Source organism: Solanum lycopersicum, chromosome 2 (assembly GCF_036512215.1).
Source record: "Solanum lycopersicum chromosome 2, SLM_r2.1".
In the NCBI taxonomy this organism is placed as follows: Eukaryota; Viridiplantae; Streptophyta; class Magnoliopsida; order Solanales; family Solanaceae; genus Solanum; species Solanum lycopersicum.
The window spans coordinates 56,964,067-57,033,948 of record NC_090801.1 but is presented as its reverse complement, the minus strand read 5'-3'; the positions used below and the strand labels follow the sequence as shown (position 1 = coordinate 57,033,948).

General features: G+C 32.3%; 7 protein-coding genes, 1 long non-coding RNA gene and 10 other non-coding genes across 25 annotated transcripts in view; 3 read left to right on the top strand and 15 right to left on the bottom strand.

Moving 5' to 3' along the window:
* Positions 1-3,545: 3,545 nt before the first annotated feature.
* Positions 3,546-9,487, bottom strand: ABCB1 (ABC transporter B family member 1). Its single transcript, XM_069294463.1, has 12 exons — positions 9,138-9,487; positions 8,311-8,365; positions 7,840-8,015; positions 7,556-7,777; positions 7,244-7,482; positions 6,610-7,135; positions 6,219-6,492; positions 5,451-6,123; positions 5,143-5,371; positions 4,795-5,061; positions 4,462-4,725; positions 3,546-4,374 (listed from the first exon to the last, which is right to left on the bottom strand). The coding sequence occupies exons 1-12, from the start codon at positions 9,354-9,356 to the stop codon at positions 3,727-3,729; spliced, it is 3,792 nt and encodes a 1,263-aa protein (XP_069150564.1). The 5' UTR covers positions 9,357-9,487; the 3' UTR covers positions 3,546-3,726.
* A 1,453-nt stretch (positions 9,488-10,940) lies between these two features.
* On the bottom strand, positions 10,941-22,310 carry LOC101257036 (SH3 domain-containing protein 3). Its single transcript, XM_004232940.5, has 10 exons — positions 21,991-22,310; positions 16,111-16,233; positions 14,414-14,483; positions 13,930-14,075; positions 12,908-13,009; positions 12,593-12,790; positions 12,427-12,489; positions 12,235-12,339; positions 11,945-12,019; positions 10,941-11,362 (listed from the first exon to the last, which is right to left on the bottom strand). The coding sequence occupies exons 1-10, from the start codon at positions 22,048-22,050 to the stop codon at positions 11,243-11,245; spliced, it is 1,062 nt and encodes a 353-aa protein (XP_004232988.1). The 5' UTR covers positions 22,051-22,310; the 3' UTR covers positions 10,941-11,242.
* Positions 22,311-32,097: 9,787 nt separating this feature from the next.
* Positions 32,098-37,236, top strand: LOC101256345 (uncharacterized). Of its 2 annotated transcripts, none has more exons than XM_004232937.5 (4): positions 32,098-32,455; positions 32,941-34,028; positions 34,144-34,239; positions 36,837-37,236. In XM_004232937.5, the coding sequence occupies exons 1-3, from the start codon at positions 32,362-32,364 to the stop codon at positions 34,231-34,233; spliced, it is 1,272 nt and encodes a 423-aa protein (XP_004232985.1). In that variant the 5' UTR covers positions 32,098-32,361; the 3' UTR covers positions 34,234-34,239; positions 36,837-37,236. The 2 variants fall into 2 exon arrangements, with proteins under 2 accessions (XP_004232985.1, XP_025885126.1); XM_026029341.2 differs by lacking the exon at positions 36,837-37,236 and adding an exon at positions 35,120-35,432 and having other exon boundaries at positions 32,127-32,455.
* Positions 37,237-37,587: 351 nt separating this feature from the next.
* LOC101265094 (membrane protein PM19L) lies at positions 37,588-38,934 on the bottom strand. Its single transcript, XM_004232968.5, has 4 exons — positions 38,609-38,934; positions 38,170-38,389; positions 37,991-38,036; positions 37,588-37,911 (listed from the first exon to the last, which is right to left on the bottom strand). The coding sequence occupies exons 1-4, from the start codon at positions 38,733-38,735 to the stop codon at positions 37,825-37,827; spliced, it is 480 nt and encodes a 159-aa protein (XP_004233016.1). The 5' UTR covers positions 38,736-38,934; the 3' UTR covers positions 37,588-37,824.
* An 848-nt stretch (positions 38,935-39,782) lies between these two features.
* Positions 39,783-44,745, top strand: LOC101258621 (pentatricopeptide repeat-containing protein At5g46460, mitochondrial). The gene has a single exon (XM_004233816.5). It carries the CDS (start codon positions 41,270-41,272, stop codon positions 43,334-43,336), a length of 2,067 nt encoding a protein of 688 aa, XP_004233864.1. The 5' UTR covers positions 39,783-41,269; the 3' UTR covers positions 43,337-44,745.
* An 807-nt stretch (positions 44,746-45,552) lies between these two features.
* Positions 45,553-45,632, bottom strand: LOC112941019 (small nucleolar RNA Z195/SNORD33/SNORD32 family). Its single transcript, XR_003245851.1, has one exon. It is a non-coding gene; the product is annotated as a small nucleolar RNA Z195/SNORD33/SNORD32 family (small nucleolar RNA).
* An 84-nt stretch (positions 45,633-45,716) lies between these two features.
* Positions 45,717-45,807, bottom strand: LOC112941042 (small nucleolar RNA U31b). The gene has a single exon (XR_003245872.1). It is a non-coding gene; the product is annotated as a small nucleolar RNA U31b (small nucleolar RNA).
* Positions 45,808-46,230: 423 nt separating this feature from the next.
* On the bottom strand, positions 46,231-48,063 carry LOC138342220 (uncharacterized). Its single transcript, XR_011215043.1, has 2 exons — positions 47,926-48,063; positions 46,231-46,390 (listed from the first exon to the last, which is right to left on the bottom strand). It is a non-coding gene; the product is annotated as an uncharacterized lncRNA (long non-coding RNA).
* Positions 46,242-46,324, bottom strand: LOC112941021 (small nucleolar RNA Z196/R39/R59 family). The gene has a single exon (XR_003245853.1). It is a non-coding gene; the product is annotated as a small nucleolar RNA Z196/R39/R59 family (small nucleolar RNA).
* On the bottom strand, positions 46,416-46,495 carry LOC112941016 (small nucleolar RNA Z195/SNORD33/SNORD32 family). Its single transcript, XR_003245848.1, has one exon. It is a non-coding gene; the product is annotated as a small nucleolar RNA Z195/SNORD33/SNORD32 family (small nucleolar RNA).
* Positions 46,582-46,672, bottom strand: LOC112941043 (small nucleolar RNA U31b). The gene has a single exon (XR_003245873.1). It is a non-coding gene; the product is annotated as a small nucleolar RNA U31b (small nucleolar RNA).
* LOC112941020 (small nucleolar RNA Z196/R39/R59 family) lies at positions 46,989-47,070 on the bottom strand. Its single transcript, XR_003245852.1, has one exon. It is a non-coding gene; the product is annotated as a small nucleolar RNA Z196/R39/R59 family (small nucleolar RNA).
* LOC112941018 (small nucleolar RNA Z195/SNORD33/SNORD32 family) lies at positions 47,139-47,219 on the bottom strand. The gene has a single exon (XR_003245850.1). It is a non-coding gene; the product is annotated as a small nucleolar RNA Z195/SNORD33/SNORD32 family (small nucleolar RNA).
* Positions 47,307-47,398, bottom strand: LOC112941041 (small nucleolar RNA U31b). Its single transcript, XR_003245871.1, has one exon. It is a non-coding gene; the product is annotated as a small nucleolar RNA U31b (small nucleolar RNA).
* On the bottom strand, positions 47,540-47,619 carry LOC112941015 (small nucleolar RNA Z195/SNORD33/SNORD32 family). Its single transcript, XR_003245847.1, has one exon. It is a non-coding gene; the product is annotated as a small nucleolar RNA Z195/SNORD33/SNORD32 family (small nucleolar RNA).
* Positions 47,707-47,797, bottom strand: LOC112941040 (small nucleolar RNA U31b). The gene has a single exon (XR_003245870.1). It is a non-coding gene; the product is annotated as a small nucleolar RNA U31b (small nucleolar RNA).
* A 4,327-nt stretch (positions 48,064-52,390) lies between the features above and the next one.
* LOC101255162 (uncharacterized) lies at positions 52,391-62,312 on the bottom strand. Of its 3 annotated transcripts, none has more exons than XM_004232933.5 (10): positions 62,014-62,312; positions 60,083-60,219; positions 59,857-59,991; positions 59,333-59,443; positions 58,956-59,222; positions 56,730-56,929; positions 55,818-56,100; positions 55,334-55,444; positions 54,404-54,595; positions 52,391-52,846 (listed from the first exon to the last, which is right to left on the bottom strand). In XM_004232933.5, the coding sequence occupies exons 1-10, from the start codon at positions 62,210-62,212 to the stop codon at positions 52,502-52,504; spliced, it is 1,980 nt and encodes a 659-aa protein (XP_004232981.1). In that variant the 5' UTR covers positions 62,213-62,312; the 3' UTR covers positions 52,391-52,501. The 3 variants fall into 3 exon arrangements, with proteins under 3 accessions (XP_004232981.1, XP_010316893.1, XP_010316894.1); XM_010318591.4 differs by having other exon boundaries at positions 59,857-59,987; positions 60,136-60,219; positions 62,014-62,232; XM_010318592.4 differs by having other exon boundaries at positions 59,857-59,987; positions 62,014-62,215.
* Positions 62,313-68,719: 6,407 nt separating this feature from the next.
* The window catches only part of LOC101252650 (protein MEI2-like 5), an 8,673-nt gene continuing 7,510 nt past the window's right edge, over positions 68,720-69,882 (top strand). Inside the window, exon 1 of one of the 5 annotated variants that reach the window (XM_010318596.3) lies at positions 68,720-68,932. Coding sequence is in view for 2 of the 5 variants with exons in the window: in XM_010318595.3 (XP_010316897.1) it covers positions 68,867-68,903 (37 nt within the window). In the remaining 3 variants the exon portion in view is untranslated. The other 4 variants (XM_010318595.3, XM_004232924.5, XM_069293560.1 and 1 more) reach the window with 4 other exon arrangements.

Below are 69,882 nucleotides of genomic sequence, written 5' to 3'. Positions count from 1 at the left end.
CAATTGAAAGAAAAATATAAGAATTATATTATCTTTATTGGAATTTGGATGTGTCGATAAAAGAAATGTAATTAAAAAAAAGTGGAAGATGAACAAAAGGTCAGGGGTGACGCATGTTGTTGTGTGATGAAGAAAATAGATAGGTAATTTTTATTTGTTTATTTTTTTCTTGAAAATTAGTTGTTTATTTTTTATGATTTATTTTAAATTATTATTTTTACTCTCAAATATCATATGTCATCTTCTTATTTAAATTATCATACCATAAATCGCAAATATATTATACAATTAATAATTTTAACTGATTTATCGTCAATAAAGTATCAAAATAAAATAAAATCACTATATAAATTATTAAAATAAACAAAATCTATCTGAAATATAATAAAACCAGTTGAATATCATATGTTTTAATTTCTTCATAAGTACACTAGCTTTGTGTATGATTTATTTATATTACTCTTAATTACCTCCATTATTTTTGTTTATTCATAACAACATGGGGACAAGGGGAATTTTGCATATGCATATACAATTCTGATTTTAATATGTTGGAAATAACGTTTTTTTTGCAGTTCGTAAAATTATTAGTGACGTAATCAATGATTCTTTTATTTTGATTAATAAAATCTTTTTGGAAATTTAAAGTGAAATAATTATATAAGATAATTAATGTTAGATGGACAACCACTCTTCACATTCTTTTCGTGTTTTTTCCTCTCTCTTTTTTTCCCTTTACGATAAATCCTCTTTCGAAAAAATAAAGTGAAAATTCTAAATACGCTATTGTTATTAATTAAAATTTTATGTCACTAAATTTTAATGAAAACATAATTAAATAGGTTGAGTGACTTTCTGTGCAAAGAAGTCATAATTGAGTGACTTTTGAGTTGAAAATGAAAGTTAAGTGACTTTTTGTGCAAAGAAGTTATAGTTAAGTAACTTTTGAGTTGAAAATGAAAGTTCAGTGACTTTATGTGAGAACAATTGATAGTTGAGTGACCATCAAAGTTATTAACTCTAACAAGATATGAATAAAGATCATTTAGACCTCCTTATGATTATAAATATATGGAAACATGATGAATCAAATATCGAAAAAGAAATTTTTGAAGTATTTATTTGCATAATACATGACCCTTAAATTTTCTTTACGTACGAATAACTATATCCTCCAACTTTGAATATACACAAGTAGATACTTAAATTTGTATTTGCGAACACCCAAAGTAATTATCAACTTACCTCAAATAAAGCATCATGATTATGCATTATTGCGTAGTTATTTATCCTAATAAATATTGTCAAGGTTATATTGGTAATGCCAACACAGGTATATATTATAAATGAAATTCTTTCTTTAAACAATCTATTTACATATGAATATACTATCATATTATCATGTTCTAATATGATACTCAATTGTTGATACTTTAATGTCAAGACGTAACCAACTTATAAAGCAAGTGACTCAGTATATAAGAGGTGTTATTTTGTTTGGAAAAAAAAATCAGCAATGTTGAATATAATGTTGTTACTTGCATAGTGAAGGAGCCAAAGTAAATTACGTTTCACCAAATAATAGTGAAATAAATATTTAATATTTCATTAGAGGGATAATTTGACAAAGTAATTCACTGAGATACTGTTGATCTCAATATTTGAGAAAAGTTGTTGCACAAGATTGAAAAGTCAATGTCACGGAGATATCAACTGATAGTAAATGTGCTATGTCACATTTTTTTCTTAGTCAAGATTTTCTTTCTAAATTTTTTAGTATAATCTTAGGACTGAGTTAGGCTATTATTTTGGAGGTCCAAGGATTGGGTTAGGCTAGGTCATTCATTATAGTCTCTGATTTGTTGGACCGGAGATATCAAATGATAGTAAATGTGCTATGTCACATTTTTTTCTTAGTCAAGATTTTCTCTCTAAATTTTTTGATATAATATTAGGACTGAATTGGGCTATTATTTTGAAGGGCCAAGGGTTGGATTAGGCTAGGCCATTATAGTTTCTGATCTGTTGGACCGGAGATATCAAATGATAGTAAATGTGCTGCCACATTTTTTTCTTAGTCAAGATTTTCTTTCTAAATTTTTTAGTATAATCTTAGGACTGAGTTAGGCTATTATTTTGGAGGTCCAAGGATTGGGTTAGGCTAGGTCATTCATTATAGTCTCTGATTTGTTGGACCGGAGATATCAAATGATAGTAAATGTGCTATGTCACATTTTTTTCTTAGTCAAGATTTTCTCTCTAAATTTTTTGATATAATATTAGGACTGAATTGGGCTATTATTTTGAAGGGCCAAGGGTTGGATTAGGCTAGGCCATTATAGTTTCTGATCTGTTGGACCGGAGATATCAAATGATAGTAAATGTGCTGCCACATTTTTTTCTTAGTCAAGATTTTCTCTCTAAATTTTTTGATATAATCTTAGGACTGAGTTGGGCTATTATTTAGGAGGTCCAAGCGTTGGGTTAGGCTACGCCATTATAGTCTCTGATCTGCTGGACCGGAGATATCAAATGATGGTATATGTATTATGTCACATTTTTTTTCTTAATCAAGATTTTCTCTCTAAATTTTTCGATATAATCTTAGGACTGAGTTGGGCTATTATTTTAAAGGTCCAAGGATTAGGTTAGGCTAAGCCATTATAGTCTCTGATCTGTTGGACTGGATTGGTACAATACCAATCCGTTTTGATAACTCTCTATATATATGGCTATGCAAAATTACTCTTTTCACTTCATTAGTAGGGAAAATTTCATATTAAAAAATATTTAATTCGTATGTTATATATATTTTTTTGTTTACAAAGTAAACAATATTTTTTTAATAATGAATACATGAGCGTTAAACAAGGTAATAAAAAATTCACATAATCTCATGATTCAAGCTAATCAATTTAAATTAAATATTTTTTTTAAAAAAAATTACATAACGATACAAACATAATAATAACGGATTTTCTCATACCACTGAAGCAATATTACACAAAAAAAAATTGGTTCATCAATATTCTTGTAAATTCAATGCCAATAGACGTTTCTTTCAAAGAAATTTTATGTTTTAAATGACAAAAAAAAAATTGATTGATTTGTATAATATATAATTGAAAATTTTAAAAATGAATTATTAATGTTTTGTTCATTCTAATGATTCACAAATATGTATTTTTTTTGTTTAAATAAATATAGACAGATTGTATATTAACAGTTCTATTCTAATTGTTCGTTAGAAAAATCGAATGACACAATTTGTATATGTGAATTATATATGTATAGCACTGCATGTTTTGGGCACTTCCCTTTGTATAATATACCAGCAACCAGGGGCAGACACGCGTTACATGAAGTAATATGTCATCTAATAGTGTTACATTGTAAAATTATTATTTTTTTCGTTTTACCTTGTTTTAATTTAATTTGATATGAAGTTTGAAAAGGTCAAAAAGACATTTAAATCATGTAATCTTAAATTAAAAATATGTTAATATATCAAAATGTCATTTAATCTTACGCATGTCCGGCAAAAAATACCATGATTACTAAATCTATTATTCAAAAGTAAAATATAAAATACAAGCCACATATCTATGATGAATATGATTCAACTAATACGTTACACCAACTTATGTTGGAAAACCTCAAAAGACGAAGGTCTTAAAAGATCGTTAATTGCCGCTTAAAAAGATCATTTTTGATGTAGTGACACTATTAATAGGCTGAAGTCATATGCAATGCTACTAAGGATGCATAAGCTCCATCTTTAATATTCATTAGAACATCATGTCTTCCTTTCTCAACAATGACTCCATTCTTCATAACAGCAATGATATCAGCTCCTTTGATTGTAGCTAAGCGATGAGCTACAACCACGGTTGTCCTATTTACCATTACTCGATCCAATGCCTCTTGAACGATACGTTCTGATTCTGCATCTAACGCACTTGTTGCCTCGTCTAGCAAAAGGATCTTTGGATCCTTCAGTATTGCTCTAGCAATAGCTATCCTTTGCTTTTGTCCACCTGATAATTGTATCCCTCTTTCCCCAACCGACGTATCATATCCTTGAGGCAATGATGATATAAAGTTGTGTGCATTTGCTGATTTTGCTGCTTCAATGATCTCTTCTTCTGTTGCATTCCCCTGTCTGCTGTAGGCAATGTTGTCACGAATTGTTTCGTTAAACAGTATAGGTTCTTGACTAACCAGTCCCATTTGTTGCCTTAGCCAACTTAGATTGAATTGTTTAATTTCCACACCATCCAAATATATCTCTCCTGATTCAGGATCATAGAATCTCTCTATCAGGCTAATGACAGTTGATTTTCCGCTACCACTCTCTCCCACTAAAGCTACAGTCTACAAAGAGAAGCGAAAAATAATACTTGAAGCCAGTCTGGTATAAGATTTAGTACGATAAAATGCAGAGGGAGTACGCGAAAATACCTTTCCAGAAGGGATGATTAGGCATAAATCCTTGAAGATTTGGACGTCTGGGCGAGTAGCGTACCTGTAACTCACAAGTCGGAATTCAATATCTCCATGAACAACAGCTAGAGTAGTGCCAACATCAGAACTTGAGTCAATAATGGATTTTCTATCAAGAATGTCAAATATAGAAGTTATAGAATCTTTAGCTTTGTTAAAATTTGGAGCCATTGTAGTACTTTGAGTAATTCCAACAGCTGCTAATATCAATGCAAAGAAAACCTGCAACGTTAAATAACTATTTTCAAAAACAGGCAAGAACTCAAGAGGGAGAGAATTATGTATTTTTACCTTAAAAACTTGGTCGACTGTCGCTAATCTATGATCAATAAGGACAGATCCAATGAAGAAACAGAAGCCAAGTGAAGAATAAAGTGTAAAAGAACCAAAACCTAAACTTGCTCCGCTAACGATTCCAATCTTTACTCCTTTCTTAATTGGACCTTCACATTTCTTCTGGTACATGTCCATCACTTTGTCCTCTGCACAGAATGATGCCACTGTTCTAATACCGCCAACAGCATCATTTGCTATTTGACTAGCTTCTTCATACATCACCTGAATAAATGAGCAGAACCTTGTTAGTATAGTACAACCACCTTATAAAAGTTCATTTTGTTAAATAAAACTAAAGAAAACCTTAGCATCCGCGCTATAGCCTTTGTGGAACTTGGTCTGGAAGAGTCCTGGTGCACATATTAAGGGTAATACAACAAGGATTATAAATGACAGAATCCAATTAGCAGTGAAGGCTATCGCAAGGCCGCCTAATGCAGTTGCCATGTTTTGTACAATAAGTGCCAGTGCATCACCCACAACAGTCCTGACTGTAGAAGCATCAATTGATAACCTTGCACATAATGCACCGCTGCATTCAATAAAACTCCATGTTTTAGCACATGTCAAACTTCAGGGAGAATTTAATGACTATTAACTTGTTGACTGACCTTGAATTTACAGGGTCATCGAACCAGCTGATTTCTTGATGGACTACTTTCTTAAATGTCAAAGAACGGATTCTCTCGATCAATTTACCCCCTGCAACTCCAAATAAATAATTCTGGAAAGGTATAACTAGCCAAATTACTACACCGAGGCCCACGTACATGAGTCCCCAGAATTGTGATTCATTTCTCAACTTATGTGGAGGATTAAAGAAGGATTTAATTGCTTCTGAGAGCAAGAGTCCGAATAAGGGCATTACTAGGCCATGCATAATTGCAGCCAATGATCCAAGTAGTATATATGGAAGCTCAGGTTTGTTTAGTTCAGCAAGCCGCCTAATAGGAATTTTCTTTCGATTCTCTGAACTTTGTTCATCGTCTTCTTTTTCATCCACGTCTCCTATTGTAGCTTCATGAATGTCAATCATCCCCCGAACAGGATAGCTGGGTGAAAAGGAATTCCTAGGGGATCCCTGGTTTGTTGATCGCTTCGCTGCTGACAGTGGCGGATTTGATGACCAGCTGATGTTGTCCAATTTCATGGTTATATTTACCTTGTCAGAGTCCATATTTTTCATAATCAAGTTCTCTTCTTCATCACCTCCCTTGTCTTCCTGCATTCGCATAAGCTGGGAATATGCCCCATTTGGATCTTGCACCAACTTATCATGATTTCCTGTTTTCGTTATTTGAGTAAAAAAGATACTTATTCTTATCCACAAAAGTAAAGCTTGATTGATGAACATGTCTCTTTTATCTTTAAATTATTACCTTGCTCTAGTAGCTTCCCATCATGTAGTACAGCTATTAGACCAGCATTCCTAATGGTTGTTAGACGATGAGCAACAAGCATAGTTGTTCTTTTTGCCATGACTTGCTCGAGTGCTTCTTGGACAATTCGCTCTGATTCAGCATCAAGTGCACTTGTAGCTTCATCAAGGAGAAGTACTTTTGGGTTCTTTACAATAGCCCTTGCTATTGCCAGTCTTTGTTTTTGACCACCAGATAGTTGTGTTCCATGCTCACCTACCATAGTATCTAGCCCCTACAGATCCCCAAAAACATGTAAAGAGTGAATGTCCATATAAAGAAATTCGGTTATTAGCAGCTTATTGAAACTGTGGACATGGATATTGAGGGGGGGGGGGGGGGGCAATATTACCTGGGGTAGTTTGTCAATGAAGTTAGCAGCATTAGCAAGCTCAATAGCTGCACTAATCTCCTCTTCAGTAGCATTATCCTTACCATAACTGATATTCTCCCTTATGGTAGTCGCAAACAGGATAGGTTCCTGACTTACTAATCCCATCTGCTGCCTTAGCCATTTCAGTTGATATTTCTTCAAATTGACACCATCTAATAATACTTCTCCGGATTCAGGATCATAGAATCTCTCGAGTAAACTAATAATAGTGGACTTCCCGCTTCCACTTTGCCCAACCAAAGCTACAGTTTTGCCACTAGGAACAACAAGTGAGAATCCACTAAAGATTTGCACATCTGGCCTGGATGGATACCTAAAATACACATCTTTAAGCTCAATTTCACCCTCGATGTCTTCCAACACAACCCCGCTCATGTCAGATGTGTCAATCAATGGTTTCCTGCTGATTGTCTCAAAGATTTTGAGTGCTGCAACCTGTGCTGCTGCAAATGCATTCAATGACGGTGTTGTTTGGCCTAGTGACCTGCAAATCAACAAGAAAACAAGCAAAAGGTTTCCACTACTTAGCCTACATTAACTGTCCAATGTGACGAATCTAAGATGCTTTAAACTTGCAGAATTTTACACTTACATTCCACCAATCATTATAGCCATGAGAACATTGACGACATATCCACCACGATAACCTTTCTCTATTATCAATTTAGAACCATACCAAATGGCAAGTCCATAAGTAGAAAAAAGAACAAGTAAGAATGTACCAAATCCAACTCCTGAAACAAGCCCTTGTTGGACAGTAAAAGCATACGCAATTTTCAGTGTGTTGTCGTACTTAATCATTGCCAGCTTCTCTCCATTGAATGCTGCAACCTAAAGTTTATCATAATTTAGATCAAAACTGAAAAGTCTAATGCAAGATCATTTAGAAACTGTGAGGCTATACTGTTCTCATTGCTCCAACTGTTTGTTCCACTATATCTCCAGCTTGTGCATAAGTCATTTGTCCGCGACTTGACATTTTGGACATGATCGATGCCATGGCTCCACCAGCAATGACTAGAGCAGGTATACAAGAAACCAAGACTAGCGAAAGAAGCCATCCCTTTGTGAAGGCGATTATGAAGCCTCCAACGAATGCTGAGAGATATTGAATGAACTTCCCAACCTGCAACCAATCAACACATTAGTAAACTGCATTATTAGCATTAGTTAACTACAGAACAACACCTTATCTCCCAAGGCATCTTGAATGAGAAATGTATCTCCAGACATTGTTCCAATGACTTGTCCAGTTGTTGTTTCAGTGTCAAAAAAGGCTATGTCCTGCCTCAGTATTGTCTTCAAATACAGTCCTCGAATTCGAATCGCTTGTCTCTCTCCAGTAACCATCCAACATGACATCCCTGTAATAATTTTCTAGCAGCAAGCTTTACACATTTTGTTTCAATTCCAATACAGTACAACAACAAGAATTTAGGCTTCTGTTTAGCTCAAGTAGTAGCAAACTTGAGCTAAACAAATTATGATTTATGAGCTACTCATTTCGTTAACTTGTCGTTTTTGTCGCTTTATTAGAGTCAATTTAACTAGTACTCAAAGTTAATATTTTAAATTTTTAAAAAGACGTAACTCTTTAATATATTTTTGATTATCTAAAACACCACTTATTTTCTAACAGAGAAACAACAACACTCTTACGTAAAAAGGAAGCAATCCCAGATCCAATAGCGAGATAGACATAGTAAACGGCAGCCTGAAAATAAAATAAATAGGATTTTAGCAAAAAAAAGTTTATCTCAAAATAACTGTTATTTTAAAATAATTATGATTATTTTTTTTATCCGTCTCATATTACTTATCTACGTCATTAAATATATGTGTCTCGAATTACTTTTAATCTACATAATAAAAATACAATCAATTAACATTTTTTCAGTTTGCCCTTCAATTATTTCTTCTTGAAATATTGTAAAGTTCCCCATCCTTAATCTTGGTATTGAATATAGAGTGTACTAAAATGATAAAACATTAAAGCACTCTTTAATTTAAAATTATTAATGGACCTGTTAAAGAAGAATATATAAGTATTATAGACTATAAAGTAGTAATTATTTCTAATAATATCTATAAGTAATATAGACTATAGAGTAGTAATTGTTTCTAATAATATCTTTACATTAAAGAACTATTTCTCTTTATATTAACATACTTCATTTATTCCTAATTATTTGGTCAATTTTTCTTTTTTTAGCTGTTCCTTATAATACTTGTTCATTCTTACAAATCAATAAAAATATTTTTCTTACCTCTTATACCCTCAATCATTTACTTTGAAAAACGTAGAACTTTTTGAAAAAAATAAATTTTTAATCTATTCATTTCGTAATTAATAGGGATAAAATGATAAATTCACTATGTCAATCATTATTTTCTTAATAGGTGTAAATAGTAAATAATATCTTGTATATACTATTTTTCTGATGAACGTAAAAAAAGTTTAAACGAAACTTATTTAAAAATAATACCTCAGAAACTAGATGAAAAACCTCATTAGAAGATGAAGCACCACCAAAAGAATTTATAATTTGACCAAAAATGAGTGTCATCAAAGGTTGAGTTAATCCTTCACCAATAGCACCAAAAGTGCCAATAGTCATTAAAGCAATATCCACCCTATCTGCAAACAAAAACAGTTTGTAGAATGGCACTTTCTCATCTTTAACTATTGATGATTTTTCTTCCATTTCTCGAATCTTAGAGTGGATATAGAAAACTAGGAATGTAATACAAACTCCTCCTTTGTTCAAGAAATTTATAAGTGTTGTGCACTTCAATAGTGTTCTTTAAAGACAAAGAAAGAACAAGCAAAAGTAGTGATAATTATAAATTAATCTCACCGTTTTAATTTGTTTTATCTATTTCAACTTTACATAGAGTGAGAAAATAAAGAAGAACATTGAGTCTTGTATTATGATACGTCAAATATATTAGAATGCTTGTGTTATGTGAAAAAATTAAAATTAAATAACTGTTAATAAAGGAAAGAGTCTTTCTTTTTTAAACGAAATAAAAAAAAAGTAGGTTAAACAAATTGAAACGAAGAAAATAATTGCTAAAGTATTCCCTTCTTCGTTTTATTTGATCCCTATTTAAAAATATATATATTTTATTTTACTTGGCATTAAATAGCTACATAAAATAGTATTCCGTCAGGATTTTAAGTTTCACAACACCATTTAATAAGATTATAAGTTTGATAAAACACATTTTTATCTAAAGTTTTATTAAAGAATTTGTCAGAACAATAAGAGTCTAATAATATGAATTAGAAGGTGGGTAGTAGTGAATGTATGGACATTTAATCGTGTTTTAATTAGTTGCAGTTCATATTAATTTTGAATATGCTCTTTTTGTTGTATCATATATAGTATAATCCGCCCTTTTTTGTTGTCTATAAGATCATAAATAAAAATTACATTTTTTTTTATTAATTTACTTGCATGATCTCTTCAATATAAGTTGATGCTCTACTTATGTACATCTTGTTCTATGTAATCAAATACTATTATTTTGTTTTCAAGAAGAATTAATATTAACAATTGTTTGTGTATTCTTTTTCTTGGCAATATATAACTCTATTCTTCACAACACCAATGATATCAACCCTTTTGATTAGCTACTGAAAAGTTTAGATTTTTTATCATTTCAAATTAATATATAACATTAGTTTAATTTAGTTGAAGTATAATACTCCCTATGTTATAATTTCTGTTTTGGATTTTGAATAAATTTAATAAATTGAAGGAAAAAAATGGAAAAGAAATAGGCACTACACAACCATGAAGAATATCAACAATCATTCCATCTAAGAGTGTATGCACACGAAATATTTGTAAATTATCTAAATAAATACTATGAGAGACAGAAGTAGATGAGTTTGAAGTCTAAATCTTCACTGTTCAAAATATATATAAAAAAAAAAAAAAAAACACGAAGTCAAAAGGAATTTACCATTTACTATATATACAAAAAAAAAAAAAATATATATATATATATATTATATATATATATACATTGACAGTGTAGAAATAGTATAATTTTCCACTTAAAGAAATCCGAAACCCTCCTCCCCTGCTGGAATGTATTAAGAGGGTGTGTTTCTTCCACATGTACTGATGTTATAAAAACACTTAGACAAGCAATTCATTGCTAATATACTGCTTCATCATAGAGAGCATTTGTTGCTAGTCTCCAGAGCAATGCATATGTATGGAACCTTTGTCCATTTTTGTTAGTGTCACGTTGACCTCAATAACAAAAGGACATAATTCACAAACTACAACAACAATTTTCACAACCATCTTCTTCAAAGATAACATTTTTCGTTCGCAGGTAGAGGAAGAGGGTACTTAACTAAGTGCATTTCAGCTATAATCCATCAGTGATGACAAGTCTATGCTGGGGTAAAAACAAAAGGGAAAGGGAAAAGACCAAAAGCATTTACTGTCCAGAATAACCCTAAAAGAACTAAAATGAATATGTTACACACTCAACTCTATGCTCTTGCATGAATAAATGGATGAACTGGCAACTGTTCCACAAATACCAGCAACAAAAAATCACCATCTTTTCAGTAAGCTTCCGTTGCTCCATTAGAAGTAGGTACTCTTTGTCGTTTCTCCACGTACTCAGATGGAAACCAACCTGCCCTGCCTTGGCATTCTCCTTCTGACCAACCTGATTGAGTCACCTGAAACATAACATGAAATTGCAAAAGAGAGGCACTCTTCAAAAAAACGTGGATGTAACAGGATAGAAGAATTAACTGTGGTTTCTTCTTTTGAACTCTACTTTACTGTGTTTCATTGAACATATCATGTACATCTATGAATAGATCATAGTTTTGTTACCTTCACAAGTTTTGAGAAGTAGAATAAAAATGTCAATGAACAAGAAAATTTACAGGTGTGTCCTTTCCTTTTTCATTTACATAGTATTCTTTATTTTGTTTACTTTCATTCTTCCTTTATTTTTTTTCTTTTTCGGATGGGAGAAGGGCGACAGGAGGGGCAGGTTTGAAGTGAGAAGGACAGTTAGAGGGGCAGGTTTCAAGTGGGAAGTTGCACATATATCAAATAAGCCTTTAGAAGGAAGACTAGTGTGAGTAGTACAAACAGCAGTCATCTTTACTGGAAAATTTGAGAAGGCTTACATAAAAGGTTTGTTAGGATTAGAAAAAGGAGAATGCTCCAGCAGATATACATGTGAGTTTTATCAACTTCAATCAATAACTTATTATCATAAGAGGGAAGAGCCAGAATTAAAGAACAACCTTACGAACAACAACATAATCACCGACAGACAAGCTTAGCTCCTTTTCTGATTCAGCTTCAAAAGAATGAATAGCCTGTGTGACAGAGACACAAAAACTAAGACCACTTCAACTCATTAATAAACAGTAACACTGCACGGATAAGAGTGTCTTCAGAGCTCACACCAGCAACATATCCTCATTGTCAATCAGCTTTCCCTCAGAAGTTTCTTTCAAATAGTATAATAAATAAATCATTCTGTGATAAGATTATAACAACTTAGACAACTGTTGTTAAAGCAGACGGTTACCTCGGCCAAAAAGTATTTTGTTTTCTCAGGTATTTGGGCCGGAGGGTTAACAGGAAGTGTGGCTACAGGAGGAGCAGCCTCTTTTCGCTGCTTTTCAGAAACTATCTGTACAAATTGTAAATTGTCGAGTAAGAAAAAATTACCTAGGTGTAAAGCATACCTCTGGAGAAATACAAAAGGAGAAACACTCACCTCAGCTTCAATATTACCCAGAATAACAGCAACTCTCTCATGATAAAGCTTTTCTGCTTCAACCTGCAGATGATTATACTCACTTTAACCATTGTATGAAAATGGTTGACCATGCAAAACACAAGTTTAAATTCCATGAGAGGCAAATATGCACCAGCATACATACCATTGCAACAAGCCTCTGAAATGTAAGCCTCTCCTGCTGTGATTCTACAGCAGCTAATGCTGCTGCTGCTTCTTTACCGAGTACTGTCATGTTGGCTTTGAGTTCCTGCATTTTAGTTTCTGCTGAGTGCAGCTTTGCCACATTCTCCGGGATGGGAGCTTCCCTCACCCGAGCTTGTCTTCTAGAAACTTCGGTTGCCTGCTTATTTTGTATTCAATACTAAGGATGTGATGACAGTGTATAATTGAACAATAAGACAAGTATCAACAGGCGTTTATCATAGTCTTTAGCAAAAGAAATAATCGTTACAGTAACCTGTATCTCCGCCTCTTGCCGCATTTTACTGTAGCGCTGAGCTAGATGACGAGCATCCTCTAAGGGAGAACCAGCTACCATAGCTCTCAATGGTTCCAGTACCTGGAAATCCAAAAGCTCATTTTAGTCTGCGGCCGAAGGCTGAACTATGAAGTATTGAACATAGATTAATGTTACTAAGTGTCATGAATCAAAAAAATAAATGTGCAGTATCTTGAAAAGAAAAGACAGAAAGAAAAGTAAAAAGAAGGTATTGACATATTTGCCATAATTATGTTTCATGGGACAAAAAGGTCGGTATCATGATGTTTACAGTATGCCATTAATCCTTCTTTTTGGTTGGGAAAGAGGGTGATTACTTCTTCATTTTGCAAATGAAGCATGTGCTTACAGAAAACCACCCAGAAACCAAAGAAAAAATTTCCAAGATCAACATGTGCACATGGAAGTGACCTCTTTCTTGGCACACACGTCGAAGGAGAAAACTGGAAAGGAAAATGATTATCCTTTAGGTTTTCGAGAAACTGTTTCATCAATTTCTTTATGCATTTGTCACTTGCTATCAGCACCAGAACTTAAGACTATCATCATTGATTTCTTTATCTTCACAGATTCATAAGCAGTCTTTCCCATAAAAAGCAGCTATAAGCCTATTCATGTATGGATGTCACGATCTTAGACTCTTAGGCTAGCAGGTAATAAACTACTGCAAATTTAGCCAGTAATCTACTGATGTTTAGGTCTAGGGAAAACACATTTATCTAGCTCATGCAACTCTAACAAATAAATACGCCAATATCTATTGCTTCTAATTAGTTTCCATTAAGGATGTCACGATCTTAGACTCTTAGGCTAGCAGGTAATAAACTACTGCAAAGATAGCCAGTAATCAACTGACATTTAGGTCTAGGGAAGACACATTTATCTAGCTCATGCAACTCTAACAAATAAATACGCCAATATATATTGCTTCTAATTAGTTTTCATTAACATACTCCAGATTACATGCACATTGTACCTACCTGACTGAAGAATAGTTTATTTAGATCTTCAACCTCCTTCTCTGCATGCTTACGAGCATCGCCGTAAATAGAAGCAGCCTTAGCTAACACCTCGTCATTGGGATTTTCAACTCCATATTTGCAGCAATCTTCTGATAATTTAGTTCCTGGCTACCATAAACTTCCACCAAATAAGTTGAAATACACACAGAAGCAAAAAAAAAAAGGCAAAAAGAAAAAACATGTCTCAGTCTCACAATAATGGGACAGGGGAGGACGAGATTCTAGCCTGGCAGTATCCAGAAAATAAGAATATAACATCCAGGTTAAGAATAATCTTGTTATATCGTCAAGAAGGCATAAAGGACTGCCTAAATATTTTAGAAGTAGCAGCAAACAGACATAAAGGGCTGCCTGAATATTATAGAGGTAGTGAATCATGACTAGAACAAAGTTCCATCTGAAAGTAGATCTATTTATACAAAATACCCTTCAAAAGTTTTACCTGCTTCTATATGCTTGTATCCTATAGCTGTAAATGTTTCAGCTGCCTTAACAATCTCTTTCTGAAAATCCTGCAAAATGATACGAACAGAGATATCCTAACTTCAGAAAGAGAAGGAAACACACAGTGTGAGTTTAGATCAAAATTAAGCAATGAATTTGCCAAGTCCTAGTCATAACTACAAAAGACAAGATATAGGAATGAAATGCTCTACACTAGCATGACATTTATCTTGTTCATAGATATACATGGTCTTGTGCCTAGCACCAACAACAACAATAAAAAATCAAGAGACAAATGACAAGCCAAGTGCATATAAAAGTATCTTAATATGAGTCATCCGAAGAAGAATTAGAAAAATGATGCATGTAGACAAGCCAAGCTGAATAGCTCAACCTGATACAACAAGCCAAGCTCGATATCATTATGCTCAACTTTCATAAGAAGAAGATCTAGTGCATCTTAACAAGACAACAATAAATTATAGAGGCCGGAGCAGAAGAAAATGACTAAACAAGCCTGCTAAGGATATCTTAAAATAGGTCAAGCTCAAGCTAATTTAGTAAAGTGAATGCATATCAATGCGGCGAGCTGAACAACATCGTGATCAGGTCAGGTAAGTGAAATCTCAGCCTTGACGGGCAAAAATGTAAACCAGCTAATAATCACAACAGAGGCAACCATTTAGTTCAGAATATTCAGACCATGTAGCACTGATACGGACACCTTCCACCCACAACGAAGTCTGTCCATCAAGGTTAGAACAGATGGGAAGAATCACCTAGAGGTTTTTGTAATTTGAGACCTCGTGGTTTTCAACCCATTGCATTGACCACTAGGCCACACTTCAGACAGAAGTAACTTAAGTCTCCAGAAAATAGACTTTGGTTCTATTTGAAATAAGAGAAAAGAGATGGCAATTTATAGTGTACATCATGTTGAGTAGTTATTATCTATTTCTATGATTGTAAGTAAATATTTTACAGTGTAGTACAGAACAATATGAAATGTTCTCCAATGCTCTAACTAAATTTAATAGATCTAGACATGTTGTGAATACGAATATGTTCTCTAAACTTTCAACACAGCAAATCCATGTTCGTGCATGCATCTACAAGAAAAATATCTCCAAAACTATCTATATTCGAACTCAAGAATCTTTACATCCCACTTTGCATCCCTCTTCAAAATTGTATGGAAGCTGCTCACTCCAACTACTTATTAAGTAATAGAAAATGAAGAAACAACTAAGTTTTTCTTAACTCCATGACAATATTACTTATTAACAACTATTACCAAGTTTCAAATGCACTTAAAAATAGCAATCTTGCTTCAAATTTTGGCATCTTCCTTTTATAAGTCAGATTTAACTAACACCAAAGAATGCTCTACCTCCCATTAAAAGAAATCATTTTGGCTAAATGACTCACCTTTTTGCATTATCAACTATTCGTAAGAAGCAGGAAGAGCAAAGTAAAGGTCTTTGATAATGACTAAATATTTAAGTAGCTATTACATGCTAAACGAATATATTAGCAGTTATTCTGCAAATAAGTAAATTGCAGTCAGGTATATACTACTGTAGTAAATTTCATAGTTAGAAAGTAAATGACACAACATCAAACATTTGCAATATAAGAAAAAGAACTGTAGGCACCGAACAAGCTTTTATTTACATTTTGTGACAGAACCCTTACCCTTTTCTCCCGGGTAGACTTATACAACTTGTCCAGTTGATGATGCAATTGCATTTCCATTTCATCGATGACCATAACATCTGAACTTTCATAACCAGTTGCACTAAACTGCTTGATGACTGCCTGTGTTTAAGAATCAATATCTCTAGCAAGTAAGAATCAATAAATGACACTATAAAACTAACACTTACCTATGGAAAGAAACAATTTATACCATCCCTCAAAAGTCAATCACTCAATTAAATAGAAATGTTTCAATCTTAGGATATTGGTGTTAAATAAAGAGATATTTTCCATTAATTAGTTAGTTGTATCTTGTTAGTTATATTGTTAGAAGGTAGTTAGAGTTTGTTAAAAGTTGTTAATGAAGTGTATAAATACAGTATGTACAGGTTGTTGAATACAAGTTGGAAATACACAAACATTATATTTCCTCTCCTCTCTTCTCTTCTCTTCTCTTCTCTTCTCTTCTCTTCTCTCATCTTGAAGGTCCTCACATGGTGAAGATCAAGGATCTTAACATGGTATCAGAGCTTGAGTAATCGATCTCATATTCCTTCGATCTTCTCAGTTTCTGGTTCACGTTTCATCTCACTTCTTTACTGTTTCTGTTTTCTCCTGTTCGACATCTCAACAATGGTGAATGCTAGTTCACCTGCAGATCTGGAAATTGGAGCTGAAGTTGTACCCACTTTGGTAACAATCGATCAACACCGTCCTTTGTTTCTTCAGCCCAATGATACACCAGGTAGTTCCCTAATTTCGATTAAACTAACAGGCCCTGAGAATTATGCATTATGGAGCAGTTCAATGCGAATTAGTCTATTAGGTAAAAGCAAGTTAGGATTTGTGGATGGTCGATATCCTAAGGAGAAATTTGATGCTTCTCTTCATGATTTGTGGGAGAAATGTAATGCCATAGTCCTTTCATGGATTATGAATTCTGTATGTACTGAATTACTTAGTGGGATTGTATATGCTACAAGTGCATATAAGGTGTGGACTGATCTACAAGAACGATTTGACAAGGTTAATGGATCTCGAATCTTCTTCCTTCATTCACAAATTTCTACTCTTAACCAAGGAATTTCTTCTGTTTCAACCTATTTCTCAAAACTAAGAGAACTATGGGCAGAATTTGATGCATTGATGCCATGTCCTGGATGTAGTTGTGAGTCTAGGAAATATGTGGAACACTTTGAGTATCAACGCCTTCTTCAATTTCTGATGGGTTTAAATGAGTCTTACTCACAGTCTATAAATCATATCATGATGATGCTTCCGACTCCATCGATTAATAAGGCATATGCCATGATCATTTCTGAGGAAAGTAGAAGATCTCTGGGTTCTTCTACTTCCTCTTACAGCTCTGAAATTGCTGAGGGACAGCTTTGTTTAGTGGTAAAAGCAACTCGAGTGTACGCACTAACTATCAGGGGAATAATTCCTCTTACAAGGGCAGAAGCAGAAGGAGTGATCTCTACTGTGATCATTGTCATCTCACAGGTCACACAAAAGCAGTGTGTTACAAATTAATTGGATATCCTCCAGATTATAAATTCAAGAAGAAAACAGGATCATATATCAAAGAAAATGAAACTAGTAAGGGCAATCCTAATCCTAGTGATATTGGAAATCAGTTTGGGGGTCAATCTGCCAATTTTGCAGGATCTTCTCACATGTCTAAAGGTTCTACTGATGCATTTGGTGCTATTCCTCAATTTACTGAACAACAATACAAACATATCTTAACCATGCTTGATTCAGAAAAATCTGAAGCTGATCATGTAGCCTTGACAGCAGGTATGATCCCTCATACTACTATCATTTCAGATGATGTTAAGTGGATAGTGGATTCTGGTGCTTCTAGTCATATGGTTAGTTCTGTTGAGCTGTTATCCCACACTACAACAGTAAACAAGAGTGGTCTAGGCAAAGTTCATTTGCCTACTGGTAATGTAGTCAATGTAACTCACACAGGATCATCCTATCTCTTTCCTGGTCAAGAGATAACCAATGTAATGCATATTCCTGAGTTCAAATACAATTTGTTGTCTGTTTCTCAACTGACAAAGGAGCTTCAGTGTGCTGTATTATTCTATCCTCATTTTTGTATTCTTCAGGATCTCTCAAGTGGCAAGGTGAAGGGGATTGGTAAGGAAGAAAATGGCTTGTATGTGTTTCAATCAGGTCATAAGAAAGCATTTACAGCAAATGTTGCTGCTGCAGCTACTAATGCCTGTTCTTCATCACTTGGAATGTCTTCTACAGATTCTGATAGCTATAGCATGAGTATGAATCTTTGGCACAAGAGGTTGGGTCACACCTCTTCTGTCACTATAAGCAAGCTGTTTGGTCATAATTCTACACATTGGGACAAATGTATCAAGAGTTGTAATGTGTGTCCTTTAGCAAAACAAACTAGACTGTCTTTTCCATTAAGCACTACTACTTCTGAGTGTTGTTTTCAGTTAGTTCATGGTGATGTTTGGGGTCCTTATAGAGTTCCTACTCATAATGGAAAAAAATACTTTCTTACACTTGTTGATGACTATTCTCGATATACTTGGTTGTTTCTACTACCTTCTAAAGCTGATGTTGTTGTTGTGATTAAGGAATTTCTGCTTATGGTTCAGACTGTTTATTCTTCTGTGGTGAAGTGTCTTAGGATTGATAATGGGTGTGAGTTCTTTAACTCACAAATGAATGGATTGCTAAAGTCTTTTGGGACTGTACATCAAAGTTCTTGCTCTTACACTCCACAACAAAATGGAGTGATAGAGAGGAAACATAGACACATTTTAGTTTTAGCAAGAGCTATTAGATTTCAGGCTGGTGTACCATTGAAATTTTGGGGTTATTGTGTGATCACTGCTGTATACATCATTAATAGACTGCCTTCTGCAATCATTCAAGATAAATCTCCTTTTGAGAGACTTCATAGACACTCACCTTCTCTAGCTCACATGAAAGTATTTGGCTGTTTGGGGTATGTAACTTAGGTAAGAAAGTTGGACAAATTTTCTCCAAGAGCTGTTCCTGCAGCATTTCTTGGTTACTCAGTGTCAAAAAAGGGCTATACTATGTATGATTTGGAGTCCAAAGTATTTTTGACAAGTAGGGATGTCTTATTTCAGGAAGATGTTTTTCCTTTCAAGACAAATTCCACTTCTCCTTCTCATTTGTTTTCCTCGAAGGAAGATGAACTGCAGTCATCCTATATAGAGAATAATGCTCCATCATTCAATATTCCTGCTCCTGCTCCTTCCTCTTCTGTTCCTTCTATGGATAGTTCTTCAATGGGTGATGCTTCTGTTTCTGAAACTCCAACACTACAATCTCCAACAGTTCCTATTACTAGAAAGTCTTCCAGGACTACTAAGCCTCCCATTTGGATGCATGACTATGTCTCCACAAGCAAAGGAAGTGCAAATTGTTGTTATCCAGTATCTGATGTGGTTAGTTATGATCACTTATCACCTGTGTGTAGAGCTGCTTTGGCATCTTATTCTGTCATCAAAGAACCTACTTCTTATACTGAGGCTATTAAAGATCCAAATTGGGTGGCTGCTATGCAATCTGAAATTCAAGCATTACAAGATAATCACACTTGGAGTTTAGTTGAACTACCACCTGGAAAGAAACCTATTGGGTGTAAATGGGTGTTCAAAGTTAAATACACATCTTCTTCTGGGGCTGTGGAAAGGTACAAGGCTCGACTTGTAGCTAAAGGTTATAGCCAACAAGAGGGGTTAGATTACACTGAGACCTTCTCTCCAGTTGCTAAGATGGTCACTGTCAGGTCAGTTGTGGCTGTGGCAGCAGCTAAACATTGGTCTATTTTTCAGATGGATGTTCATAATGCTTTTCTTCAAGGGGATTTAGTGGAGGAAGTGTATTTGGAGGTTCCCTCTGGTTTTGCTAGCCAGGAGGGGAAGCATGTTGTCTTCAATTACATAAGTCTCTCTATGGACTCAAACAGGCACCTAGGCAATGGAACAAGAAACTCACTGATGCATTGATACAACTTGGCTTCTCACAAAGTCATTTTGACTATTCCTTATTCACCAAGACAGTTCAAGGAGAGTTGGTAGTTGTGTTGGTTTATGTGGATGATTTGCTGGTGACAGGAAGCAGTACAGATCTGATTCTACAAACAAGGAATGACTTAAAGCTAAAGTTCAAAATGAAAGATCTTGGAGAATTGAAGTTCTTCCTTGGAATTGAATTTGTGAGATCACAAAAGGGAATAGTGATGAGCCAAAGGAAGTATGCATTAGAACTAATTAGTGAGTTGGGATTGAGTGGCACTAAACCAGTTAACACACCTTTGGAGACAAATCTGAAACTTACATCAGTTGACTATGATGATTTTATAACTAAGGAAGCAGGTTCTACAAGTGAAGATATATTACTTGTTGATCCTACTCAATATCAACGGCTAGTAGGAAAGTTATTATATCTTACTATGACTAGAGTTGACATTGCATATGTAGTGCAAGTGCTTAGTCAATTCATGCATAGTCCCAAACAATCTCACATGAATGCTGCCTTAAGAGTAGTGAAATATATAAAAAATGCTCCAGGTCTTGGTCTTCTAATGCCCTCAGATAGTTCTGGAAAATTTGTAGCATATTGTGATTCTGACTGGGGTGGTTGTTTACAGACTAGAAGGTCTGTCACGGGATACTTAGTGAAGTTTGGCAATGCTATAGTGTCTTGGAAGTCAAAGAAACAAGAAACAGTAGCTAGAAGCTCTGCTAAAGCAGAGTTTAGAAGCATGGCTTCTGTTGTGGCTGAAATAACTTGGTTGATTGGTTTGTATAAAGAGCTGGGAATCAGTATTAAGGTTCCAATATGTCTCTATTGTGATAGCAAAGCTGCTATTCAGATTGCAGCAAATCCCATTTTTCATGAAAGAACTAAGCACATTGACATTGATTGTCATTTTGTGAGAGACAAGATTATACAAGGTGTTATCAAAACCCATTATGTTTCTACTAAGGAACAGCAGGCAGATCTATTAACCAAGAGTCTTGGCAGGCAACAACATGAACACTTAATGACCAAACTGTGCTTGAAGGATGTATTCAAAGCATCAGTTTGAGGGAGGATGTTAAATAAAGAGATATTTTCCATTAATTAGTTAGTTGTATCTTGTTAGTTATATTGTTAGAAGGTAGTTAGAGTTTGTTAAAAGTTGTTAATGAAGTGTATAAATACAGTATGTACAGGTTGTTGAATACAAGTTGGAAATACACAAACATTATATTTCCTCTCCTCTCTTCTCTTCTCTTCTCTTCTCTTCTCTTATCTTGAAGGTCCTCACATGGTGAAGATCAAGGATCTTAACAATTGGTTTACATCAAACCTTGTAATTATCTTAAACTATTCATTTACTATGTACAAATTATAACTTTTAGAACCCAGTAACATCAAAGGGCATAAACTTCAAATCATGGATCCACCTCTACTCCTAGCACCTTTTTGTATTACCATACCAATTCCAAAGCCCAAAGTAATTACAATTAGGGAGAATAAAATCTGAAAAAGACATTTTTTTTGGCAACACATCCAATTCAAGAAAAAACTGACAAACATAGAAATTCATAAAGCTTAAAATCTTCCCTCACTTTTATACAGTGATTGTCAAGAATTCAAGTATTCATTCGCACATTAAACCAAGATGGACCACCAAATGAAGATAAAAAAGATGATCAATCCAAAATTGAAACTCTACCCATTTTACAGTTCTACTAGATGAGGAATACCCAGAAGAAGAAACGCGTAAACATTACCCCCGAATTCCAAGAAAATCACATTTTCTCACAGCCCCAAACAAAGAAAATTGGATCAAGAAAAAAGAATTCTTGGGTGGACCTGTTGCTGTTTAGCGACTTGTTCTCTGAGCTTACTAGCTTGCTTTCTCAAAGCATCCATGGCTGTAATCTTTGCCGCTGGATTTCACGATTTTTGGGATTTGATTTTCTTATCTGATCTGAACAAAGGCTACTGCTGCTGCTTCAAAGAAAAGAAAGTTGCTTTTAGCTTTGATTACTGAAAGCAGCTTAATTGTATAGCATTTCTTTTTCTTTTTTTTATACCAAGTCCATAATGTGTTTAGTACGGAGGAAAAATATAATTTTAGAATAAATTTTTAACTTTTCCATATTTTGATTAATCTAAAATTTGAAAAATATAATTGAGAAACATGATCTTTCTATCCTTATAGTATTTGGCTAAATTACTTATAAATAACTTTTTTAATTAAAAAAAAAAAATTTTCTTTCCGTAACAACTAACAAATACACACTTAATATATTTTCTTATTATTTCAAAAAACTTTCATAACAAATATTTATAATATTGTTTATATATAAACTATCTTAATAATGAAACATGTCATGATAGTAGTTTCTTTTCAAAATTTAATATTCAAAAGCATTTTTTTGAATTTATTTTACTCCCTCTGTTCCAAAAAGGGTGATCTTGACTTGAAACGGAGTTTAAGAAAAGAAATAGAACTTTTTAATCTTGGGATTCAAAATTAAAGTTACGTCAAATGTACTAAAATGTCATTTAATCTTGTGGTCTTAAACATGACACGTGGAAAGTTAAAGTTAAAGTGTTGCCAAAAAAAGAAAGGGGACATTCTTTTTAAAACAAACTAAAAAAAAAATAGGAACATTCTTTTTTAAACCGAGGGAGTATTAATTATCAAAAAAAGTATTTCTCAAACGAACTAGCCCAACACAAATTATTTGTCTCTAAAAATGCATATTTTGAAAAGATATATTAATAAAAATATTTTTTCAGATAAGCATTTTTTGATCGATTGTCCGGACGACTCTTTTAGAATGTCTCTTATTTCAGCCAAAATAGCTTTTAAACACTTTTGATGTGTTTGAATAAGTTTTAAAAATGCTTACAAGCACTCAATTTAAGCTAAAATATTAAAAATAATCAAAGTCTTATAAATCAAAAATAAAAAGTCAATTCGAACAAGCTCAAATTACAAAGTTGCAAATATGTGTGTGTTTCTTTTAGTATTGGGCTCTTGTAATGTCCAAATGGATCAATATTGGTTCCTATAATCAGCTAATGGGCCAAGAAAGCCCAATTCTGAAAGAGCTTTTTTAACATAACAAGAAGAAATGTATATTACTTGAAATTAAATGAAATATTATGATATATGAGTCTATCAAGTTTCTGTTTCCATCAGCCAGCCCAAGGCCAATTAATGGTTAAAAAGGGAAACATATAGTGTACAAAAGAACTCTAAATCTCCTGCGAAATGAATCAATTGATTTGGATGGTGGTCATCCATACGAATGATCCATCATCAATCCCTCTTAATGCTTTTTGAGTCAATTTCGTCGTATAGAGCTTTCCTAGTGTGATTTACAGGTTATTATAAAGTAGAGGTTACATAGTGCTCACCCGAAGGACAGATATTATAGGCTTATAAGTTATTATAGAGTGAAGGTTACAAAGTGTTCACCCAAAGGGCAAAGGTTGTAGACTTGTAGGTTATTATAAAGTGAAGGTTACAGAGTTATCTCCCGACGGATAAAAATTGTAGGCTTGTGAAACGAAAGATTATTCTAGAGTTCCAGGAAAAAAAATATACTCTTTCCATTTCATAATACTCATCCATATCACAAAAAAAGTTATATGTCCCAAATTATTTCTCATATTTCATTTTACTTGCCTAATTTGATAAAATACTGCCCTCAGGCCTTATCATTAAATCAATTATAAAAAATATTGACTCCCCCTACCTCATCTTCCCAATTTTTATTTTTATTTTTATATTTTCCTCCTTATATTTTTAATTTTTTTTAAGAAAAAAATCTAACAATGGACTCATTTGGCATACGTTAGATCCAATTATATGCTTTTGCACTACTCATCCTAAGGCGTCATATGGCATAGGCGTGGTCGAAACGACACTCATATGTTTCCATCATTATACACCAACAACAAGTTGGGGCATAAGATTGATTTATTAAGATCGTCAATTCTATTTTCGATAAGAGTTGTTAATAATAAAACGTTACTTATTAATATAAATAATTCGTGGCTATACCATATGAAAATTTGTACACTATCACATCAGGATCAATTTATTCAATATTGTGTTCGAAATGAAAAAAAAAAAATAACACATATAAATTTCATGCTATTAAAGTTCGGAGAAATTTGAAAGATGTCATCTTTTAAAGAATATAACAAGAAGAGTATTTGAGAACACCGCACAGAGTCAATATCAACATTCTATCTGTAACAAGGCCTAGAAAAGATTGGATGGTTCAGGTCGAAGTCATGATTGAACATGACGCTTACTTGATGGATTTTGTTAAGAAATAAAATTATGTCTAATTTACTATTAGTTATCATTTCTAACATGATGGTAAACGTTTGATATTAATAACTTTACATTAAAATTAAATATATAGGAAAAAACAACAACAAGGGCTTTCTTATTTCTGTTGGAGAAATGAATTGAGGTTGTTGAATTAGGAGTACTAGATTTGTCTTGTGGTCAAATATAGTAAAGGAAGTAATCAATGCCATATAACAACTACTAAGTTGCTTATTTAATTGGGACTTCTCTTAATTACCCACATATTTTTCCTACCTGTATGAATGTATACTTTGACATGTAGAACAAACTATCAATAAATGCCACCTCCTTGAGTTTTTAGCATCGGTGTTTGATTTATTGTGAAAGGGATTCATCCGCTTGTTAATTGTGATGGACAGATAAATATTTATTTATTTTTAATTAAAAAAATTTTTATTAAATTTTAATATAAATAATAAATCGCGATTAGATAACTTTTTTAAATAAATCAAGATGGCATATTTTTCAATTAATATTGTCAAGTGCCACATGACCTATTTATACTTTGTCCCTCCCCAAACTCACTGAGAGATTCACCTTTATTAGTCCAAAGATGATGATCAATTGAATCATCATTACCAAAACAAAAATTATATGTACATTGAAAATTCCTTTTATATATATATATATATATATATATATATATATATATATATATATATATATATTATTTTTAATTGTTAAAAACATCTAACATATAAAATTGCAAAAAGGGTTTGGAAGAATATATTTAAGTCGTGATTTAGACTAAGAGTCGGTAGGATTGGCTTAAAAGTCAGTCAAATTTATTTTTAAGTTAATTTTTGAGTTTGAGAAGTATTTGATAAATATAAAAAATAATTTAAAATAAGTCAAAAATAACTTAAAATAAGTGAGAAACCAAAAGTAGATCTCTCGTTACTTTTTTTTTTTGGACTTAAAATTTATCTTAATGTGACTTTTTATTTTTAACTTAAAAACTATTTTTTAAGGAAAAAGCTCAAATATGTCATCGAACTTTCAAAAAAGGCTCATTTATGTCATCCGTCTTTGGTTAATCTATGTCATTATTGCTCAAGAAAAAGCTCATTTATGTCATCCGTTAAAAGTTGGTTCATCTATGACATTACTGTTCAAGAAAATACTCATTCATGCCATTATTTTTTAACAATGATTTTGCAAAACCATTTTTGACACATGGCCAATTGTAATTCGACATCAATTTTTTAAATAAAAATATATTAATTCTGGAATAAAAACTTGAATTAATTTTTTTATTTTTTATTTAAAAAATAATGATGTGGCCGAATTGTAATTGCTCACGTCATCAATTTTTAAATTAAAAAAATCAAATTCTGAATAAAAATTGAATTATTTTTTATTTAAAAAATTGATGACATGGCCGAATTATAATTGGCTACATCATCAATTTTTTAAATAAAAAATCAAAATTATGAATAAAATTTTGATTTTTTTTTCTAATTAAAAAATTGATGACGTGGCCGAATTATAATTGGTCGTGTGTCAAAAATGATTTTACAAAATCATTATTAAAAAATAATAGCATAAATAAGTCTTTTCTTTAACGATAATGATATAATTGAGTCAAACTTTTAATAGCATAAATAAGTCATTTCTGAAAATTCAACAACATATTTGTATCTTTTTTTTTAAGCCAATTCGAATGGATTTTAACAACTTTGACATTATAATATCTTTTGAATCTTTGTACTTCTAGAACCTTCCCAAAAGCCAACACATGTATACATGACACAACAAACTTTGTACCATAGTCCTTGCATGGGGATCTTCATGGAAACCCTCATTTGTAGTGTTTCTCAATTCCTTAAGTTTTTTACATATTTTATTCAACTTATATTTAAGTAATCTTAGATCCTAATTATTTGTATTTTCATACGACTAAACTATTGTAGCCAAAATAATGCATGTTCAATTGTGTATATCTTTTTTGGGGGGGCAAAAATTGTAAACAATTTTGTGTGTAGCCCGATAAAAATTATATTAGCATCATGAATAATGAAGTTCCACCATATTCTTTTTAAGGATATGGGTTTTAAAAAATATTTAATTTTGATCAAAATTTGTTGTTATAATACTAAACTTTCATGAAAATTTATTATCTCTTTAGATTATTTAATATCATATTTTAAATATACATATTTGTTCACTTGGACATAAAATTTATTATCTCTTTAGATTATTTAATATTATATTTTAAACATACATATTTGTTCACTTGGACATAAAAAATAATGTAAAATTATAATTTATAAATAGTAATATGTCCACCTGAGTACATATATATATATATATCTGTAAAATACATTATTAAATAATTCAGGAGCTAAAAAAATACGCTATTAAATAGTTCAGGAAGATAATAAATTCGATCCAAATATTTTTCAAACCCTCATCTTCTTTTTACAAATCTAGCCAGTAAATATGACCCAACAAAATTATTGGATCAGTAAAAAAAATATTTTTAGTATAATAAACAAAGTAACAGCAAATGTCAAATTTTGTATTTTTGCCACTTTGTTATTTATGAGGAAATAACACAACATTTGCCTTTGTTTAGAAAAAAGATAAAAGAAGAGAAGAAGAAAACAAAAATTGAGGGGTGTGAAACTAAAGTTTTTTTTCTTTTTTTTTTTGAATTCATTTGGGAGATTTAATTAGATTCCGATTCGAGGTAAATGTATCTTATATTAAAAATTAATTTTTATGTTTGAATTTTTTGTCAATTAGATCTAATAATCACGTGCCACAACAAATTTAAATTTTAAATTTTGAACTTCTTTTTTAAAAAAGAAACTCAAAACAAACAAAACTTTATAAAAGCTGGATTTTTTTAATTTTATTTTTTAACAAACGCCACAAAATGGCTGAGAAAATAGACGAGAAAAACTAATAATTAAAGGCAAAATTTGTTGCAACTTATGAATTTTTTATTTAATCCCCTTCATCTTCTAGCCAAATTGCTAAGTTAGAATCCGAAAATTAAAGCTCTTCTCGAATTTCAAACTTTAAATAGGTATTATTTTCAAGTTCGAAATTAATTTATTTGATACACTTTTTTAGATGCTAATTATATATTCTATATGGTATTATAATATTATATTTGTTGTCACTATAGTCTTATGGGTGTCTACAATAAACTCAAACAATAAATATAGGTAATCCATTCAATTCACTCAGAGTTTTTAGGGGTAGTGCTCAATATGATTTAAATTGGGTTTAATCTTAACTTATTTTATCCTAACCCATTTTAGGGGGATTCTCAATTGAGTCAATTCATCAATCTCCAATTGCAACTCGTTTTAAAATTATTTACTAAGTTATGTTCCTATATTAAATGTATGAATTATTATCTGTTTAATATCTTTTAGGATTTATCTATCTGTTACTTTTAAAAAAAATAATCTTGAGCTTGAAATTTGCATTGTGATTATATAAGGTAAATATTACTTTGTTAAAATTATCGAGATTAATCGGATCAAATTAGGTGGGTCAACGCCCAATCCGTTTTTGATACATTTGAACCTAATTCATTTGAGCCCTAAGTAAACTTGGACAGATCAAGATCCAACTCAATTTTTATTTCGACCAATTTTAATATTTTCAATTTCAATCTAACCTGCTCATTGCTATGTGTAATTAAAACATCGAAAATCATTATATTGCAATACATATAATTTAAATATATGAATTATAATAGTTAAACACAGAATTATCCTTCAAAAAAATTCACATCTTTTTCACTTGTACTTAACTAATTGTAGAAGGTATTTTCGTAATTAAATACTCCCGTTATTCTTTTTAGTCATCGTAATTTATTTTTGAGATTCAACCGCACGAATTTTGATTAGTATTTTAAGATTTATTTTTCATCATATTGATATAAAAAGAATTGCAATTTTTTGTACTTTTATATATACTTTTTAAATATCTAAAATTTTTATGTTAAAATATTAAATTAACGTAATCTACCTTAACTTTAAAAATAAATTAAATTGATTCTTAAAAAAATGCAACATGATAATTGAAAAGAAACAAGAGGAGTATATACTTTTTATAAAATCATACCATGCATGTTATTTTTAATATACTAAGATAAATAATGCATAAAATAATACTTTTAACATAAAACATGAACACAAATAATATCGATATTATTAATACATTATATACAACACTATTTTTATATATCCTATTAAACTATCGTAACTTCATCATAACACGTGTGACTTTTAGTAGTATATAGTCTTAAGGTCTTAGATGAATCCAGATAGATAGTAGTATTAATTAAACACCTATTATAAATGATGAAAACGAAAAGTGTATACTAAGAGTTAAATCCAATGAGAACCCACAAAATATATGGTTCTCAAATTGTCCACCATTCATTTATTTTTATCACCTTTTGCGGTTTTGCCACACATAAATTTATGTCTCATAAATTATTATTTTTTTTGCCTCTAATTTGTTTCTAGCATTTTCTTTATCTTATTGTTCTTTATTGGGTTCACAAGCCATCATTTTCACTTAATTTGTTTTTTTCTTCCTTTCTTGGTTTTTCCTTGATTTTCCATTTATATATTTTCGTATTTTAAACTCATAAAAAAAAATGAAATGACATTTCTATTGTTTTCTTTAGAGCCGTTAATATAAGCTAGGTCCGTTGGGCCGGCCTGGCTTAACCGGGGATTTAGTAGGACTGAGCTTAGATTTTTGGAGCCCATAAAAAAAAGAACTTTTTAGTCCGACTTGAATAAATCTGTTGATTTGAGGAGCTTGAGAAATATTGGTAGGGCCGATTCGTGGGTCAATAAAATTTAATTAAAAAATATAATATAATATTAAAATTTAAAATTGATGAGAGTCCAAACTCAAAACAATTAAGTTAATATTTCTATTTAGATATCTATACTTAACTTAACTTAATAAATATTTTATAAAGACAATTTTATTTGTGAAATTGATTTACAAGTAGTAACATCAACATCATGTAATATTGTTTTGTCGATATTTTATGATAATATATTTAAATTATAATTTATAATTTAATTTAATAATTTTTAAAAAATATATAATTTTTAAAAAAGTGGACTGACCCGGCAAGCCTGTAGCCCACGTACTTGTGGGTTGGGCCGACCATTTTCCAGCCCACACAAAAAATGGGCTAGCCCGACCTGACCCGTAAAATGTCAAAGCTTATATGGGTTAGCCTGGATGAGGTGGACTAGCCCATATTAACAGCTCTAATTTTCTTATCATCATACCGTAAGTTTTGATATTGTGTGAATATTATTTTGCGCATTTATCAGTTAACATATTTTCAGATTTATTCAGAAAAAGTATATCAAAGTTGTATTAGTAATAAAAAGATGTATATTTTGGTTATAATAAGACGAAAAATATTTTAAATTAGAGAATACATGGGGTAATTTTTTTGATAGATGGGGTAAATTAAAAAGTGATATGAGATAATATTAATAGGTTATTTTCATATTTATTTTTCTTTTTGTCTTGTTCAAACACATTAAACAAGTTAAAATATATAAAATCACGCATTTGATCGGTTTTAATTTACGTATTTTTAAATCACGTCTATAAATTTAATTTTAAAATAAACAATAAACTAATTTTTTATCGAGGCAACAGCTTTGGGTAAGATCACATGACGATCATGTTCCATTTGAAAAACATATGATTGGAAAATATATAGCTTTATTAAGTAGTACTTCTGGATCCAAATTTTGTCATATTTCATTTAAAAATTATGTACTACTTTAATAAATTGTATAAAGTTTTTGAATTATTTTATGTTAGATGAAATTAGCAAAGTATTTTCTCTCTAGTTTAATTTAATTTCAAGGAGAACGTGAAATGTCTCAAACTTAGAGCAAGTTATATCGATAATTACTTTAAATTTGATTTGCATGTAAATATATATTTGAATATAAGGTTTCTAGTTGAAAAATCATTGTTAGAGCAAATTGAGAATAAGAAGGGAAAAAAAAAGATCTCACGCAGTCAAATTCTATTGGTTTTTATAATTAAAGATTTTTAAAAATATATTACGATTATCTCGTGACACAAAAAATTAAATTTAGCAAAGTTGATAGATCACGTTAACTTCATTTGGTCTTTATAAGAAATTTAAAAAATATATTACGATTATCTCGTGACACTAAAAACAAATTTAATGAAGTCAATAAATCACGTTAAATTCATTTGATTTTTATAAGAGATTCAAAAAAGGTGATACAAAAAATAAATTTAACAAAATTGTTACACTATAATATCATGAAAAAACCTCACCAAATTTGAAAATAAAGAATAAAAAATAAATAGTGATTTTTTAAGTGTTTTCTTTAATGTGTTTAATTTATCTCTTCTCTCTTTGATAATTAATAAAAGCTAAAGCTTTGAAATTTGTCATAGGTGTCAAATTTTTAGTGTCACACCATAAAGAGAAAATCATGACATAAGAATGGAAAATTTGTCAACAAGATTGAAAAAAAAAATGTAGAAGAAAATAGAAAAAGAACACCCCATTATTACAGTGAATCAAATTAAATAAAACAATATACTCTTTCCTTTTTATTATACGAATAAAAATAATTTTAGTAAAATAAACTCCTAATAAATAGTCCTAGGCTTGGTGGTCATATCTCTACTATTTTTAAAAAAAATCAATAGTACTAACATTATTCTCGTGTTTATTATTTTTCAAACGTAATTATTACCTAACTTTTTTGTACTTCCATTAACATACTATTTCATTATTATCAGTTTTATTTAAATTTATAAAAAAAATAACTTTTATAAGTATACTTCTTTATTTTCTCCATATGTCATCTACGAGAATTATTAGAAATTAACTCTCGATAGTTTTATAAGAGACGTATCAAGTTAATAAGAATCCAAACGGTGAATATAGTACTCCGTCTAGTTTATATACATTTAAGTGAACTGTCGCAACTTTTTTTCATAATTCAAAATAAATGAATAGTAAAACTTTTCTTATCGCATTTATATAAATAAATAATAAATAATTTTTAATTGTTTTTCTTAAAAGATGTGTTATAACTCAACAATTCACGGTGAGACCAACACTTGTTTGGATAATTGTTACATATTGTTTCATAATGTATTGTACTCTATTGTATGGTAGATATAATGTTTGGTTAGACTGTATTGTTTGTTGTTGTTTAATAACATTTAATTGTTTGGTTTGACCGTATCGTACTATATTGTAATTTATAAATTTACTAATTATTCTAGGGTAAGAGGTTTGACTAGATTCAAATAATTAAGATAAAGGGTGAAATATTATGTATTATATAATTGAAAAAACAAATTAAGTAACAATGAGAATAGTAACAATGAAATTTAATAATATAGTACAATATATTTTAAGTAACAATTAAAACAAACATAGTAAATACGGCAACAATACAATATAATGGATAAAAACTGATCCAAACAAAAAAGGACAAAAAGTTAAAAACTCTAGTAATAATTATTTGTGTTATAAAAATGAAAATGGTGATCTGTGTAAGAAAAAAAAAAATATAAATATAATATTACAGCCTCACAGTCCACACACAGAGTGACGCTTCGTTTGATTTTCATAGAAATAGAGGGGACCCAATACCCATCTGTTACTCACTCTTCTCCATTGGTACTACCAAACTTCAAAATCCCCCCATTCCCCAATACACCACAAAACTAAGCTAAAACAAGAACAAGATTCTTCAATTTCAGATTTTGAAACACAAACAAAAGATCCCATTTCTTGCAAAACAGAGCAACAGTAGTTCCATAAAACCCAAAACATGCCTTCAGGTGCTAAGAAGCGAAAAGCTGCTAAGAAAAAGAAGCAGGTTCAAGCAGTAGAACCTCCTTCTCGAAGTACCGGTTCTTTTCCTGGTACCTTACTTCATACTCTGTAATGACTAATTGGGGTTTTACTGTTTTTGGTGTTTTGGGGTTAGAAAAAAAATGAACTTTTTATGTTTTTTAATCAATCTTGGACATACCCATGTGCGTTTTTTCTCCCAAATCTTCAGGGACTTTACAGTTTGTGATCTGTTTTCCAATTTTGATTGGTGGGTCTGGTTTACTTTATCCTGTTGTGTTTTATATTTTTCTCCGTATTGGTATGTTTGTTGATTGAACTTTAGTTAGTTATTGGTGTTTTCTTGTTGTGTGTATTTAGATGATTGTATAGTGTGTTTGTTTCATAAGTGTTTTTGGTGGGAGCATTCATGACCCACCAACCCATGTTACTTCTATTATTGCTTACTTTTTAGTTGTTAAGTTTGATTTGTGGGTCATTAAAGCTGATGGGTATTGTTAACTTGTGACATTCTGCTTTGTTTGGTATTGAATGAATATGGATGGATCTATGGCAGGTGAGGAGGATCTGAAGCGTGATGATAAAGAGAGTGACAGTGAGGGTAGTTCCCCTGCATCTCAAGATTATCAGAATCACCAAAACCAGTTTACTGAAGGAGAGGTTGAAGATGGAGAGAAGCAATTGGATGATTCACGTGATCGGTCAATTGAAGAAAATGAATTCAATGGGGTGAAACATGAAGGCAAGGAAGTGGAAATTGCTGGAAATGAAGAAGGAGGTCTTGTTCAGGTTGAAAGGGAATTGAAGGTTGAGTGTGAATCTGAGAGCCAGAAGATAAGTGTTGAGAATGCTGAAATCATGATTGAATCCAACCCAGGAGGGTTGCAAAGGAGTTCCAGTAGCAGCAGCAGTAGCAGCTCAGTAGAAAAATATGATGTTGCTGATAAGAATGATGTTGTGGTTGATGATGCTCCAACTGTTGAATTAGCGAAAGGTATTGAATCTTTGCCTGGTAAGAATAGTATTATGGTTGATGATGCTCCAGTTGTTGAATTAGTGAAAGAGATTGAATCTTTGCTTGATAAGAATAGTATTGTGGTTGATGATGATGCTCCAGCTGTTGGATTAGTGAAAGATAATGAATCTTTGCCTGATGAACAAGTTGCTGATATCCTTGTGGGAACAATCTCTGCATGTGATTTGGATAAGGCTGCAATATCAGAAGACATAGTTCAAGTCACAGCAAGTGCTTCAGATGCTGATAATGTGATTGCATCTGCTGTTGAATCGGTGGTGGAGGAGAAAGGGGAAGAAAATCTGTGTGTTGTTGATGAGAAAGATACAGCTTCAGATACTGTTGTGGAAAATTGGAAGGAAAATTTGGGTGCTATAGTTGACAAAGCCACTATTTCAGAAGTTCTGATGGAGACAGGATCGGAGAAAAGAGATGAAACAGCTACTGCAGTGTCATGCAATGCCAGTGCAATATCAAGTGGTAATACTTTAGAAAGTACAGATGCAAAGGCTTTTGCGATCGTAGAAAATGAAGAAAAAATAGAGGCACCCCACAGTGCTCCTAAAATTGATGCTAGTGTTTCTGCAGATGTGAAAGAATCTCCAGCTCGAGAATGCCATGGCCATCAGGTTATTTATCTTTCTATTATTTCTGTCATTCATATGGGAGAGTGTTCTTAATCACATCTGGCAGCTCATGTTTATGTGGTAAATCTTTTAAATTCCTTTTATTTTGTTTTTGCAGTTTACAGCGTTACCTTCACGACCAGTGCAAACAACTTCCTGGAAAAGTTGCTGTGGCTTGTTTGAGTTGTTTGCAGGATCAAATAGATGAATCGAGGTTAGACATCAGCCTTCTTTATTTTATTTTTTTGTCAACCACATTATGTTTTACCTTTTGTACTTCTGCAAGAAGGACAAAAATGTATAGCTTTCATCAGTTGGACGTGTCTTTTGGTCTTTTTCTGTTTTGTTTTACTTGATATCCTTTATGCTTGACTTTAATCTTGTGTTGCCACAGTTTTTAAGTGTTTTGTTGGTCTGAGAATTGTTTTTTAGCCTTGTTGGATTAACTGTTGTAAGATTAACTGCAAGAAGAAAGCATGATAGCCAAAACTGTATGCAGATTGACAGCCCAGAAAAGTTTATACACAGTAGCTTTGCAATCACTTCCTCTTGAAAATCAAGTGTAGTCCTCTGTTCTTACTGAACTCAATTATTTAACTGTGCAACTGCTCAAAACACATTATGTCAACTTGAATTCCATCTCATTGATGGTGTCCGATTATGCAATCTTGTTGCTTAAGTGACCATCAAATTAAGCTATTTTCTATGAGCATACTGCCCAAATGATTGTTTTCATGCTAAAAAGTATATCAAGATTGATCTGCTATGTTGTCATTTAGGATTGTTTTCTTCAAGCTGCGTTGTCAATGTTTGTGTTTTTGCTTGTTTATGTCGCCTATAATGTATGTGAGACTTGAATTCAATGCTGACTCTATGATTTTGATTTGTTTTTTCCATATGATATACTAGAAATCTAGAATGCAAATGGTTGCACGTATGTTCATACATAATCTAGTTGGGTCAACTAATCAACTAACAAGGATTTTGTGATCTCTTTCATTATTTTTGTCATGTATCCAAGTTCTGGAATGGCCATGTCCTGAGAGATCATCATGTTCTCTTCACATGTTAATCATTTTCTTTTCTTTTTCTAGAGGCAGGGAGGTCACTGAGATGTGTTTTAGTTGGATTGCTAGAGTCTTTGTCTGTATCGAGACGTGTATGTTGGAAGAAATTATAGAGAACATCTTCGGCTGAAAACCTCAAGTTTTTAAACATTGAAATTCGTTTCAAATGGAGCAAATCTGTAGTTTGGAATCGAGGGATTGTTTTCACTGTTGTATATCTTAGTAGGGTTTGATTTATATTGTTGCCTCTGTCCCATTTTATGATTTTAGTCCTTATGAAAAGAAGAGCACCTTTATATACTGAAACAATTTAACTATAAACTTCCCATTTTATCTTTAATGTGTTCATTTTTAGCCATACAAATGTTAAGGGAATTATAGACCACAAGATGAAGAGGTCTTTCATTTTTTAACTTTGTGGTCAGTCGAACACCATTACATGAACGTTCATTCTTTAACTTTGTGGCCAGTCAAACACCATTACATGAAATAGGACAGAGGTAGTAGAACTCATGGTATTAGCTGAATAGGCAAGAAAGTATAGGTAAATGTACCCCGTATTTCAGCGGAGCAGTTACATCTTGTTTAATTTAAATGTTTGAACTTATGGGGTGAAATTTAGTTTTGATATGAAGTGTCGTCAAAAAGATTGCATGAAGGAGTACAATGGTGAATCACGCAGTCCTAAAGTTTTTGAAATGCCATACCTTCTACAGATTGTTATAGAAAATTGTTTATGGTTATAAAGCTCATGAGCAAGGATAGATTGATGGATTAGATGTGAGGAAAAACTCATTTTATTAGTCAACTTAATGTAATTCATTAACAACTGGAAGGATCACCAGATTGGAGTAATTTAAGGTATTAGGAAGGACGCACCAAGGACCTTTGTACTTTTCACTTATAGTGATGCTGGTAGCACTTTCAGGTAGGTGTTGGCTAGTTAAATATTCCAGCAATGGTGTGAAAGCTCAAACATGTACTCCTAGTCAAATCAATGGGGTTCAGATTTCATGAGGAACCTAGAACCATCCGAGTGGAGAAAACAGCATTTTGAGGCCTTTATGAAGCAAAATATGCTTTATTACAAAAGGTTATGAACTGCTACTATTAGCTGTGAGACAATGAAGTAATGTGAAGTTACGATATTGTGTTTCTCTTTTTTGCATGGCAAGACAAATAATTAATAATTATGAGAAAAAGACGTCAAGGAATATCACAAACAAATTTTCAGTTACCAGTTACTCTGAGGAAAAGTTTATGTGGTAGCTAACTTAATGAAGCCAACTGTTGAGGCTGATGCATCTCAGATCATGAGAATCAAAAAAGAAATATAGATGTACTAATGACATCCTTCCTGGAAGTACTTTTGTTCTTTGAGCATGATGGTGATGAATTTGATTTAAATAGAAGATATTTCACTGTCTCTCATTGAATTCTTGCATGATTTCCATCCGTCTTGCTGTTGTCAATGATTTATCAGTTAACTGGAGCACCTGCATTTGGATTACTTTAGGGATCTTTATGAGAAACCTCAACATTTGGATTACTTTAGGGATCTTTATTAGAAACCTCGACATTCAAAGTTCTGCAGTATGCTAGACTCTTAACTATATTGTACTGTTTGATATTTCTACTGAATTCACCCTCTTAATTGTTTCTGGCAATTAAATATCTGTACCTATAGCATTGACATTGGTGATCCTCTTAATATTATGATTAAATGTCTTTTTATTAAATGCAGAATAAGAGCATGAAGCTGGTTGAATGGAGTAGCAAACATTTGGAATCCTAGAAGTTGATGACTACCTTCATTCTCTTGAACAGTGTCTTTGCAAGGGGTCTTGTTATAGAAACTTATATGTTCAGTACTTATAGTTTAGTTTGAAAAAGCAGCTGAGAACTTCTCGTCTCTTTGCTGCTTTCCTGGTATTTTGCAGTGGTTAGTTTCTTTTCTCGAATGTTCTATTGGTGTGATGTACCTGCTCCTCAGGGAGTTGGAAGCACCTTTCTTAATGTTTTTGCACAGGACACTTGGAATTGTTATTTATCCAAAATTTCACCAGCATATAGTTATATCCTTTGGGTTCAGACATAAGCTTCAAAGCTTTGTTATTAATAGTCACTCCTTTTACTTCTCTTCACTAAGTTTGAACCCGGTGATGGCTATTTTTCTGTTTTCTATTCTAGCGGTCCTAACCTTGCTGCCAAATTTGGTGTGGTCCTTCGGATGGTTAATGTCTATGCTAGTTGACGCAGAGTGTTTGTATATGCTACACAATCTTTTGATTAGATTTGAATTACTCCATGGAATTCAGTTGCCAAAGAGTAACAATGCTTCAAATGGTATCTGTTAGATCAGATCTAAGGTTTGTTTCAGATTTCTCTTTTGAAGTTAATGAGTGAATGCTGCTGGCTGTGTCCTTTCGACAGCATTAGGTAAATCCTTGTTAAATTTACATAATACAGGAGATATGTGATGTACATATATGATGTTTTTCTTGACAATGTCCAATTTTCTTCTGGGAAAAAGCCAATGAAGGGTACATCACTTATTTGTTTCTTACAATATGAATACTGAAGATAGTTGATATACAAACAGCCATCTGGCCAACTTTGTGTACACAATAATGAATAAATACAATGACACAATTGTTAAAACAAAAAAAGAAAAGGAAACAACAGTCTCAATCAATAAATTTCACACGATACGATTTATCTTCGAAGCTCATTTATCTCCTTGATGAAGCACCATGAATGGCAGCTATGTATACCAGTTGAGTAAATGATAGAATTATCATGAATGCCTCCATTGTTTTCTGCAAAAAATTGTGCAGGAGTTAATGTCAATAGTTCTTTGAAATTTGCATATTTGTATACAGATGAAGGGTGCTATACCAATTTGGAATTCCTGTAGTTGAGTTCAATTTCTTTCCAAGCAAAGCTGCATGGATGACAATTTCATTACTTATACTGATATGTAGAAGAGTACATTAAAAAAGAATAAATAGCACAACGCGTCAAGAGATAAATTCAGATTCAGATCTTCCGTTAAGTGAAAACAGACAGGGCCTTACCCCATGGCAAGGACTGTAAGACTCCAGGCTATTGTAGCAGCAGAAGCAGCAGATGGTAAGCTATCGATGTTCCAATGGCGAATGTGGTTAAGTCCAGAGAGAACAGATGCAACTCCAACCACACCTGCTATCAAAGCAAATACAACAAAGAATCCAGTGGCAGCATTTCCAATTGGGAAGTAAATTGGTGAGAAATGTGCTGGAAGATTCATTCCTGGACCTGTAATAAATCACACACACCATGATCAGTCTTTAACAAAAGACAATACTTAGTAAAAAGATGGAAGTACATTTAGTAGACTAAACTCTCTCCAACAACAAACTTAGTCAATGAAGTGAGTGAAAATTATTGTTCGATCAGGCTAACAGTTGTGGTGCATGCCAACTGACCTAGACACAACGGTTATAAAAACAAGAAAGATTTTGACAAGATGCTTACCAATGACAAAACCATTATCAATGGCAAAGTTCATAGCCCAACCACCAATACCTAAAACAACAACATACATGCAGAAATTAAGGACCAAAAGCAAAGATGCAACAGGTTTCATCTGCTCACTAGCCATTCTTGGTTCTTGAAAATGATAATGATAGTAAGGCTTGAAACCTCTTTTTGATGAAAACTGAATAAGTTTTTTTCTTTTTTTGTGTTGTAAAGGCTAAGAAGATTATGTTGTACAAATGCATGTGATGTCTGCAAGTTCTTTGAGGTCTTTATAAATACTTTAAAATCTCATAAGGTTTTTGTTCTTTTCTTGTAAGGCTGTTTGTTCTAAAAGGGAATACTTCTTAATCAAGGCAAAGAAGCAAAAAACCAAGATTCTTATCAAGGGAAGGAAGCAAACAACTAGATTCTTTCCTAGCTAAAGATATTTTAGTATATCTTTTGAGGTGGTGTACATTCTTTGATTTCAAAAGGAACATTCTTTGTTTCCAAATTTATGCATAATTATTATGTTTGAAATACAAAAATGGTCTCTTATGTTTGAGTTAGGTTAAAAAAAATCCACAATATATTATCTTGGACAATTTTGGTCTTCACCAAATACAAAGCTAACTCCATCTGTTAAATTTGATGGAAGTTTTGAAGAAGAAAAAAGGATATACTTTGTTTAGTATTTAACAGAGATCAGAAGTGTTTACTTTTAACAAATTTAACAACCAACTACTCAAACTTATATTTTAGGGATTACTTCAAATCTATCCTCAAATTACCAATTTTTTTTTTCATTATCTATAGAGTTGTTTAGTGTAATTTGGGAATTAGTACACAAGTACAATAACATACTCGGCCATTTTGTGAAATAGAGAGATTAATTCTGATAGATATTCGACTCAAATAAAACATCTCAAATCATATATGAAAATTATGAGGGGAAAGAAGTAGTAACAAGATCCAAATAATATGATAATTAAACCAAAGTAAAGAGTTATACCAAATTTGAACATTAAGATAACAAAATATTAATAATACGGAAAAGGGTCAAAAATACCCTTAAACTATCTGAAGTAGCTCAGATATACCCTTCAACTGTATTTTGGTTCAAAACTGTCCTTCCCGTCAAACTATTGGGTCAAAAGTGACCTTCTACTTAACGGAAATTGTTAAATGCCATATGGATGCCACATGAACGCCACATGGCACCCCAATAGATTTTCACTGCCACATAGACAAAAAAAAAAGGGGTCAAAAATACCCTTAAATTATCCGAAATAGCTAATATATATCCTTAAACTATATTTCGGCTCAAAACTACCCTTCCCGTCAAACTATTAGGTCAAAAGTGACCTTATTAGCGAAAGTTGTTAAATTTCACATGTGCCACATTGACTAAATCCCTAAATCTTAATTGCTTATTTTCCCCTCATTTCATTATTTTTCAGAAACGATTTCACCCCTCCCTCATTTCGCGGCTAAGGATTGACAGTTTTCTTCGTCGCTGGATTTCAATGTGGATATTTGTGGTTATAGGTTAGTAAACTTTTTTCTTATTTTATTGTGTTTACAACCATAAAAATCCACTTTGAAACTGAGCTCCACAGAAAGTTATGAAATCTTGGCCGCCAAATGATGGGAAAGTTGTGAAATTCTAACTATCATACTTTGAAATCGTAAACGCAATAAAATAAGAAAAAATATTTACTAACCCAACCATGAATATCCACTTTGAAACTCAACTCCCAAAAAAGCTACAAACTCTTAGCTGCAAAATTAGGGAAAAGTTGTAAAATCCTACCTATCATACTTTGAAATCGTAAACATAATAAAATAAGAAAAAAGTATTTACTATACAAGCATGAATATCCACTTTGAAACTCACCCACGAAGAAAAGTATCAAATCCCTAGCCGCGAAATGAGGGAGAACGAGTGAATATATCATATCTGAAATAATGAAATGAGGGGGGAAGTAATTAGGATTTAGGGATTTAGTCTATGTGGCAGTGGAACCTTATTGGCATACAATGTGACATTCACATGACATTCAACAACTTCTATTGATAAGAAGGGTATTTTTGATCCTATAGTTTGACGAAAAGGTATTGAGCCGAAATATAGTTCAACCATAAATATGAGTTATTTCGGATAGTTTAAGGATATTTTTGACTCTTTCTATTAAGTCTACGGGGCAATGGAATCCTATTGGCATGCAATGTGGCCTGCATATGATATTCACATGACATTTAACACCTTCCGTTAATAAGAAGGATACTTTTGACCCAATAGTATGATGGAAATGTTAGTTTTGAGCCGAAATAAAGTTTAAGTATATATATGAACTATTTCGAATAGTTTAAAGATATTTTTTATCCTTTTTCCTTAATAATATAATAAAGAGAAGGAGAGTGGAATGACGCTTGACTACCTACTAATTTTCGACTTTCACAATTTATGTACAGTCATTTACTCGATAAGTTATAGGTATATATTCAGTTTAATTATTTTTCACCCGATACTTATTCGGTCTATCTCTATTATCTCCTAATAGCACTATTGTGGTATGTCTTTTTCTTTTTTTCCCTCTTCTTTGAGGCAACCGTTGAAGCCTTCAAAATACCGTTAAAAACCATTTAGTGAACTTTCTTCACTGGCTTCTTCTCATGCCTAATTATGTTGTTCCCCGTTGCTATATCTCAAGATCTATAATTGGTTTAGCAAGATTCTACAGAGTAGCTAGCCCCACTTGCTATTCAATTCTATCTGAGCACCTAAAGAACCAACGAATTGATGAAGCTAAAGAGCTTTTTGAAAGAATCCCATCTCCAAATATCTATTTATGCACCAAAATGATAGCTGGGTATGCCGAAAATCTAAGGTTGAATGAGGCACTGCAGCTGTTTGACAAAATGCCTGTCAAAGATACGGTTATGTGGAACTTGATGATTAAAGGGTGTGTAGAGTGTGGGAATACGGAGATGGGTTTGAAGCTATTTGAAGAAATGACCCAAAGAAATGTAGTTTCGTACACAACGATGATTAGCGGGTATTTGAAGTTTGGAAAGGTTGAAGAGGCTGAGAGTTTGTTTTCGGAGATGCCACAAAGGGATGTGGCAGCTTGGAATGCTATGCTTTATGGGTATTTTGAGAATGGAAGAGTTGAAGAGGCTGTTAAGTTGTTTGAGCTAATGCCTTATAGGAATGTGATTTCGTGGACGTCGGTTATTAGTGGGCTTGATCAGCATGGGAGGAGTGATGAGGCTCTATTGATTTTCAAGAAGATGGTAAATTTCTTTATTGAACCTACTTCTAGTACTTTTGCTTCTGTTATTACAGCTTGTGCTAATGCAAGGGATTTAGGTCTAGGTAGTGAAATTCATGCCTGTGTTGTGAAGCTTGGTTATCAGTATGATACTTATGTCACTGCTTCACTAATCACATTGTATGCTAATTGCATGCGCATGAATGATTCTTCTAAGGTATTCAGCGAGAGGTTGCATATAAATATAGTTGTATGGACGTCTCTTTTGACAGGGTATGGTTTGAATTATAAGCACAAAGAAGCATTGAAAGTGTTTGGGGACATGATTAGGATTGGTCTACTTCCCAATCAATCTTCCTTCACTAGTGCCCTAAATTCATCCTGTGAAATGGAGTCTATTGATCTTGGCAAAGAGATTCATGGTGTAGCAGTCAAACTGGGATTGAACACTGATGCCTTTGTTGGCAATTCACTAGTTGTATTGTATTCAAAATGTGGAAATATAAACGATGGACTCATTGCATTCAAGGAGATCCCTGAAAAAAACACAGTTTCGTGGAACTCAACCATCGTTGGATGTGCACAACATGGATTTGGTAATTGGGCACTCACATTATTCGCCCAGATGGTTCGTTCAAGGGCTGATATGGATGATATTACATTTACTGGGTTACTTGCTGCTTGTAGCCATTCTGGCATGCTAGAGAAAGGAAGACGCTTATTTCAATATATCCCCCAAAGCTCATCCATTGAAGTGACACTTGAGCATTATAGTTGTATGGTAGATATCCTTTGCAGAAGTGGGAAGTTAAATGAAGCAGAGGATTTGGTGAAAAGCATGCCCATGAGACCAAATTTGTCAATATGGTTAGCTTTGCTTAGTGGTTGTAAGAAGCATTTAAACTTAGAACTGGCCGAAAGAGCTGCAGATAACATTTTTCATCTTGACCCAAACTGTAGTGCTGCTTATGTTTTGTTATCTAACATTTATGCCTTTTCTGGTAGATGGAATGATGTAGCAAGAGTTAGAGGAAATATGAGAAGAAGAGGAAACACCAAACAACCAGGATGCAGTTGGGTTAATCAGATGGGAATCCGGCATACATTTCTTTCTGGTGATACTTCACATCCTCTAAGTCGTAGGATATATGAAAAGCTGGAAATGTTGACGGAAAAGTTGAAGGAATATGGTTATGTCCCTGATCAAAGATATGCATTGCATGACGTAGAGGATGAACAGAAGGAAGTTCTACTGTCATATCATAGTGAGAGGCTTGCTATTTGCTTTGCATTAATTACAACACATGGTAGTGCTATTACAGTAATGAAGAACCTGCGCGTCTGTGGGGACTGTCACTCTGCCATCAAGCTCATAGCGAAAATTGTTGATCGTGAAATCATAGTAAGAGACTCTAGCCGCTTTCATCACTTCAGGGATGGCTTTTGTTCTTGTTCAGATTATTGGTAGCATTATCCTTTTGATAATAACTATGGAATGGTTAGTGGAACCTTGTAATTAGTTCACCAGAAGCAGGATCACATTTAACTTTAGGAAACTGCCAGAGTTGTATTGGGCCAATGCTTTGCACCAATATAGTAGGGTCGTCTTGATAATGCTACCAATGAAGAAATCAGATACTGGCATCCTCTGCCTCATATGTCTAGCAGCTGATCTTGAAGCCGTCTAAAATGTTTCTGATTATGATTGACCAAATATACTAGAAGTCGAAGCAATCACTAGATCTACTATTCTTGGAGTTAGAATTATTTGTCAGCGGCTGGTAGTTAATTGTGTAGTAGATGAAGTTTCCTAGTTTTTTAGCTAGGATCAGCAAATAGAGACCCCTGGTTTATTCTGGCATTAATCAGCATTAGATTTTCTAACAGTGATTGGAGCTTAAGTGATAGGAATCTTGTTCTCTGAGAGGGGGTTTGGGGGAGAAGAGATTAATAGAAAGTTGTCTAATAGAACATTCCTGCCAGTACAAACAGGAAATACTCAATATACACTAACAAGAAATTTTATCATAAATTTTGGAAACGATAGTTGTTTGTTTCGTGCCTCAGCCTTACCTGCATGGCTGCTGACACAAAAGAGACTCTCACTTGAAATATTCTGCTTAGCATTGAATATAAGGCCTTGAGCCATCGGCATTGCTATAGCTGATGTTGTCTTCGTGTTGTTACTGCTGAAGCACGAAATGCTTCCAATTATTAGTTTCTTGGCGTAAACAGAATTTGATTAATGATGCAAATTCTCTGTCGTGCATATTGAAATTGATGTGAAGGTGGATCTTTCTGTAATATTCAAGCACAATTCATGTTGCATTGATAAATACTTATCCACTCAAGAGTTCTCTAAAGTTAGAACAATGAAGGAAGGAACCATTTGTACTAAAATAGTTCTCCCTCCATCCCATATAAGTTGCAGCTGTTAAAGAAGTCAAAAAAGATTCGGAAAGCTCAAGAACAGTTGATGATTCACTGAAAACACTTCATCAAATATCAGACTAAAAAATTTGGAGGAATAATTAAGAATTTTCAATCGTTTATTCATAATGATCATTCTCATGGTATTGTGGAGTATTTTTTAGCGTCGTCATAATGTTCTCATTTAGAAGTTCTTACAAGCAAGTGAAGAGAATTATATTCATTTACTATACCAATTGTACATCAAGAATTACATTGCTACACATTTGCCAGTTGATTATGGATGAATTCTGTTGACAACCCTTACAACCAAGAAAGCTCATTCATCCTCCTGGCTACGCAACCTAGCAAGCTTGTTAGTTACTACGACATCAAGCTGGGACACTCTCTCAACTATTTCTTTCCTTTTCCTTGTGGATACATTATGTGCAATCTCAGCACAGTAAGTCCTGTGAATAAGCTAATGGTGATGTCACGAAGCGAAGCAAGGATGGAATAAGCAAACAAATTTTGCTCCCTTGCATCACATGTTGCGCATCAACAAAATATCAAGTTCACTTGCATTGTGCACAACAAACATCTTAAAGCCATCGGGTAGATAGTGGCGAGTCATCTTGTCAGAACCGTAGCCAATATTGGGCATTAAGACACATCCCTTGAACTTCCTTCCAACTCTGGAGTCAATACCCTTTGGTCTGCGCCAGTTTGTCAGTTGTCCGATAAATGAAAATTATTTCCACTAAGTAAACCTCGCACACATGACTTGGGCCAAGGCAAGTGAAACAAATCACATTCTTCACAAGGGTTGAGAGAAACATCAAACAAAAATGTCTATATAATCGAGTGAAGTGTTGAACACTACTAAATATACATAGAAAAGGTTGAAAGATAGGAGGGATGTAAGCAGGGTTAACAGTAACAGAAAGCTTATTGATACTGAAGCCAACTGTGTCGCAAGATCTGTTCTTTTGTTTAATTTCTGCCCATAAAACGAAACACCCAGCAACAAAGTAGTCTGGACATAAGATATACCATAGGCAACAAGATTTTAAACAAAAATTGAAGAATAGTACTGCACAAAGCATGTCTTAGATGCAATCCCAGCAGAAATATGGTGATATTCTTGTATTAATCACTGGTCAATCAGCAATTATGAAAAAAATCATCAGTGACTAAACACTTAAACCTTTAAACCAAATCACAATACAGATAAAATTGGGGAAACCAAAACCTCAAAGAATGATGAGACATGCTATAAGATCAGATGGTAGTGCATGTATTGTATTCATCGTCGAACCCTCGAGAATAGGTGGATACGCATCATCACACGTTCTTTTCACAACTCAATAAACAAGCTTAGCATCAAACAAGAAAGCTAAAACCACACAAATATACAATTTAATATTATTGTTTAGGAAGGATCAGAAACAATGAGTCAATCACCACCTTGCGAATCCAATAAATTGGATGCAACTTAAGACTGGGGCGACAATCACTGTCATCACTTTCCATTTCCAACACAAAAAAACAACAAAATAAGCACAACAAACAAGGGTAGATAAATTTAATAATGATGTTTAATAATAAACTACAAGATGCTGCTGAAAAATAATATATATTAGCATTGCAGAGATTTTTCATGCCACAAAATACAATCTCCTTTAACAGAAGACATGTAAGCAGGGTTAAAGTAACAGAAAGCTTATTTACAGAGAAGCAACTGTGTCGCAAGACCTGCTTTAAAGTTAGTTTCTGCCCGTAAAAACGAAACACCCAGCAACAGAGTAAAGTCTGGACATTAGATACCATAGGCAAAAAATAACGTGAAAGTAAACTGAAGTGATTAAAAACAAAAGAAGAAGAATGTGAAGGTAAACAAACTGAAGGAAGTGATTGAACACCAGAGGAGAATAATTGAGAATAATTAACAAATTTGTTCTTGATGCAACCTCAGCCGAAAGATGGTGATCTTTTATATTAATCACTGTCAAATCAGTAATTTGGGAAAAAATCATCATTGACTGCATCAATGATTAAAAACTTCAACACTTTTAAACCAAATCACAATACAGAAAAGTGGGGAACCCAAAACCTGTAAAAACCAAATAAGATATGCTATAAGATCAGATGGTAGTGCATGTTCTGAATTCATCATTGAACTCTACAGAATAGGTGGATAAGCATCCTCATATCTTATGAGCATATCGTCAACAAACAAGATTTAACATAAAGAGAATAGATAAGTCTGAAAATTTGCACAATATCAACATTATTGTTTAGGAAGAATCAGATATTCTGTGTCAATCACCACCTTGCATATCCAATAAATTGGACGCAACTTAAGACTGGGGCGACAATAACTCTCATCTAATATTAATGTGTAACACAAAAAAACATAATGGTTTCCACTATTTCCGAAAAATATAGTAAAATCGAAGCTAAAACCAAGAATATGATGTTTATAAATAATAGAATGTAAGCAGGGTTAAAGTAACAGAAAGCTTATTGTGATAATGAAGCAACTGTGTCGCAAGACCTGCACTAGAGTATAATTTCTGCCCGTAAAAACGAAACACCCAGCAACAGAGTAAAGTCTGGACATTAGATACCATAGGCAACAAATAATTTGATAGAAAACTGGAGGAAGTGATTAAAAACAAATGGAGAATACTGCATAAAATTGTTCTAGATGCAATCTCAGCCGAAAGATGGTGATCTTTTATATTAATCACTGTCATTCAGCAATTTGGGAAAAAATCATCATTGACTGCATCAGTGAATTAACACTGCAGAACTTATAAAACAAACCACAATACAGATTTAAGTAGGCGAAATATGCCATAAGATCAGATGGTAGTGCATGTATTTGAATTCATCATTGAACCCTACAGAAAAGGTGGATACACATCATCACACCATATAGCATGTCGCCATAAACAAGCTTAGCATCAAAAAACAAAATAAAACCAAAACCAAACAAGTATAAAACAAACATTACTGTTTAGAAAGAATCAGATATAATGAGTCAATCACCACCTTGCAAATCCAATAAATTGGATGCAACTTAAGACTGGGGCGACATGAACTATCATCATTTTTCCATTTTTAACAAACAAAAATAGTATAGATAATACTAATAGTAAGCAAAGAAACAAATTTGAATCCTAATGTTCAAGAAACTGAACAAAACCACAAAAAAAAGAAGGTACAAACCCAAGACCTTAAAAGGATGACAAATGCTATAAGATCAGATGGTAGTGCATGTTTTGAATTCATCATTGAACTCTACAGAATACGTGGATAAGCATCCTCACATCTTATAAGCACATTGTCCACAAATAAAATTTAACATCAAAAGGAAAACGCTAAAACCAAACAAAAAAAAGTTCCAAATTATTTGTTCAAGAAGAATCAGATATGATGTGTCAATCACCACCTTGCGAATCCAATAAATTGGATGCAAATTAAGACTGGGGCGACAATAACTCTCATCATTTTCCCTCTCGAACACAAAAAACCCAACAAAATCCAATTTTTTTGTCAACCCATAAAGAGACGAGCTTTTTTCACTATTACCCAATAGAGCTTAATGCAAAAGAGGGGTTTCAAGAAATAAAAAAACAATACCTTAACAGTGATTCTCCTATCACTCTGATGCCTCTTGAATTGCTTCACCCTTTTCTTGATAACTTTCTTTTTCAGTAGAGGAATCGCCATTGTAACTCTACTTCACCTTCGATTACAAAAGAACAAACATTGTGTACAGAAATTAAACATTGAAAAGAACAAACAAAGGAAAAAGGGGCTCACTGTGAATTAGGGTTTCTTCAGATCCGCAGTGGCTGATGGGTTACTGGAGACTTATAGTAGGGTTTATATAGGAAGAAGATGAGCATTTGCTAGGGTTTTACAGCCGTCAGGCGATATAAAGAAAACAATCTACGGCTGTAGAAAGTTACTTGACAAAACTGACGGTCCTGATTGATCAAGCTTGGATAATATGATCAAACTCCAGTTTAGTCCTATAAGTTTTATTTTAATTTGCTAGGTACCTTCCAAGTTTTTATTCAGTCAAGGAAAAGTTCTCAAGTTTCATACACTTATTCGAAGATCGATATAGTTTAGTTATTTAATTAGTCTTATTTTCTCGTGGATATTATGTTTTGCACTGGGCCATCTAGCTTAAGACTAGTCACGAGAATTATGGACCTTCGTATAGTGATTATGGTTGATATTCTTTGACGGTTGCCAATCGAATCTATTTTTTATTGTAAGATTGTTTGTAAACCCTGGTATCATCTTTTAACTTCCACCTTTGATTTTGTAAAATATATTACAAAAGATCATTTTATTTTCCAAGCATTTTGCTTTCGATAAATCACTTAGACCGATTACTCGTAGAACTCAAGATGTTTCTCATCCCCTAAACATAACCATTGTGTTGAGCCCTAGGTTTCACCTACCCCAACTTTATACACACAAAACTTGACATTAGTTAGTTCATGTAATGGGTTCAATTGTTTGATTAATGGTTCGAGCGATACCATAGAGCATTTGATTTACATTTGCAATCCTCTTTTGGGTGAATTTCGAGGTTAAATTGTCCGAATGAGAGAAAAGAATTTAGCGTGTTGCCTATGCATTCCGCTTCAGTTAAACCTCTGGACTGTATAAAGTATTGAGATCAGTAGTTAGTAAGTTTGAGGGGCGTCCACATGTATCAGAGTTAGAGGTTTATACTCTTGGACTGGATGAGAAATGGAGAAATATGGGTGATGTTCCAGAACCTCTATGCGAATTATTTTGTAAGGCTAATGTCAATGGTGTTGTTCATTGGATGAATACGAAAAAATGCCAACATTTACTTTTTTAACAGTTGGACAGAGAGGTGAAATCCATATTAGCTCCACGTGGTGTGACGACTTCATCCTGCGATTTGACACTAGCAGAGTTGGGGAATTGTCTATGTCTAAGTGATACTATGAATTTGTTGATATATGGTGGAGGAAAGAGTATGGAATCGCTGAATATTGGACTAAAGATCGCATTTGGAAGGACGCTATTCAACCAGATATCAATTTGTGATAGATTTATACCAATCTCAACTTGAAAATATGAAGAAATATTGATGCAACAAAAATCGTGATACACACATTTCGTTTCTTACAACCTAAAAGAAAAGAAGTTTACGAAGGTCAAAATATATCTTGAATTTGCAGTTACTAGCTACATCCCAATTTTTACTCACTCAAGAATGTCATTGGGGAAGTTAACAAGTCTCATTCATAAGAATAAGATAGTTTAAATATTTAATTTGCCTTATTCCCCGTTGGATATTATGTTTGCTTTTATGTGTCATGTAGCTCGAGACCTATCAATTTTCATTGTTTTATGAATGCTTTTGAGTTATAATATGTCAACTTTTACTGTTTAATAGATGTTTTTGAGTTTTGGTATGTTAGTTTTTGTTGTTTAATAGATGTTTTTGATTAATGGTAATACAATTTTTTTTTTATACTACGATAAAAATAATTTTTAATAACAATAAATAGACACATTAATTAGGTGTCATTAAATTTAATATCGTTTAAAATTGTAGTAATATATACAAGAATCCTAATTGCCGTTGCCGCTAACAATACATATTTAGCGACAATAAGTTATTGAATTGCGAAGTCTCGAAAATTGCATTCCTTTCGTTCAAATTTATTTTGCTCTTGTATGAATACAACGAACTAATGAGCACAATATTGGCCTATCAGTAAAAAATAATAGGAACAGAAATATTGGCCTATTAGTAATAGTTTCTTTAGGTATTAAAAATTGTTGTGTTACTCTTTAAAACAAATAAGGCGCAATTAGTACTCTCTTTGTCCGGTATAATCTTTTATGGTTTATATTTGTAGAGTTAAATTATAAAAACTTTGACTAATATGTTAAGATGTATTTTTTCATCATATAAATATGCAAAAAATTATAATTTATAGAACTTTTCATATAGTTTTAGAATATTCAATAATTTTGTTTAAAATGTTAAATTAATTTAATCTAATTCACCTTTGAAAATTAATCAAATTAACTTTTGATAAGCATAACATGACAAATAAAATTCGGACGAAGAGAGTATTGAATAAGGAATGACAATTAATAGCCCTTATAAGATGTATTGTAATTTCTGCTCCTAATTCCTTTTTTTTCTGCCCAAACATACGTCATCTCTCTAAGTTGTGAATAGTGATATATGTTTAACTAGTAAAATTAATCAGAAAATTTATAAAATTATACTGGGAATAACACTTAATATCTATCGATCATTAAAATTAAAACAATATATTATCTTACATATAAGATTAAGTAATAAATATTAATAACGCAAAGAAAATTATTACATCTTATCATTTATCTTTAATAACATAAATATAAATAAATGACTATAAAAATAAATATTAGGACCTATAATATACACAATGGTGTCAGTGTGATATTCAACAGGAGTAAAGTACACAAATATTTAATTATTTAATAACATAAGAATAAATAAATGACTATAAAAATACATACCAGATCTGTAACATAAGTAATGGTGTTCGTGAGCAACTCAACAGGAGCAAAGCACACAAATATTCGATTGTGAAGAAGAAGAAGAAGAGGATCAAAATTTTGTTGTTTTAAAATGAGAAGAAATATCTATTTATATACAACAAAGGGTTGTTTGAACAGATGATTATTGTGCTTTATCGAAAATGTTACAACTATTTCGAAAAGTTGCAACCCTTTAGAAAGATCACAATTTTTTATAAAAATAACAACTCTTCATTAAAGTCGCAACTTTTCGTACATATCATAACTTTTCATGAAAGTGAAAGGCTAATTTTATAAAAAAAAAAAATTAAAATGAGATTCTGATTTGTGATGGTTTCACATAGGCGAGTCTAATATTCACTTTTATATATGATATATTGATCTGTAAGTTTTCCATAAGTCCAATAAAATATGAAATCTTTTAAATTTAAATGAGGTAATCATGTATGCTTTTTTCCAACGTATAAGCAATTTCATTAATTAAAATAAAAATATTTAAAATTCAATCTGAAAAATCACATCTAAGGGAAAAAGATAAATTTGAACTTATGTTTTGTTGGTGATTAGTGTTTTTAAGTATCATACTTATTTGTTGATCTTGAAAGAACAATTTTTCTTCCTGATTTGTATTGTAAGTACTAATGTAACATATCGATGAGTACTAAGTGACTTCATTCATCTCGTTCATGAGGGAAACCGCCCACGATAAACAACTACACTTCAGTCCCGAACATTATCAGGATTTGCAATATAAATCTTCTATAATCATTATTTTGCCCTTCTTTTTTTGAAAAAACCTGGTATCGTCCTGTTAGGTTTTATTTGCCCTTAACTTCTTATCATAAATAAGTTTTTCTTTTAGGAAAAAGTTTTGGATTGACTAATCTTTTTTCTGATAGGAAAAATGTTCAAAGAATCTATAAATAGAGACATGTTCATTCTAACTTAATCAACATTCACAATGTAGTCCTGAAGACTTTGAGAGTTTTGGTTAGGGGGAGAATTTATGGGTCACAAGTTTGATACGTTATCACTTGTGTGAACCTCCATGTATTCCGAGTGAATTGGTTGAGATTGTTTCTCTCTGTATTTTGTACTCTCATATTTATAGTGGATTGCTCATCTCCTTTGTCGACGTAGACCGATTGACCGAACCACGTTAAATTTTTGTGTCTTTTAGTATATTTTTCGTTGTCTTCTTACTCGTGATCTTTCGAGGTTTTCTTTCCTAGCTTCCGCATTTACACCTACTTACTTTCGGTCCTAACACGTTTTTAATTAGTTCTACTAGATACCTGTCACATCTCACCCATACGAGTCTGGGTAAGCTTGAACATATAGGAATATGATTTCAGCTTTTCTTCTGCTAGCATTTGTAAATTAGTTAACCAGTTCAAACTCCAATTAGAAAAAAACTTTATATGAATACACAGTTCCTCACAAGGTCAATGACCAAAAATGGAAGTAGAAAATTTAAAATGAAGTTGAAACATTAATAAGGAAACAGAAGAAAAAGAAAAGAAGGGTGTGATATTAAGAACAAAGATACTGGTGTTATTATAACATCTTCTATGCTTTTGAGGCTAAGTTGGAGTCATATACATGTATGCAGATATCAATATCATGCAGTAATGTCTACCAGACAAACCTTACTAGGAGGACAAGAGTTCAAGCAGCTATATATCGATGAATGGAACTCATACGAGCTGGGTGAGGAGGGGATGACATCAACCCATTCTTTTTCTACCATCTGCACATACTGATTTGGCTTTAAAATGGCTTCAAATTGAAGTTTGTCTATCTTCTTAGTCAATTTCCTTGCAAAATCAATGGAAAATACTATGTTGAAGTGTTCTTCCAAGTAGCCAACATCCCTGAAGACTTGGATCCCCGCATTGGCTTCACGAGACTTGGTAAAACCAAGTAGCATCTCCCCATTAATGAATTCTTGATTGCCAGAACATACCTGTATTGGAAACCAACTGTTAACACGGTTTCATAGTAGTGCAAACCCACTGGTAATATGGACTCGCTGAAGTGCAAAACCACTAATAACATCAATTATGCAAAACCACTAGTAACATCAATTAAAACAAGTGACTGATATAGGTTTAATTGAGATCCTTTTACTGTCTCACTCTACTATCCATTCTTAGTTTTGACATTTATGTTTTTGAACATCTCTTATTAGTTTCCCTCTTTGGTGCTTGGGGCATGGGAGATGGGGGATGAGCCTCTTTAGATCCATTATAATGCTTGATTTGGACCAGTTTGAAGCATTGTCTCAAGACATGACACTTAGCAAGGAAGCTAGTAACCCCAAAGGACTGAACAGTAACTGGTGATTGTTAGAACCAGAATTATCTAACGAATTCAATAATTCCCACCTTTATACTGAAAGCAAGGTTTAAAGAAAAGAGCCTAAGTTCCAAAAAATAGAGAACACCGATACATGGAGAAACTCGCAGCAAAATGAAGGATATCATGACATCATACTCTCACCTTTCCTTCGGCTACTTCCTCCCTAATGTCTAGTACAATAACTTGCAGATTCATAGTGTTCCACCCTAATCTTATTACTTCCAACCTCTTTGCAAACAAATGTGTATAACAGTACTAACTAGTCCAATCACTAAATCAGTTAGGCATGGCATTCATTAGCATAGGTAACATAACCATCCTATCCAGCAATTCCACACCCTACTCTCCTCACCCTCCTTACAACTAAATACTAATAAATCTCCATAAGCATTTCCCATCTATAACACTGACATAAAGAGCTAGCTTTTTCCCGATAAAGTAAAGAGCTAGCTTTCTTACATGACATTCGAAATTACATGTGTGAGTGGACAAGGTAACTGCTCTAAGCACTTGTTCAGCGGTTGATATTTTTCAAAGAAATAAACTATGTACCTTTTAAACTAAAAACACTTTTTAAAGTTACACATGAATCACTATTTCCCTATAATAGTGATGAAGATCCTACTGGTTCACATTTTTTATGTAAATGATGTTGGGAACATATTCTAAGTTGCCATTACCGTCTTCAGAAAACTCTCTTCTATAAAATAATCCAGGTCAATGCAATAACTACCACCAACACACAAACACACACAAAAAAAAGGAGATAGAGAGGAAAATTAAAAAAATAAAGGCTGGTGCTTGAATTGTTTCTTAACACTGGCAACACAGATGTGTTTTATAGAAAACTTCACATGCATACATCAATCCAACTGCTGGTGATGAAAAATATTTCAGAATAAGTGTTATCACTTTCATCAATTGACTAGAGTAGACAGGAACATAAGGAGTGTATATTTGCAGCCCTTTTCCAGAATCAGTAAGGAGATTGTTCTAAGCAATTCAAGCGTACAACCAACATGCATGCCGAATTAACAATTAACACTTAAGACAGATCTATAAGGACAAGAAAAAGGAGTATACATGCTACTTAACACGCCAATTGCAGTTAGTCAGAAATCAAATGCAGAAGTCAACACCTAGCCAATATCTGAACTCTCACCTGAATATACTCCACACCCATCACATGTAAATGCTCTAGTAGGTTCTGTGATGAAAGCACAGTAACAATTCCTGCAGATCCAGCTGGTCTTTGGAGTATCTCCCATGGTGATTTCATTAAAATTTTATGTTTGTTTTCTTCTTCCTGTGAAGCACTGACAACAGGGAGCTTCTCTTCTTCCAAGAACCAAACCTGTGAATGATTCAAATGATGTAAAAACTAAGAAACTGCATGCAGCTAGACCTATTATCATGTCAATAGTGATGATAAAATTGTGAAAGAGAAAATGGACATAGTTTACAGAAAACAATTAAAAAGTAATGCAAACAAAATCATAGATAGACGGTAGTTAAGTAAGTAGTCTTATCACAGAAATTAGTCCAACCAACCAAAATTAACAATATCCGGAAGTTGCTTGAATGCCTGATAGGAGGAACTTGTCCACTTTTTCATAGAGATAATAGTTTCAAATCTAGATGAACTGGCTATAAGCATGCAATAGAACTTCCCTCAGCGGATTGCATTATTTGGCCAAGGCCACAGGGTAGGGATTTCTAGAATAAGGATATGGAACACGATTAGGCCAATAGCATAACTTATTTTTCACAGTTGAGGTTCATCTACATGACTTTAATGAAGTCTAGCAGCATCAATAACACTAGAGTCCCTATATCTGTTTTAAAGCATGACTGAATGAGTGATATAGTTCCAGTTAAAGACCAACCAAGTGGTTCCTCTATACTTTCAGAATTAGATTGAGGCAATCAAAGTGCTAACAGTAATTCTCAGCTAAGTCTGTGTATTAGTAACATTTATCCTAAAGGAATGAAGACGATGGAGGAATGTGAAATAAATTCCTTATAGATCATTATGACCAAGCTTCCTAACTGTCACGTAACTAATTACATAGCCAAAGTACATGCATCTAACCTTCTCAGAGTCGAAAGAGAAGTAGTCATGATCCATGAACAATTGTTTGAGATATTCAATAGATTCAGCAGGACACACAACTATAAGAGGTACAGAGGGCCGGTCCTCCATCTGCAATTGACAAGAAAAATTTCAAAACATGATGAAGAGTAATTCTCTCCAGCAAGACAAGTAATATCCCTTCTTCACGAGAACATCAAAAACTAGAGTAAATGGACCTTTAGTCAATCAGCTCGAATGTGAATTACACTTGCATGTATACAAGTCCAGGAAAAAACTCATAATCTACATGTCCCAAACTTTATCAGGATCATCTGATAACAATATAATGCATGTGTAATCTACTTTCAAGCAATTGGCTGCTGGGAATAAAGTGACAACTACACGGTAGATATACTTCACTCCTGATGGGCATATAGGAAATAGCAGTTCAATTTACAGAACACAATACCATCTCTAGTTCTACTTCTGAAGGAAGGACTACCTTGAGCAATCTGTGGCTGTCATTTAGCAATCCCTTGACGTGCAGATAAGCAATCTCCTCATGAGGCTTAGCAGGTTCAGGAATAAAAGACGTTCCAAGAAGCTTAGTTTCTGTCAAAGCTAAAACAATCGCAACCTTGCCAGAAGATATGAGGCAATGACCCTGCTCTTGAACTTTAGAAACAATGCTTGAGTGTTCAACATTTTCTTTAGAGAAGAATTCTTTGGATAGTTTTAATGTATTGTTTACTTGTAAAGCATTAACAAAGTCTGGAAAGCTCCATCTGCCGCAAGGAAAAAAATTCAAAATTTAAGGCAAATGATAGTATTTCTCCAACCAACTCCCAAAATAAAGAAATAAGAATCTGTTATATATAAAAGTCAATATCAGGTAAAAGAACCCAGTCCTAGACAGCATCCAACCAGTATACTGAGCCTAAAGCCCACAACTAATTTGCATTAAAAGAGGAGATTTCTCGCTTTGTGTGGTCTTCTAAAAAACTCTTCACTGGGACCTCTTCCCATATATCTTTCAGCACTACCAATTTTTAACAGGTCACCACAGGAGATTAATTAGAAATACATAATCATCCAAAGCAGAGGTCAATTTGTGTCTATAGTTTTTGTTTCTTCCTTTCGTTCTTCTTTCATTTTTGGGGGGATGAGGGTGGGGAGAAGTAGGTCACTTTGGTTGTTTGATTCTAGTTATACATCGGTTACCACAAACCGTGGAAAAGATAGGGTCTCAAAAAGAATCCTAGCTTTTTCCCTTGACATTCTACTAAACATTTAGAATATGGGATGTCAGTGTAAAAGAATGGTTAGCCTACTTAAAGCATGTATGACATACACTTCGCAGGATTAGAAAAGGGTATATAATGACAAAAGACAGGAAATTAACTAATATCTGCACCTCTTATATGGAATCTTTTTATTCTGCAAGGCATGCTGAAGCAAGATGGAATTTACATCAACTATCTGATTTGCAAGGAAGCTCCTTTGGTTTTTCTCTCCATATCTGAAACCATGAAATATATGATCTTGTTCCATTTCATGCAATATTTTCTTGGCTGCTATGAGGCGTTTCTGAGACTTTTTTCTCTCTTTCCATTCCTGAAAAAGAAGAAGGTTAAGTAGGCCAAACACACTAGATCAATGCTATAGATTTAGTACCTACGACAATCACAGAGGAGCACCGGAGAGAAAAGCAACTTTAGAGGCATTACTTAATGACCGGCACTCATCTGGAACAGCTAAGTATGAACTCTCCATCAAGAATTACTTTGTCATTGAGCTCGGATAAGAAAATTATGACATCTATTTAATGATAATCACTGCACTACATTCTTATGAGGAGAAGTGGGTAACCATTTATTTAGATGTTAAAGAATTTATCCTTCTGCACAAACCAAATTCACCTTGTTCTTATCTCACCATTGTGGAGTTAACAACTATTAATGATGTGAATATATGGTGGCGCAACCGCCATCTTCTAACAAGTGGCTACAGTCATCTAACTTCACTTTATACGGGAACTGTTATTTGCAGATAATTGTCAATTGATTAAATGAGGGAGTGAATCAATAAAAAGTTGAAAATATTGAAATACACTCCATTAAGTAAGGGTTTTAGGATAAGTAGAACTAATATGCAAGTTTTGCCTCCATAGTAAGAATGAAGGCAAAGTGAGGTTCGATGTAATTGTTGTGCCTAAATGCAGAATCTTTTTAGATTTTTTTTTTTGGTGAAGACTAAACTGTATTAGAAAGGCATCAAGGAGCAAAGGTTATAGAGAAAATAAAGTTGCTTCAAACATGAAAGTAACATGAAGCTAACAGACCAAAAACCTGTAAAGCAGCTATAAAGATAAACCCCGTTAAACTTGGCCTTAAAAGAAAAAAGACATGATAGATGAAGATATAACACAGAAATTAAATATAGGATGACTGAAATGAATAAGTGATGTGGATTTCCGTGCAACTACAAAGTACCTAAAAAAAATTATTTAACGGCAGTAAGGCCAGCAATGTTATATTGGAGTAAATGTTGGGTTTCCATGGCTTTGATAAAAAAAAAAAAGTTAGGCTGCTAAGGTCTAATTATTCATAGGATGAGTGTCATAGAAATGTGAACATTGAGATGTATTTGTCTTTAAAAGATGTTGGGCAAGATTAGAAATGATTACACCTGGCAGAGGATGCAAACAACACATATAGGTTAAGATAAGAAACCACCTATTGGCAAGATGTGGTCTGAGTTTTGCAAATAACAAGCATCATCGGGAGTAATGGAAGGAAAGTCTCTTATGTCATGACAAATGGATAGTCCACAATCATCCAAAAATACAACTCCTTTTGTTTTTTCAACTTGATTCAGTACCCTGAAGCTACTGTAGCAGAATCCAGGGACTATGAGATATGAAACATCAGATTCAGAAGACATTTCAACGATTGGCAATTGGTGACAGTTGCTGAATTTTACAGTACAAATGGGAGTTTTCAGGGACTTCCCTGTGAAGATAATAGATTCAAATGGGATGAACAAAGTGGAGGCTTCTATACTGCCAAAAATCCAGGAAGATACCGAAAGAGATGAAACAAAATGTGTTTTGAGGGCAGCTATAATTCCTTACCAAAAATCTAAGGAAAACTATAATTTTTTGGTTAATTACTTCCAAACTGAAGGTATTGTATCTGGTCTACCCCTGAAAGAGGTGTGTAGCAAGACGAAGCATAAGGAGTACTAGAGAAGGCGCCAAGAAGAAGAAAATTAAACTTGACTGCTTTACGCACGTCTGTGATTGGTCAAATTTATAAAGTAAACCACACAAGAGTAACTTGTAACCAATAATGAATATGAAAAAACCCAATCAGAGTACTTGAGAAAAAGTAGCTAGAATTTCTTTGAAAATGGCAAAGTGACTTCTTAAATGATTGAGACAGCACTCTGATTCTAGAAAAGTGAACACAAACAAAATCAACTCACAAGGTGTTGCTTCTCTAGAAAAGAATCAAAGATAAATAAAATTTCTTTTAAAAGAAATTATGATTTCTGAAACCACACTGACAGCACTCCGCAATAGCATGTGACCTATATGATAAATTCTGGCAAAATGGGAGAAAAAAGAAAAGCAACTCACAAGCTGTCGCCTCTCTTTCTTGGACCTCTCATCTGCACGGATGTTCAATTCTAAAAGACCCTTTGGAGGTGTAATCAGCATTTCCCTTTTACTCAAATCAATATTTGGAACAATTGCTTCAACGAAAGGGACCCATACAAGAGGACCAGATGCACTTCCTTCCAACTGTGGTCTTGCATTTTGATTCGGTAGAAGCTCAACATGTAGGAGATCACTAGCTCCACTGTTGAAAACATTAATAACAGTTCCTACCAGTTCTCTAGTTTCCTGGAGCACATAAAAATAGAAGATCCCTTTTAAGTGCCACTCAGCTCCAATAGAAATTAAACTAAAGAACTGTGTGCCTTTTATGAAAGTCAGAAGCCGTGGAAACAAACCTTTAGAAATACTTTCATCCCAACAAGGTCAGGGGTGTAAAATTCACCTTCCTCCAGGATTGGTCTATCTTCATTCTTCACCAGTAAGGCCGACCCCACAAGTTTTTGGGCCTGAGGAGAATCGAGAAAACAAGATATATCAAACGGCCATGCCCTAAGATAAAGATCAAGTCCATTTCCAAAATATGTCTCAGGTGATACATAAAACTGGCATTAGAATTGTAGTAATGGTTCCGTATTTAATGGGCAGAGTGAAATTTGCCTTTATTTACAAAAGATGAACCAAATATTTTCGATTCGGTAGTAAAGTCATATAAAATTCTTCCAACTTTCTTACATGACACTGCCACTTTGCTGTATTGAAATACTGTGATTGTACATGCATGATTTAAAATTAATTTAACACAGGAAAGATAAGGTCATTATAATCAAAAGACATATTTACTGCATTCCATAATATATGAGGAAAAACAATAGTGTGGGTTGTGGAAACCCAATGTACAGCATAATTACACGGAGATCACCTGCTCAATTGTGTTAATCTCGTGGAATTTAAGTATCCAACTCTTCTGTCCTGGATGACCTCTTCCCTCCACTAGTTCGATTTCTTGAATCATATCTCTCCCTGTAACTTGCTGCCTCAACCATCGCCTTCCTGGCTAAATTAAGAGTGAATTCATGAAAAGGATATTCTCATGAAGGCCAAAAACGAGAAACCAGTCCCATTATTAAGTTCCTGATGCTTTCTACCTGGGAAAATCGCAATTCAGGGAAATCAGTTGTCGCTTTTACTCGAACCTCACCTTGAAGCCCATGAACACTATATATGTACCCAGTTTCAACAAATAATCCCTCTGTTTCACTAGCCTCCACGATCTCTTCCGTAGCTGAAATGAACAAACAATAAAGGTGCTTAACTTGAGGACCAAGTGACTTTGCAGAAACTATAAAGAAAACTTTCTAGTGAATGAAAACTACTGTGATACTCTAGCATAATTAAGATGCTTGACAGTCTAAGCACTGCGTTCTGTAACTGATAACTAATTCACATGACTTGGTATATCATGATGAGTAACAAATTTGTAGAAAGCGTACATTATTATGAGATGATATCTTTCCAGGAAGAACATCATACATGATTTTTCTATGTTATGTGATTAACTTGATTCGGGAAACTTTTAACTGGAATTTGTAAGAATTTACAAATTCAAAGATTACCTCACACTTGCTTAAGCTTAAGGGTGTAGAATGACAACAATCACAAGATGTGATACTTAAGATAGCTCAAATATACAACATATACTTGCAGAAGATAAAAGTAATGATTAGCCGGTGTGTCATTGAAGGAAACAGCTCAAGTGAAATGTCAATAGAACAGCAAATAACAGCACAAAATTCAAGGTTTTGCTCAATTCCAAAACTTCTATTAAACCTAGTGTCTTCTGATGGGTCGTGGTCACTGTACCTTGTTTGGGATAGGCAAGAAACATAAATGTGTCTTGAGTTACCGTTCATGTATATCCAACCTACCAAAAGAACAAATATTCATCTCCTACTGTACTTTTGCATCTTTTGCCTTAAATAATGATGCTCTCACTTTCGATCTTCGGTATGGATTCTAAAGCAATTGTCAGAGTGCAACTACAAGATTAAGTATGAAGCCAGAAGTGTCACTGTGGGACAAAGCCGCATAATATGAGTTGCCAAGACGCTTTACTTCTACGCAAGACATAAATAGCAAACTAAAAAAAGCAAAAGATCTGACCCAAGAAATTGATATTAGATAAATCTACCTTACATTAATCTGATAATGTGTTGCCAACATTAACTTAATTTGCCTAACTGTGAAGTAATGACTAACTTTAAGTACAATTAACTTGATAGAATTATCTGAAGATGCTCCTGCTTCAAAACTAGAACCAACAAATAGACAAACCACAGAACAAACTTACAAAAAGAAACAAAACGAAGTCGAGGAATGTAGAAATAAGCTGAACTGAGAAGGACATGTCCAATGATAAGTCTCAAATCCCATACTATGTACCTATACTTTTATACTAAGCAGCATGTATTCAGCAGAGGCCTCCGTGAGGTAGGGGTAAGGCCTACGTACACTCTACCCACTCCAGACCCCCCCCCCGGACTACACTGGGTATGTTGACGTGTTATTCAGCAGCAAAAACTAGTCGTCTACTACTACTACTTGTTAATCCTAAACTAATTTTGGTCCACTATATTAACCCTCAACATCCATTCACCCCATATTTGGACCCATTTCACTCCAATACTCAATAATTTTTCTTTAAAACAAATTAGGGGTTCTCTGAAAAATTCAGACTCTCTAAATCTCACAGCCACGGGCTTATTTTTATATCGACATACAATCTCTAAACCAGACCAAGAGGATCTTGCCAAGCTGGCTGGACAAGGGACACCACTTCGTCAGAACATAATACTAATGATAATTCAAAGGAACATAAAATCCACAAAAGCAAAGCATAACATCTTGAGAACATATTTCAGAATTCAGTTGAAAACAGTATATACTTGGAAGTGAGTAATTTCTGATACTACCAAAATAAACACAACCCAGTTCGGAAAAAGTCAGAAAAAATCAAAGTAAGCATTATGGAAACTCAAAAATCAATAAAGATTAAAACTTTAATGGAAAGAAGATTTACCAGTGCAGTTCAGCAAAGGGAGGGTAGTGTTTCGGTGAAAATGGAAAATCTTCAAGCTTGATGGATTTTCCAGAAACCCAATTCTTTGATTTCGAAAAGGAAGTGTTAATCTTTGAGAACAACAAAGACCAACTGGAGCAGAGATAGAATTTGAAGAACAGGAAAGAGCAGAGGAGCCTTGCATGTTTTCTGATAACATCCAAGAAAGAAAGAAAGAAAAAGACTACTTAAATTTGAAAAAAGAAAAATCTTGCAAGATAGAATCTTTAGTACAACACTTTTTCCAGATAGTACATGTTGTTAATGAATTAATTTTGAAATAATTATATTAATATTATTATTATATTAAACATAAAATAGAAATTGGTATACTCTCTATTTACTTGTTCATAATTTCTTTTAGCCATAATACATAAATGTGTCTTTTAATTTGGTTTCATTCAATCGCATTTATGTCCTTCAATTTTGAATGTGCACAAATACACCGTTAAACTTGTATAAAGTTGAACAAATAGACACACATGTCCTACGTGTCATTTTTTGTCTTATGTAATGTCCTACATGTATTGATCCATGTAGGACTCATGTATGTATTTATTTAAAAGTTGGATAATTAAAGTGTCTATTTGTGCATTATGAAAGTTGGAGGTCAAAGTTAAAATTTGAAGTCAAGTTTAGAGTCCAATATATGTATTATATTATGTCTTTCTTTTATTTTATATCTATCTCTATTTACTTGTTTATTTTAACAAATCAAAAAAGGCAATAATTTTTTTTCTAATATGCCCTTATTTAATTCTAGAGAATTTCTAGTACTTTTAAGTTGTAATGAATATTTTTTGGAACCAGAAAATATATTTATTATACTTGGGGAGTTACATAATCTTTTAAGTTAAGGATAAAATTATAACTAACCTACAATAATCATTGATGCCTTAATATGTATGTCATTTCTAAAGTGAACAACTAAATAGAAATTGAAAGAGTATAACGTAAAAAAAATATTTAATTGGAAGATTGTCCTCAAAAATTTTTCCAAATAAAATCTATGCATTTGGAATAAATTTGGTTTTTCTTTCAGAAGTATATAATGATTATGTCAAAAATATCCAAACAAAAAAGTAGAGTATTACAACAGCAGATCAGCATCATACATTTTAGGATTGACATCTAATATAACTTAATTATAATAATTATTATTAGAACAATAACGAAATTGAGCTTCTTAATTCCAAACACCATTCAAATTAAACTATACAAATCATATAATACAATATTTAAAAATAAATTATTTGTATAATTTGACTGTTTATTAGCTGTATTTTGAATCAAATGATATGGTTGTGTGTATTAGTTGTATCAAAAATTATCCCAAAATAAAACTAAAAATAAACTCCTAAGTTTAGATTTGTACTTATTTCCCGTTGGCGTTATTAGCTCTCATATGGATCTCCTATTAATTAAATTTGTGTGTTATATATTTATTAAGAAAATATTTTTTTATTAATTTCTCTTCTATTGGAAATCATAATTCGGTTATTTGGTTAATGAAAAAAGATATTCTATTTAGTTCATCATAATTTTTTATATTTTCCTTTATAGCGATAATCTAACGAGATTTCATTCACGAATATTTTTTAAATATGTCTCATAATTAGTATTTTTAAAAATATTTTTGGAGTGAGTCTTGGACCGAGAAATATTCTAGGGCGTAAATCATTAAGAAAAAACTCAAATCGCTATAAATCGATAATTTAATATAAAAAAAATTAAAAAAATTAATAAAATCACTAATTCAATAATTTATTACCAATAAATCAATATTTTTTTGTTAATTGAAATTATCAATTTTGGATTGCTCAACTTTTAGTTGCAATTTGTATCATTTTGATTCTTTTACCATTATAATATGATAGATATTTGTATTATATAATTTTTTTCATAACTTGTAACTTTCACATTTTTCAATTAAAGAATTTTAACCCAATATTTATACTCGATAGTTGATTGACTTTGATCGATAAAGGAGATTAAACAAGTTATGACCAACAAAGTAATTGAAATAAAATAACTAATCCTAGTAGTACAAACAAAGTTATGCATTAACAATGATATTGTTCTTGTATTAATTAAACTTTTTATGAGGTATTTTATATTTTCATAATTAATGAAAAGTAAATAGCATTGTTACTTGTAATTATTATTTAGTCACGCAAAGAACGTTTAACTTAGTCACATGATGTGAACAGATTTAATTAATTAAAAAAGTAAATAGCATTGTTACTTGTAATCATTATTTAGTCACGCAAAGTAACGTTCAACTTAATCACATGATGTGAACATATTTAATTTGTTTTTTATGAATTGTTTGATTGTGATATTTTAAGTAGATAATTTTAATATAAAAGACAATATTTCTCATTCTCAATTTATATAGTTCAATTTAAATTCCAAAAGTTAAACAGTTTGACTTTTTTTATTGTGAATTTGTATATGTAAGTATGTAAATTTATTCGAAATAAAACAAAAACCATGTGAATATGTATGATTGGGATTTGGAGAATTTATAGTTTTTAATGTATATTTTATTTCAAATAAATTTATATATTTTACATTAAAATTCACAATAAAAAATAAATTTGTTCAATTTTTAAAATTTAAACTAAACTATATAAATTGAGACATGAGAAATATTATATTTTATGTTAAAAATATTTATTCAAAGTATCACAATTGAACAATCATAAAAGACAGATTGAAACTGTCCACATCATGAATATCATAAAAATTATTTTGTGTAACTAAATAATAATTTCAAGTAACAATGTAAATCATATTTAATTAATAAAAAAATAAAAGTTATTTTGCGAACACTAAATACTAATTACTAGTAACATACGATATTATATTTGATGAATGATAAAAACTCTTCATTTATCAATTGGACATATCACATTATACCGATTGAGTTGAATTAATTATAAAAAGATCTGTCAATAACAACACACGAGACAATTAATTTCCTAATTGATAGTTTAATATTAATACATAAATGATAAAATATATTTTTTGTATTAGTAACTTACACCAAGTTAATATAACTTATTATAATAGTAAAGTAATTTAATAAAATATAAAGCCTCTTAATTGATTATAATTAAATTGAAATTATATATATATACACAACATTTCAATTTCAATAAGTAAGATTCAGAGAAATATAATGTATGTAAATTTTCTTTTTATATTTTGCTTGTTTGAGTAAATTATAACAGAATAATAAATAGTAACAAAATTATTATGTAACATTTAAAAAAAAAACATAATTAATTCACGTCACTTTGTTATCATTTTATCCCACCGATTTGATGATACAAAAAGATTATTGAAACTAATTGCCCATTTTCCAGATAATTAATACATGTCAATGTATTTATACAAATATCTGAAAGATTCATAAATGGTTAGAGAAGAAAAAAAAAATTGGTTCTTTGAAAAGAAATAGAAAAGTATTATTCACGTGATGATATGTTTTTATATATAATTAAAAAAATAAAAAATGAAAAATTTGTGCTCTGAAAGAAACAATAATTTCTTTTTAAAGTACGAGATTTTCATTCTTTTTTTTTTATTAATTATATATATAAACATATCATCATCACATGAATAATACTTGGTTATTCTTTTCAAACTTATTTTTAATTTTTTAATGGTTAATGAAGATATTTTGTGTAAGGATTCTTTTGGTCAAATTAAAAAAATTAAATAACGTTCCAAATTTTTAGAAATTATTACTATAAATATTAAATATCAATTGCCTTAATTTTTTGTTTATGAAATTAGGCGATATATGCAAACATATTAAATTTAAATTTAATATTGTCTGAAAGGATATCTTCTAAAGGAATTATATTGTACACAAATAAAATCTAAATAAACCTAGTAATAAACTATTTGATTAAATTAACCTATGAAATGAACATTTATTTGAAAGCCTTTAAAAGATGGGAACGTTTAATTTTTTTATTCGTCAAGTGATTAAATTAAACATGCATATATACATTTCATCATGATTAATTTGCAAGTTTAGTAAGTAGAAAAAATGACATGTATTTATTGATTTGTGTTTAAAGTTGATCAACTGTCAAATATTAATATTATCACTAATTATTATTAAAAATATTTATGATTGTGGAACTATTTTAGCACTAAAGTAATATTTACACTAAAAGCATATTAATTAATTTGATATTAGTCAAACAAATGTCTAACACACTAAGAAATACCACGAATTTATATTTAATACAAACCAGATAGAGTGTAATATTAGAAGAATTAATGTGTTTTTATTTTTTTTAACAATTTAAAGGTAATAAATTAATTAAAGCTATGTAAATCAGAAATATACATTTGAACCATATATTAGTGATATTTAGACCTTTTTTTTTTTTTGATATTTAGACTTAATATCTTAATCAAAACCTAGGTTAAGAAAATAGTTATATATCGGCACAAATATAACTAAATAACCATGAAATATTAGTAGATCATATTTTTATAATGCATAAGAAACTCATTCAATGATTGCGATTTTATCACGTTCTTTCAAATTTTCATCCAGAGGACAATAATGTCTTTTATGTTATCAATGTTTAGGTACTTCTAACACTCTTATAAAGAAACTCATTAATTGGGAAACTTTCACATATATTCATCTAAAAATAATTAATTACTCTCCATAACTATAGTTTGATAATTACAATTTGTAGTTACATGTTATATGGGGGAGAGAGGCGAGCGAGACTGAGAGAGAGAGGAGAGAGGCGAAAGAGAGGGGGGAAAAAGAGTGGGAGAAAGGTGAATCGTATATGTATATTGGTTAGATAATTGTATATTATACACATGTATTTTGTATATGTGTATGGCAAGAGAGATTGGGAGAGGGAGGAGAGAGGCGAGCGAGACTGGGAGAGGGGGGAGAGAGGCGAGCAAGAGAGGGCAGAGATTGGGAGAGAGGTGAATTATATATATATTTGTATATTATACACATGCAATTGTATATATGGCGAGAGAGATTGGGGGATGGAGGAGAGAGGCGAGCGAGAGAGGGAAGAGAGTGGGAGAGAGGTGAATTGTATATATGTATATTTTAAATAATTGTATATCATACATATGTATTTATATATTATGGCGATTATACATATACAAACGTGACTAATTATACAAATTCGAAATCTGCACACGTAATTAATATATAATGTTAGTCGCGACTGCTAATTATAGCAAACTATAACTATGATGTGTAATTAAATAATATAAATTTCTTTGTTGCATAATTTTCCCTTAATTAAAACCTTATAGTCTTTAAAGGTAATAAATTAGTTAAATCTATATAACTGAGAAATACACCTATAAACCATATCTTGGTGATATTTAGGCTTAAAATCTAATCAAAACTTAGGTTAATTTTTTTTTTTAAATCTATTCAAAATGCAAGGTAAAAATATATAATAATTCTCAATATATAAAAAAATTTAACCTAATTGATTTAATTTTGAACAATAACCTGAATGTGTATGTGGAAATTGATATACTTAATAATTTATGTGGAAATTGATATACTTAATAATTTAAATGTTTTGCGGAAATTGATATACTTAAACATCTAAAAGAAGGGAAGTCAATCATTATTAAAATCTATGATCTTTGAAGTATTATTTTTTTTTCAAAAAAAATAAAATAATTTCTTTAGCTACATGTACTTACTACCTTTGAAATTCATATTTATAAATCTTTAGTAGTAAAAAAAAAAAAAAGAAAAAAAAATTCTTTAGTAGTAAATAATATTGTAAAATTTTGTACAGCAGTTGAAATTTAGTTGATTTTCTTTTTTTGGGATGATTATTAATAACTAGGTGGAATCACTTGTGATAGGTCATTTTTAGATTAATTGAGCGTTTTATGCTTTATAAATTTCGTCGTAATATTTTACATATATATTTTTTATAAATACCGACACAAATATAACTAAATAGCCCTGAAATAATAGTAGAACATATTCTTGTAAATTATATTGCATAAAAAACTTATTCAATAATTACGATTTCATTAAATTCCTTCATATTTTAAGCTATAGGGTAACACTATCTTTTACGTTATCGATGCTAGGTACTTCTAATACTCTACCTTATAGTCTGATATTTTAATTTGAAGAAAAAATAACAATGATAGCTCTAACCTAATAATGCTTCAAAGTTTATATTCCTGGTATTTCATACTATTATTTTATAAATATGTTCAGTGTTGATGAAACTATGAAAACATAAATAATAAATTATATAAACCAATAGAATAAATTAGGAATAAATGATATCTAAATTAAAAATCTAATTGAAACCTAGTTTAAAGAAATAGTGATGTCACTGGAAAAAAAAGTGTACTTAATTAAAATCTAAGGTAAAAAATATTATTATTATTTATGGATATTATTTAAAACTTAATTACATCATCATCTTTTTCTTGTTTTTTTCACCCAGTGTGGTTTCATTATCACATTTAAATACAATTAAATTAAGTTAAAATTAAATACTATTCCAACTATTTTATCCTAATATTTTTATACCTGCCATAACTCGTGTAGCACCCCACCCCCCACGCTCTACCCCTACCCCCTCAGTCACATTTTTCATCAATCATTCTCTGTCTTAATTCACTTTCTTTTCCTCCAATCATATCATTCTTATTATTATTTTTTTTTAAAAAATAATTATATTATATAGTATTTGTTTATTTATTTTATTATTATACTTGTATTTTTATATGTATATATATATGTCCTGTACCATAGTTTTGTATGCACTTTCAAAGAGTGAAAATTGAAAAAAAGAAAGGTATTTCTCTTTCTGCACGTCTCTCAGGGGTGTGTATTCATCTATATTTTTTTTTTCTTTTATTCATTCTGCTTGATCGTGGTCCACTTTTTATGGAGTTTATGTTCTGGTAATTTTTAGCCATTTTTTTTACTCTTTTCTTTTCTTTAGAGTGGTTTGATTTTGCTACCTTCTGCTACTGTTGTTGAGGTTTTTTCTTTTGTTTTACTTCTTTTAGGCTTTGTTTGGCCTAAATTCTGAATCTTTTTTTGCGGGGTTGTGTTGAAATTGAAGTTTGGAAGTTGTTTTTTTTTGAGGGTGTGTTTGGGTTGTTCGGTTTTAGTCTAGTTATTTAGGTTTTAACTTTGCTGAGTGTTTCTTGCATGTTTTTTTTTTCTGTGTAAGCTTTTTTTTTTTTGTTTGATGATGTTTATTTGTTGTGTGCTGGTATTGGGGTTTGAGAAAGTTGGGAACTTTAATTTCAGTTAAGTGGTTTTGTAAATGGAGTAAAGAAAGAATCTTTAACTGATGTCTCTAGAATTGGAATTTGTTGTTTTAGGTGCCTGTTGAGTAATGAGGTTTTTTTTCTTTCTTAGGGAACACTTTTTTGTTTGTTTGTTGATGTTTAGTTCTCGTGTGCTGGTATTGGATTTTGAGGAAGTTGGAAACTTTAACTTCATTTAGGTGGTTTGTAATGGAGTGAAGAAACGATCTTTAATCTTGTACCTCTAGAAATGGAATTTGTTGTTTTATGTGCCTGTTGAGTAATGATTTCTTCCGTCAGTCTTGGTATTGGTAGGGTTAAGGTCCGGCTCAGACCCCATTTGTGGTTGTTGTTGTACTTTTAATGTCTAGAATTAGAGCTTTGGCGAGTGGTTGTGCTTTTTTTTTGTTATGAGATGAATGAATTTGTCCAATAACTGATGTTGGTCTAAGTTCTTCTGTCTCATTGTTTATTCCTCAACTTTTATGTTCAGTTATCTGGGAAGTTGTTTACTGC

Coding starts and splice junctions, on each gene's coding strand:
- LOC101257036 (XM_004232940.5), bottom strand. CDS start 22,050: ATGGATGCTTTGAGAAAGCAAGCTAGTAAGCTCAGAGAACAAGTCGCT. Junction 12,791..12,907: donor GGCAAGAGGCGGAGATACAG/GTTACTGTAACG, acceptor CAAAATAAGCAG/GCAACCGAAGTTTCTAGAAG. Junction 12,020..12,234: donor CAAAATACTTTTTGGCCGAG/GTAACCGTCTGC, acceptor TCTGTCACACAG/GCTATTCATTCTTTTGAAGC.
- LOC101256345 (XM_004232937.5), top strand. CDS start 32,362: ATGCCTTCAGGTGCTAAGAAGCGAAAAGCTGCTAAGAAAAAGAAGCAG. Junction 32,456..32,940: donor AAGTACCGGTTCTTTTCCTG/GTACCTTACTTC, acceptor GATCTATGGCAG/GTGAGGAGGATCTGAAGCGT. Junction 34,029..34,143: donor GAGAATGCCATGGCCATCAG/GTTATTTATCTT, acceptor TTGTTTTTGCAG/TTTACAGCGTTACCTTCACG.
- LOC101258621 (XM_004233816.5), top strand. CDS start 41,270: ATGCCTAATTATGTTGTTCCCCGTTGCTATATCTCAAGATCTATAATT.
- ABCB1 (XM_069294463.1), bottom strand. CDS start 9,356: ATGGAAGAAAAATCATCAATAGTTAAAGATGAGAAAGTGCCATTCTAC. Junction 8,016..8,310: donor TGGGATTGCTTCCTTTTTAC/GTAAGAGTGTTG, acceptor AAATTATTACAG/GGATGTCATGTTGGATGGTT. Junction 7,483..7,555: donor CAGTTGGAGCAATGAGAACA/GTATAGCCTCAC, acceptor GATAAACTTTAG/GTTGCAGCATTCAATGGAGA.
- LOC101255162 (XM_004232933.5), bottom strand. CDS start 62,212: ATGTTATCAGAAAACATGCAAGGCTCCTCTGCTCTTTCCTGTTCTTCA. Junction 56,101..56,729: donor AAAAAGATTCCATATAAGAG/GTGCAGATATTA, acceptor TCCTTGCGGCAG/ATGGAGCTTTCCAGACTTTG. Junction 52,847..54,403: donor TGGGTGTGGAGTATATTCAG/GTGAGAGTTCAG, acceptor TTTCCAATACAG/GTATGTTCTGGCAATCAAGA.
- LOC101265094 (XM_004232968.5), bottom strand. CDS start 38,735: ATGGCTAGTGAGCAGATGAAACCTGTTGCATCTTTGCTTTTGGTCCTT. Junction 38,390..38,608: donor TGATAATGGTTTTGTCATTG/GTAAGCATCTTG, acceptor GATTTATTACAG/GTCCAGGAATGAATCTTCCA. Junction 38,037..38,169: donor CTTACAGTCCTTGCCATGGG/GTAAGGCCCTGT, acceptor TCATCCATGCAG/CTTTGCTTGGAAAGAAATTG.